The following is a 72,089-nucleotide window of genomic DNA, read 5'->3' as shown; positions in this document are numbered from 1 at the left end:
ATCAACGACTTTTTGAGCAATTCTCCTTCCTTTTATGACCCAAGCCTTTCTTCTCATTTTAAGCAAGGTCCCAGCCACTCCGTCATGACTCTCCCCGTGAGCCTCCCGAGCTAGCAGCATGGACACCCAGGCATCAACGGGTAGGATGGGAACAGCAACTTTATCCTCTTCAAAGCTCTGCACTCTGCCACCACAAACCATCAGCCCAGAATCTTGGTCTTTATAGGCTACCAGTCGATCTGTTGTGGTGCTTGGGAAAGTTGTGCCCAATTGCGCAGCACAAAAAATGTCTTTTAGAGCATTTTCTCCTTCTCTTACTGTAATGACTCCTGTCAAAGAGATGGCCTCCCACTTTGGATTGTTTAGGGCTTTCCACAAGATGATACCACTTCTCCACTTGAATTTGACTGTGTAGCTCAAATACTTCTTTAAACGTGAGGCGAACACTGCTCCACACATCTCTGCTTTAACAGCGTCTCCTCGGTGGTCCAAGGGAGTTAACTTGGCCTTGGATTCCCCAAGTCTGACAATTGGGCCATGGTCTGAATCCCATCTCAGGTACATCACTGCCCCGTAGGTGTGCTCACTTCCGTCAGAAAAGGTGATTCCCAAGGGTTCAGTTGCGGAGCAAGAGGGAGTCAGTGCCCTGACGAACTTGACTTTTCCAAGTTGTTCGTACTCTTCAAAGAGCTTAATTGCATCCTCCCTGAGTCCATCTGAGAGTGCCATGTCCCATGTGTCTCTGACCGAACAGCTTCCCTCTTTTGCTTCTTGGAAAGCTCTGCGTACTAGAATCGCTCCCTTTTGCTTAACAGGAGCCACTATGCCGATGGGGTCATATAGCCCTGCTACCTGGCTGAGAAGCTCTCTTCTTGTTAGGGGATTTGGCGTCTGAGTTTTGATTTGTTCTTGTAGAAGGCTTTGACCAAGCCGCATCTTTTTCTTTCTCTTGGAGAAATTGATTCCCACCATAACGTGGAGCATGTCCTCTTCAACAATGTAGCCTAGACCAAGTGCCTTGTTATCATCATCATGCATTTGGTTTGGTAGGATCATGCTTTTTGTTTTGCTTTTCTTTAAACCATCATTGTCCTCCTTCCTCCCACTTTGGCCAGACAGAACCCAAGGCTTGAGCTCAAACCCACCAGCTTTTAGGATTCGTTCCACATTTGCTGTGATGATTCTCAACTGGTCGAGGCTGTTGTGAGATGTGAGGATGTCGTCAACATAGCTGTCTTTCTGGAGTACTTGCTGCTCATCCTTGAGGTGGGTAAAAGAAGGAAGATTAGCAGTCTCACGCATTGCCAACTGTGCAATGCACCCCGCAGGTTTGTCTCCGATGTTCACTCTTGTGATAGCATACTCTCCCAGCTCCTCGTCCTCGGAATCTCGCCAGAGGAATCTGTGTAAGTGTACTTCACGGTCCTCCAACCAGACTGAGTTATACATCTTCTTTATGTCTCCCAGAGCAGCATAGATTCCGCCTCTGAATCTGAGGAGGACGGCGCGAATTTGGTTGAGGACGTCTGGACCTTTCATCAGCAAATCATTTAAGCTGACACCATTGCACTTTTGGCTGCTGTTCCACACTAGTCTCACTGGGGTTGTGACAGAGTGGGGGTTTGGAGCAATAAGGTGACTCACATACCACACTGGTCCCTTCCAGTTTGCAATCATGTCTTCGGACAATTTGATTGCAGCCTTTCGGTCCACCATGTCGTGCACCTGAGCTGTGTAGGCACTTTTCCATTCAGGTTCTCTGGATAGCTGCCTCTCCGTCCTGAGAAATGTGGCTTCCACTGTCCTTTTATTATTTGGTAGAGAAGCTGGGTCTTCCAACCAAGGATAGCTAGCATGCCAATGTGGGTCTTTACTGTGACGGTCTCCTGTTACGTAGGTGAGGCCTTCCCTTACCACTTCGAGCTCTCTCTCTTCAGCAAGAGTAATTTCTTTTCCGCCTGGCTGGCAGTTTCCACAGCGGCAACCCCCGCACTTTGGCTCGCATGCTGCTCCAATGCTATCCCACTTCCACCAATCCAAGAAGTCCCGATTGGCAGTTGATGTGCGTGACTTCTGGACTTTGACGGCGACCTGTCCATTTGGTGAAAGTTCCTCAGGGACTGGGGCAGTGAGCTCCTCATACTTTAAAGCAGCTGCTCTCATTGATCTTGCGAAGTGTGTTTTGGACATGTGGGCTGACATGGTAAGCTTCTCAAACAGCTCAGGATGACAACCTCCAACAGTCTTTCCCAGTGGTCCATCCCACAGAATGAGATCTCCAACAGTTCTAATCCTCTGAGGCGCTAGCTGACCTTCTCTATGGCTTATGAGCAAATGTATCTCTTTTGGTCTCACAAGTTCCTCAAGTGGGACGTCTGGAAAGAACTTTTGCAGCTGCTGTGGTGTCACATGTTTGTGAACATCTGCGATGCTGTCCAACCCATAACAAACTAACTGGTGCGACTTGAGTGTGCCCTTGGGAGTCTTCACTCGGATCTTTAGAAGGTAGCGCATTGTCTCTACGTGGACCTTCATCCCCCCAACTCCATGGACGATAAGCGTGATGTCTTCACTCCTAAGGTTCAGTCTACTCGCAGCCTTGTGAGTTATGTAGTTGGTATCTGAAGCCAAGTCAATTAATGTCCCAACCTTTTGTCCAGCATTTGCTATGACCTCCAAAAGCATCATAATCACTGGATGCTCTTGCAGTCCACCTTCCTTTAGGAGGCTTGGCTGATGCTTTGCAGTGTTGAAGGCTCTTGATGCAGTGTTGGAGAACACATCTCGGCATTGTTTTGCCAACTCTGGTGGAAGTTTGCTGAAAAACTCCTCTTGGTCCACTGTATATTTCTTCTTGCTTTTATCTTCCTCTGGACCAAATTTACTCCTTCTCTGATCCACACTGCTTTTCCTCATCTCATAATTGGGGCACAGATAAAAATGATGCTCAGGATTCTGTTCATCCTTGCCGATTTGATTTTTACACAGATATGAACCATCATCATGAACTTCAAGACACTTTTTGCATGCTCCCAACTTCTTTATTGCAGCTCTTTTCTCTGTCAGCTTTAGCCCTCGAAACTGCTTGCAGAAGTACAGCTTCCTTTTATGCTTTATGTCACCACAGACTACACAACTTGTGTGGTCATTTTCTGACTTGGTTGACTTGGTTCTGGCATGTCTTGGTTCAGTCCGAGTTTCCTTTCTACTCGGCTCCTCGTCCCTCAGTTGCTCGAGCTGTTCATATATGCTCTCCTGCTCTTTGAGAAATGACAAGAGACTGTCAAACCGTTTCTCTGGTGCCACACCATTCCTCTTGTCAGCTACATAAACCAGCCATTCCTTCTTAAGGGTTTCTGGAAGCTTGGTTTCAATTGATTTTGTCATCAGTGGATTTTTAATAGCGCCTGTGTCTCCGAGATCGCTCAAGTCATTAAGCGCCTTTTCCACAGCTTGAATTAATTCCACTATTTTACGTGGCTGATGTCCTCTGACAGGTGGGATTCTCTGAAGCTCCTCCACTATCTCAATAGCAATAGCTGTTTGATTTCCAAACCGGTTCTCTAGGACACGAAAGATATCATCTGCAGTGTTATAACTTGTGAGGCGGAGGTCTCTTGTAATTTTGTCCTCCAGACTGTCCAGCAATTGAACCTTCTTCACCTCATTTGATCCAGTGGGTTCACCTTGCTTTTGCAGTGCTTCCCAATCCTTCCTCCATCTATAAAAGTCACGCTTGTTTCCAGTAAACTTAGGAAGGGCCGTGGGCCTCAGTCTGATGGCTGGTGAAGGATAATTGAAAGCTTTCGCCGCTTGTGCTAATCCTTCAGCGTCCTTCTTTATTCTTGCCTGTATGAAGTCAGCCTTCCTGGAAACCAGCTTGGGGACGAGAAGCTCGAGTGTTCTTAGGTGTTTCTGGAAGCTCTCTTGCTCATCCAGAGGGACCCAACGTTTCCACCGACTGTACGTCTCCTTTGCAGTCTGTACCAGTTTCTGCAGGTGGTTAAGCATGAATTCGTATGCTTCTTGGTTGCTATTTGATGGTGCGGTGGCAGCAGCAAGTTCACATGCACCATCTGCTGTCTGTAGTGAGGTGGATAATTCAACATTTCCAAACTTTGCCCATAGAGTGTCCTGGATGAGCCCTTTGACCTCTTTTAGTTTCGACTCACACTCCTTTGCAGTCTTTGCCATGTCGGCATTTTGCTGTTCAGTTAACACAGTTTCTTCTTCTGCGTCCAGCTCCGCCTCCAGCTCTGCAATGAGTCCAGCCTCCACATCGTCATTGGCTTCCATGACTTTTTCGGCCTCCTGCATGAGTTTGTTGAACTTGTTCCTGAGCTCCTCTTCAGACATTTCTTCATGGTTCCTAATGATGCTGTTAACAAGACGAGAGAATGCCCGTTTTGCTGTTGTCCTCTTCAGCTTGAGCTGCTCAGCTGACTTTCCAGCAACTTCATCAGCCATGTTTTATCTTGACTTAACTGTCTTTTTTCCAGGTTTCCAGACCTCCTGGCCCCGCCCGGTTTTTCACTGTTAAGTCTTCTACTGTTTCCAGATCTCCTGGTCACAGCGGTTTTTCACTGTCAAGTCTTCTAATATTTTTTGCAGTTTCCCCGCTTGAAAGGGATTTAATTTATCTACCCCGAAATGATGAACTGGATTCACTCAGACCAAACACTTCTTTTCCACCTTTTATTTCCTCCTTCTTTTATTTTGGCAGATTAGTTTTTATCAGTTTAGGTCTTTATCAGTTTTGGTCTTTAACAGTTTTGGTCTTTAACAGGTGAAAAACCGGCTGCCAATCGGGTCTGTAGAAAAATCAGTCCTGCTTGCCTTTTCTGGCTCTCGCGGCAGTCTTTTCGGACAGTCTTTTTGATTTACTGCTGGATTCACTGCTCGCAAGTTTCTTGTCTCTGCTTCACTGGCTTCTGGTGCTCTGTGCCCTTTTGACCCCCAGGCAGAACTCGGCAGGCTGGGGTTCCGCCCACTTTAATCACTTCTCGTGATTTCAATTGTAGCATTTCTCTGCTCGCAAGTTTCTTGCATTTCAGTTTGACTTGACAGTGTGAAAACAGGCCCTTCGGCGCAACTTGCCCACATCCGCCAACATGTCCCAGCTACGCTACCTGCTTTTGGTCCATACCTCCAAACCTGTCCTATCCATGTATCAGTCTAACTTTTTCTTAAATGTTGGGATGGTCCCTGCCTCAACTACCTCCTCTGGCAGCTTGTTCCATACACCCACCACCCTTTGTGTGGATAAAGTTACCCCTTAAAAAGTTACCTCTTAATAATACTTCATACAAAAAACATTGAAATCATACTTCTACAGTGCACTAAAACATGATTTGAATATATTAAATTTCAAAAAGTTCCTATCCTTGGAAGGGGTACCCCCTTATTCCACACCCTCCCCCCCCCCCCCCTTCCGCCCCCCCCCCCCCCCCCGGTCGCTATGCTCCCTCGGGCTTGGTCTCTCGCAATTTCTCACCCCAACTCTCACCCAATGTTGGCAGCCCTGGATAAAGTTAGATTGTAGTGGGAGACATTAAGACTAGTGGGTGAACTGGGAAGGGGGAGGGGATAGAGAGGGGGCAGCAAGGGCTATCTGAAGATAGAGAAGTCAATGTTCATACTGCTGGGGTGTAAACTACCCGAGCAGAATATGAGGTGCTGTTCTTCCAATTTGCGCTGGGCCTCACTCTGACATTGGAGGAGGCACAGGACAGAAAGGTCAGATTGGGAATGGGAGGGGGAGTTGAAGTGCTGAGCCACCGGGAGATCAGGTAGGTTAAGGCGGACTAAGCGGAGGTGTTCAGTGAAATGATCGCCGAGTCTGCGCTTGGTCTTGCCGATGTAGAGAATTTGACACCTGGAACAGCGGATACAGTGGATGAGGTTGGATGACGTGCAAGTGAACCTCTGCATCACCTGGAAAGACTGTTTGGGACCTGGGATGGAGTTGAGGGGGGAGGTAAAGGGACAGGTGTTGCTTCTCCTGCAGTTGCAGGGGTAAGTACCTGGGGAGGAGGGGGTGGTTTGGGTGGGAAGGGACGAGTTGGCCAGGGAGTTTTGGAGGGAACGATCTCTGTGGAAATCAGAAAGGGGTGGAGGTGGGAAGATGCGGCTAGTAGTGGGATCCCGTTGGAGGAATACATGCTGCATGCAATGGCTGATGGGGCGGAATGTGAGGAGAAGGGGGATTCTGTCCTTGTTACGAATAGGGGGAGGGGGAGCAAGAACAGAACTGTGGGATATCAAAGAGACCATAGTGAGAGCCTAATCTATAAGAAAAGAGAGGATCCCCTGTTTCGCAATGAATGAGAACATCTCCTATGCCCTGGTATGCAACACCTCATTCTGGGCGGAGATGTGGCGTAGACGGAGGAATTGGGAGTAGGTAATAGAGTCTTTACAGGACGCATGGTGGGAAGAAGTGTAGTCAAGATAGCTATGGGAGTGAGTGGGTTTGTAGTAGATGTCGGCCAATAGTTCGTTTCCTGTGATGGAGACGGTGAGATTTAGAAACGGTAGGGAGATGTCGGAGATGGTCCAAGTGAATTTGAGTACAGGATGGAAATTAATGGTGAAGTTGATGAAGTCAGTGAGTTCTGCATGGGTGCAGGAGTTAGCACCAATGCAGTCGTCCATGTAGCGGAGGTAGAGTTCGGGGATGGGGCCAGTGTACGCCTGGACAGGGATTGTTCGATGTACCCAACAAAGATGCAGATATAGCAAGGGCCCATGTGAGTGCCCATAGCCTTGGATTTGGAAGAAGTGGGAGGAGTCTTAGAAGAAGTTGTTGAGGGTAAGGACCGGCTCTGCTAAGCAGAGGAATGTATGGGTAGATGGAAATTGGCTGGTTCTGCGTTTGAGGAAGCAACGGAGGGCTTTAAGATTCTCCTGATGGGGGATGTAGGTGTAGAGTGTAGAGTGACTGGACATTCATGGTAGAGATGAGGGATTGGGGGCCTGGAAAAAGGAAGTAATTGAGTAGACGAAGAGTGTGTGAGGTGTCTTGGACATAGGTAGGGAGGGATTGGACCTGGGTGGAGAGGATGGAGTCGAGGCATGTGGAAATTAATTTGGTGGGACATGAACAAGCAGAAACAATGGGTCTGCCAGGACAGTTCTGTTTGTGGATTTGGGGGAGAAGATAAAATCGAGTGTGCGGGGCTTGGGAATGATAAAGTGGGCAGAGAGATGGAAGTGATGAAATCAGTAATGGTGTTTGAGATTAAGGCCTGATGCTCGTCTGTGTGGTCATGGTCCAAGGATAAGTAGGGGGATGTCGCCTGGCCTCACTTCGGTGGAGGTCAGCGCACCAGACTACCACGGCACCTCCCTTGTCGGCGGGTTTGGTTATACAGTCGGGGTTGCTGCAGGCTGTACGTTCAGAAGGTGGGGGGGGGGGGGGGGGGGAGGTGAGAGGTGAGAGTGAGTAAGAGGAGTGAAACATTTGAGGCGGTTGATGTCCCACCGGCAGTTGGAAATGAAAAGGTCCAATGAAGGTAGAGGGCCATCTGGGGGAGTCCAAGAGGAGGGAATCCGTTGGAGATGGGAGAAGGGGTCGCCACTGGGTGGTGAGGACTCCTTCCCATAGAAAAAGGCCCAGAGATGGTGGCGACAGAAGAAGAGCTCTACGCAGAACCGGAACTCAATGACGTGGGGGCGGAGGGATACAAAGGTGAGGTCTCTGCTGAGGACAGCCCTTTCCGAAGCAGAAGGGATGATCTAGGAGGATGGTGAACACCCGGCAAGGGTGGGGTTGGGGACCGATGAAGGCAGGTGAGTAGATGGAGGCCGAGGCGATGTCTGGTGGGGGTAAGGTGGGTGTTCAGAGAGGAGGGGGGAATGAGGACTATTGTATGGGTGGGGAGTAGCTGGGGCCACCTGGCTGAAGGTGGAAGGGGATGACCTAGTGGACCCCCCACTGTGGTTCCCTGTGGTGGGGGGGTGGGGGGGGGGGGGGGGCGGGGGGGGCGGGGGGGGGGGGGGGGGGGGGAGCAGGAAGACCCAGCGCAGTCAGCCCCCGTTCTGTGAGTCTGCATCGTGGAGACTGTACGCCCAGTGCTGAATGTCCCAGCGGTATGAATATTGACTTTTCTAACCAGATATCCCTTGCTTTTCTTCTCTATACTCTTCCCCTTCCCAGTTCTCCCACTAGTCTTACTGTCTCCGACTACATTCTATCTTTGTCCCGCCCCCTCCCCTGACATCAATCTCAAGAAAGGTCTCGACCCGAAACGTCACCCATTCCTTCTCTCCAGAGATGTTGCCTCAACCGCTGAGTTACTCCAGCATTTTGTGTCCACCATCTAATATAAACCCACTGACCCACAGCTATCTAGACTACATGTCTTCCCACCCTTCTTCCCGTTATGGCTCTATCCCCTTCTCCAGATTTCCCCTGTCTACGCTGCTTCTGCGCCCAAGATGAGGTGTTCCATACCAGGATATCAGAGGTATCCTCATTCTTTAGGAAACGGAGGTTCTCCTCTTCTATCAAAGATGAGGCCCTCACTAGAGTCTCCTCGATAACCCGCAGATCCGCTCTTGCTCACCCTCCCGTCTGTCTGTCTGTCTGTCTGTCTGTCTGTCTGTCTGTCTGTCTGTCTGTCTGTCTGTCTGTCTGTCTGTCTGTCTGTCTGTCTGTCTGTCTGTCTGTCTGTCTGTCTGTCTGTCTGTCTGTCTGTCTGTCTGTCTGTCTGTCTGCCCCCCTGGCTTTCTATCTACGTGTTTATCTGTATATTTATTCTCTTGCCTGAGTTGTTTTGCTTCTACCTATATGATTTGAATGGAGATTGGGCCAGTTTGACGTGGCCTAATGCACCCACTAGCCACCACTTCCCATCTCCACCCCTTTCCGTTTTCCGCAGGAAGTGTTCCCTCCGCAACTCCCTGGTCAACTTGTCAATCCCACCCAAACCACTGCTTCCCAGGTACTTTCCCCTGCAACCACAGGGGATGCAACACCTGTCCCTATACCTTCCCTCTCGACTCCGTCCAGGGACCCCGACAGTCTTTTCAGGTGAGGCAGAGGTTTATTTGCACCTCATCCAACCTCATGTACTCTATCCGCTGTTCTAGGTATGGACTCTTATAGATCAGCGAGACCAAGCGCAGGCTCGGCGATCGTGTCGCTAAACACCTCCGCTCAGTTTGCCTAAACCTACCCGATCTCCCGGTTGCTAAACATTTTAAGTCGTCCCCCCCTTCCCACACAAACCTTTCTGTCCTGGGCCTTCTCCATTGTCAGAGTGAGGCCCAGCGCAAATTGGAGGAACAGCACCTCAAACTTCACTTGGGCAGCTTATACCCCAGTGGTATGAACATTGGCCTCTAACTTCAAGTAACCATTGCTTTCCCTCTATCTCCAGCCATCCCCCTTCCCAATTCTCCGCCCAGTTTTACTGTCTCCGACTACATTTTATCTCCTTTTGCTTTGTTGTTACTTATCCCAGATAACAATTATCTATTCTAAATTTTCCTTGCACTCCATTCCCTTTGTCCTATTTTCACACCTGATAAACCTTATCTGTGCATCTCGCTCTCCCCTGACATCAGTCTGAAGGCGGGTCTCAACCCTAAACGTCACCCATTCTCTCCAGAGATGCTGCCTGTCCCGTTGTTACTCCAACTTTTTGTGTCTATCTTCGATTTAAACCAGCATCTGCAGTTCCTACCAAAGCAGGTAGTTGGGTAGGTACTATAATAGCATTTAAAAGACGCATGGACAGGGTCATGGATAAGATGCGGAGTAATATACCACTTCCAGTTGCAGTTGAGATGTTGGCAGAACAGTTACTTCGCTCAGCCATTGCGCTTACCATCTGTTACGTCTGCATTGAATTTACATGCTTTTTGCGTGACCATGTGGATTGACTCCGAAATAGAAACATAGAAACATAGAAAATAGCTGCAGGAGTAGGCCATTCGGCCCTTCGAGCCTGCACCGCCATTCAATGTGATCGTGGCTGATCATCCAACTCAGTATCCTGTACCTGCCTTCTCTCCATACCCCCTGACCCGTTTAGCCACAAGGGCCACATCTAACTCCCTCTTAAATATAGCCAATGAACTGGCCTCAACTACCTTCTGTGGCAGAGAGTTCCAGACGTTCACCACTCTATGTGTGAAAAATGTATTTCTCATCTCGGTCCTAAAGGATTTCCACTTTATCCTTAAACTGTGACCCTTTGTCCTGGACTTCCCCAACATCGGGAACAATCTTCCTGCATCTAGCCTGTCCAACCCCTTAAGAATTTTGTAAGTTTCTATAAGATCCCTCCTCAATCTTCTAAATTCTAGCGAGTACAGGCCGAGTCTATCCAGTCTTTCTTCATGTGAAAGTCCTGACATCACAGGAATCAGTCTGGTGAACCTTCTCTGTACCATATGGCAAGAATGTCCTTCCCCAGATTAAGAGACCAAAACTGTACGCAATACTCCAGGTGTGGTCTCACCAAGACCCTGTACAACTGCAGTAGAACCTCCCTGCTCCTATACTCAAATCCTTTTGCTATGAATGCTAACATACCATTCGCTTTCTTCACTGCCTGCTGCACCTGTATGCCTACTTTCAATGACTGGTGTACCATGACACCCAGGTCTCGTTGCATCTCCCCCTTTCCTAATCGGCCACCATTTAGATAATAGTCTACTTTCCTGTTTTTGCCACCAAAGTGGATAACCTCACATTTATCCACATTATACTGCATCTGCCATGCATTTGCCCACTCACACAGCCTATCCAAGTCACCTTGCAGCCTCCTAGCATCCTCCTCACAGCTCACACTGCCCCCCAGCTTCGTGGCATCCGCAAACTTGGAGATGTTGCATTCAATTCCCTCATCCAAATCATTAATATATATTGTAAATAGCTGGGGTCCCAGCACTGAGCCTTGCGGTACCCCACTAGTCACTGCCTGCCATTCTGAAAAGGACCCGTTTACTCCTACTCTTTGCTCATATTCCAGGAGTGAGCGGGCCAGACGCTGTAAATTGTCCCGCTGTAAGTGGGCACCAGGGCAGGGTGGAGGAGCAACACTATTAGATACAAAAATATGGGGGGGGGGGGGGGGGGGGGGGGGTGTTAATGATGGTTGGAAACATTTGAGTTAAGGAGCACTAGCTCCAGAAATGAAATTTGCATGTAATTAATTGGATGGAAACATGAAATACAAGATTGAGGTGGAGAGATCAATGCTGTTCGTAATATGTGTTATGAAGTCGAATCAAACTGACAGCGAGCTGATTAGTAATGTATAGGTGTCATGAAAACGGTAGAATTGTGAAATGAGGGAGATTGTCAATGTGTACAACCGGATATAATTGTTTCGAAAATGTTTGTGTTGCAGTTCCGTTGAGCTGGGGCTTCCCTTTTAGGTACATTTAGTGCTGCTTATGAAGTGATTATCTTCACCATTTCAACTGTGTTTGACTGTTTAATGGACGTGCGAGGGCTTTTGTAAACCATAAGATTATTGTTTGGAATCCTTCTTCAGTCTAATTCTAAAGGAGGGTCCTGGCAGGAAAATTCATCTGTCGATTCCTTTCACACATGCTGATTGACTTGCTGAGTTCTTCCAGCCTTTTGCTCTTTGCTCTTTGCTCAGGATTCCAGCATATGCAGTTTCCAGTGTCTCCATAAGGTTATGTGATGATGTATGTGACGAAGTGGGCGGCGCGACTCTTGTCAGCAGCGGCCTCTGCAGTCCGTCTGTCTTTTTATTGTTTTCTGTCTTGTTCTATGTAGTTTTTATCGTTTTTTTTGTCGGGGTATGTGTGTGTGGGTGGGGTGGGGGAACTTTAAGGTCTTTCCTCTGCACGGGAGACCCGACCTTTTCTTTGTCGGGTCTCCGTTGTCGTTGGGGCTGCAACGTGGAGCGGCCTCCAACAGGAATGACCTGGGGCTCCAGTCGCGGAGCTGCGGATTTACTCACCATCACGGAGCTGGCCGAGTCCGGAGCGGGTGGAGCTGTGGTGGAGCGCTGCTGTGACCCGACACCCGGAGTTTCGGAGGCTGCTACCGCAGGTCTGTGGACGGTAATGCCGGGAGCCCACGGGTCCCTGGTGGGAGACCGCTTTTCGGGGCTTCCGCAGCGGCGACTTCTCCCGCCCGAGTTGCGGGGTTGAAGATTACCTGGAGCGGGGCCTACATCACCGCCCCGCGCGGCTTGGAATGGCCGCGGGATTTTGTGAGCGCCCGCCCGGGGCTCCAACACCAAGAGCCCGCCGGGGCTCCAACACCAAGACCCGGTACGTGGCCTTGCATCGCCCGGCGTGGCTTTAATGGCTGCGGGACATTTAACATCGCCCGCCGGGGGCTTTGACTCTGTCTTTGACTCTGACATGGGGGGGAGAGGGGTGTGCAGGGGAGAGATATGTTTAAGTTTTGCCTTCCATCACAGTGAGGAGGACTCACTGTGATGGATGTTTATGTGAATTGAATTGTGTTGGTGTGTGTCTTGGTTCTTTTTTTGTATGGCTGCAGAAACCAAATTTCGTTTGAACCTCATGTGAGGTTCAAATGATAATAAAAGGTATTGTATTGTATTGTATTGTATGCTTCAGGTGCTCGTGGTCTACAAGGTCACCTGCTTGCTTAGTTTCAGGCTGCGAGAGTGGCGTTGCGTCCACTTCATTTAATGTGCTTATGGTCTAGAACAGTTTATCATCATGTGTTCATGTACCGTATAGCAAGGTGTATGTTGCAGCAGCAGCAGCAGTAGTGCCACATATATAGCGCACAAAAACATACATTTTACATGACAGTAAAAAGAAGACTAAAAAACGTGAAGGTTTAGGAAGTTCGTCATGTCCACGAAAACTGTGACCAACTTTTACCGATGCTCCTCAGAAAGCATTTTATCGGGATGTGTCATCATATGGTTTGGGAAAAGCTTCATCCAAGACCACAATAAATTGTAGGGAATTGTGGACATAGCCCAGTCTATCACACAAACCAGCATCACTTCCATTGACTACATCTACACCTCGCTGCCTTGGCAATGCCACCAACACAATCAAGGATGAGTCTCACCCCGGTCACTCCTCCTCCCCTCTCCCATCAGGCTAGAGGTACGGAAGTGTGTAAACCCATACCTCCACATTCAGGGACAGCTTCTTCCCAGCTATCATCAGGTAACTGAACCATCATACCAATAACTAGAGAGCGGTCCTGAGCTAACACCTACCTCATTGGAGACCCTATCACTTTCTTTAGTCGGACTTTATCGGAATTTATCTTGCACTATATTTCATTCCCTTTATTCTGTATCTGTAGACTGTGGACGGCTCGATTATAATCATGTATAGTCCTTCCGCTGGTAGACACAAAACCCTTGGGTTTCGACCCGAAACGTCACCCATTCCTTCTCTCCAAGATCGTGGGACGAGGTGCTTTTTCGTTTCCTTTTGTGACACAAATCACGTATCTACCTGTATTTATAACATATTGTGTGAAAATATTATAGAAATCATACTTGAAACTCGTCAAATCCAAAACCTGTACATATTTTTAAAATATGAGAAAAAACTCACATTTTCCCAGTAGTAATTGTCCAATCAATGCATGTTTGACATTGATTCGGACGCTGATTGACCAATCACAAGCTTTTTTTCATGCTATCCAGGCAGCGAGCACTCTGGGATAATGGCTGCCTCCTAATTACAGCAAAACAATAGCAAGGTTTTGAAGGAATAAAGGTAATGCTAACCTTGCCGATAATTTTGTTTTACAATTGATTTATCGTTGTAAAGTTATGATGTGAACTGTTAATTAAAAATGATAAATAAAAATGTGGAAGGTAGACAAAAATGCTGAAGAAACTCAGCGGATGTGGCAGCATATATGGAGCGAGGGAATAGGTGATGTTTCGGGTCGAGACCCCTCTTCAGACTGATGTACGATTTCCTGAACACATTTGGCGTTGTACCCTGTCTAAGCCCTTGTAGGCTCATCAGTCTGAAGAAGAGTCGAGACAGTGTTTCTAAGGTTTTACGTAAATAGGTTAGGACAAGGAATGGGCGGACCCGCGATTTACATTTCATAATTGTAGCAAAACCAACTTTCATCGTATTATACGGGTACTTGAAGTTGTCGATTGGAGTTGTATGTTTGTGGGTAAAGGGAATTTCGGAAATTAGGATGCCTTTAGAAGATTGATGAGAGAGTATAATGTATGCATGTGGCTGTTAGAGTGGAGGGTAAGGCATCTGGCAATAGGAAACACTGGAGACCTCGAGGTATTGAAGCTTTGGTTAAGGAAAAAGGAGGTATGAGATGGGTATCGGCAGCTGGAATCAGGTGATTCCCCGGAGGAGTTTACAGAACTGAGGAGCATACTTACCAACGCAATCAGGACAACAGAAAAGCAGCAGGAGGAAGCTCTGGCTAAGATAACGGAGTCAGAGGATATGGGAGAAGGCAGGAGCGGGGTACTGATTGGGGATGATCAGCCATGATCACATTGAATGGCGGTGCTAGCTCGAAGGGCCGAATGGCCTACTCCTGCACCTAATGTCGATTGTCTATTGTCTATTGTGCTTGTGACAATCTACAAGATGGCCGCGCCGTTGTGTTTGGCTGCCCGTCGTCTCCCGCCTGGACAAAGCCCCAATCCAGGTAATCTCCACCGTTCGTATGGTCTGCAGTCAGAGCTGGCGTACGAACGGCAAGCACTACTGGACTGAGCCCCCGACTGAGCCCCGGGCTGGGCCCCCGACTGAACCCCCGACAGACCCCCGGACAAGGCTTACCGTTACCCTTACCGTTCATCCTCGCTCGGCTCCCGATGGGTGTATGGGCTGGACCTTGCGGCGGCCGCTGCACGCGCCGAGTCAGAAGGCGGGGTAAATGCACGGGCGCCCTGGTAAGGTTGAAGAACCTCACCCGCGCCCGTTTAACATCAGCTCACCTCGCCCAGCGCTGTGAAGACGGATCTGGTCGGCCCTACCGCTCCATCCATCGGCGTTCCTTCGTGCCCATGTATGTTTCTCTCTGGTCGATCCTCCCGGTCCCAGGTCTGTCGGTACGCGGGCTCCCAGCAAGGCCCTGTGTGAAGCGCAGTGGCGTGGTCTCCTTGAACCTCCGCCCGCTGGCGTGGGAGCCGCTACCGGCCCTCAACTCACCTGCAGTCCCTGCAAAAGTGGCCCTGATCAATGCGAGATCAGTGCTCTATAAAACCTTCGTCCTATATGACTTCTTCATCGCATGTGGATTGGACTTCCTACTGATCACTGAAACCTGGCTTAATCCTGGCGAGCTTGCTCCACTTGTGGAACTCTGTCCTGATACCTGTAACATTTTCAGCTCGCCCAGGCTCTCCGGTCGCGGTGGGGGCCTAGTCACTGTGTTTAAGAAGCATTTCAACTGCCGCCTTCTGAACGCTGATCACGTCTCCAGTTTTGAACATCAATTTATCATAGTTGGTCTAATCTGTCCGCTTTTAATTATTCTTGTGTAGCGCCCACCAAAAACAAATAAGGATTTAATCTTACAATTTGGTGATCTTATCGCTAGCTTGTTGCCCCAATTTGACCGGGTTCTGATTCTTGGTGACTTTAAAATTAATGTCTGCTGTCCCACAGTCTCTTGTGAGTGAATTTATAAACCTGGTTGAGTCCTTCAATCTGTCTCTACTCACCACTGGACCCACGCACAAGCTTGGACATACACTAGATTTAGTGCTTTCGTCCGGTCTCCCAATTGGAAACACAGATATTATTGATGCCTGTCTGTGTGATCATAGTGCTATTATATTCGATATATCTCAAAATCCCATCTCCCTGCTCGCTACTCCCGCTACGTTAACTCCACGACGGCCAGTAAGTTCTCTGAGGCTCTCATAGCCGCCCCAGACATCTGCACTATTGAGGCGTCTCCCCTCCATCTCAGTACCGACTACCTAATTTCTCTATTCAACACCAATTGCTCTTCCATTCCGGATTCTGTTGCTCCTCTTAAAATAAAAAAGCCTAAGCCTAAAGGCTGGACGTGGCTAAATGACACCACCAGAGCCCTAAGAATAGAATGCAGAAAATCAGAACGGAAATACAAATCTGATAAGCTTCAAATTTCTATGTCCTGAAAAACAATCTTCACAAATACCAGGAAGCAGTAAAATCTGCAAGAACAAAATACTTTTCCAACCTTATCTCCAAAAATGCTCATATTGGCCCTGTCCCACGGTGCGAGTTGACCCACAAGTGACCCCGAGTGAAAGACTCGTGGTTGTGTTCGAGATTCCAAGTTTATGATCAAGAGTTTAACCGAGTTCCCACGGGTATGACTAAGTTTGCAGTTTACTTGTCATTTCTGCGATGTTCCAACTTCATCTCCCGAGTTACCCGATTCCTCTCCCGAGTTACTCTTGTGCCAACAACATCTACCGACGTGTTGAAAAATCATCACATGGTAAAAATGACTTTGTTTTATATAACTTTAAGTGTGGATTTAATTTTTCATTTTAGTGTAAGTAATTTCATTGCATCTGTCTTTTCTTTAAAAAGTGGTTATCATGCATCTACTTATCTGATGGTAGATCTAAAAACTTGCCATTGAGTGCTTTGCATTGTCTCTTTTATTGCCTGAATATAGGCTTGTGCTCCATTTCTCAGCTGAATGAGTATATACTGGAAATACATATTTGTGCTTCATTTGTTAATTTGCATGTTTGAGAAGCTCCTTTTCAGACCACTGTGTTGTTTGCTGTGGTGCTCCTTTTCTCAATATGTGCAAAAAAGCGTTTTTTATATTGAACAAGATGAATAAAGACGTTGTTTCACATTCACCGTGCTGTTTGTCTTATTTTAGGGTTAGTTAGCAGTCTTGTTGTGCCTGGCCCCTTGGGCAAGTGTGACCATAATATGGTTGAGTTCTTCATTAGGAAGGAGAGTGACACTGTTAATTCAGAAACAACGGTCCTGAACTTAAAGAAAGGTGACTTTGAGGGTATGAGACGTGAATTGGCCAAGATATACTGGCAATTGATTCTTAAAGGGTTGACGGTGGATATGCAATGGAAGGCATTTAAAGACTACATGGATGAACTAGTTCATCCCAGTTTGGCAAAAGAATAAATCAGGGAAGGTAGTGCATCCGTGGATAACAAGGGAAATCAGGGATAGTGTCAAAACAAAAGATGAAGCATACAAATTAGCCAGAAAAAGCAGCCTACCAGAGGACTGGGAGAAATTCAGAGTCCAGCAGAGGAGGACAAAGGGCTTAATTCGGAAAGGGAAAGTAGATTATGAAAGAAAACTGGCAGGGGACATAAAACTGACTGCAAAAGTTTTTTATAGATATGTGAAGAGAAAAAGATTAGTTAAACAAATGTAGGTCCCTTGCAGTCAGAAACAGGTGAATTGATCATGGGGAACAAGGACATGGCAGACCAATTGAATAACTACTTTGGTTCTGTCTTCATAGGCCGATAAATCCCCAGGGCCAGATAAGTTGCATCCCAGAGTATTTAAGGAAGTAGCCCCAGAAATAGTGGATGCATTAGTGATAATTTTTCAAAACTCTTTAGATTCTGGAGTAGTTCCTGAGGAATGGAGGGTAGCTAATGTAACCCCACTTTAAAAAAAAAGGGAGGGAGAGAGAAAACGGGGAATTACAGTACAGTTAGTCTAACATCGGTAGTGGGGAAAATACCAGAGTCAGTTATTAAAGATGGGACAGCAGCACATTTGGAAAGTGGTGAATTCATTGGACATAGTCAGCATGGATTTATGAAAGGTAAATCATGTCTGACGAATCGTATAGAATTTTTCGAGGATGTAACTAGTAGAGTGGATGAGGGAGAACCAGTGGATGTGTTATATCTGAACTTTCAGAAGGCTTTCAACAAGGTCCCACATAAGAGATTAGTATGCAAACTTAAAGCATACGGTATTGGAGGTTCAGAATTGATGTGGATAGAGAACTGGCTGGCAGACAGGAAGCAAAGGGTAGGAGTAAACGGGTCCTTTTCAAAATGGCAGGTAGTGACTAGTGGGGTACCGCAAGGCTCAGTGCTGGGACCCCAGCTATTTACAACATATATTAATGATCTGGATGAGGGAATTTAATGCAACACCTCCAAGTTTGCGGATGACACGAAGCTGGGGGGCAGTGTTAGCTATGAGGAGGATGCTAGGAGGCTGCAAGGTGACTTGGATAGGTTGGGTGAGTGGGCAAATGCATGGCAGATGCAGTATAATGTGGATATAACCATATAACAATTACAGCACGGAAACAGGCCATCTCGGCCCTACAAGTCCGTGCCGAACAACTTTTTTCCCTTAGTCCCACCTGCCTGCACTCATACCATAACCCTCCATTCCCTTCTCATCCATATGCCTATCCAATTTATTCTTAAATGATACCAACGAACGTGCCGCCACCACTTCCACTGGAAGCTCATTCCACACCGCTACCACTCTCTGAGTAAAGAAGTTCCCCCTCATGTTACCCCTAAACTTCTGTCCCTTAATTCTGAAGTCATGTCCTCTTGTTTGAATCTTCCCTATTCTCAAAGGGAAAAGCTTGATCACGTCAACTCTGTCTATCCCTCTCATCATTTTAAAGACCTCTATCAAGTCCCCCCTTAACCTTCTGCGCTCCAGATAATAAAGACCTAACTTATTTAACCTATCTCTGTAATTTAGTTGTTGAAACCCAGGCAACATTCTAGTAAATCTCCTCTGTACTCTCTCGATTTTGTTGACATCCTTCCTATAATTGGGCGACCAAAATTGTACACCATACTCCAGATTTGGTCTCACCAATGCCTTGTACAATTTTAACATTACATCCCAGCTTCTATACTCAATGCTCTGATTTATAAAGGCTAGCATACCAAAAGCTTTCTTTACCACCCTATCTATATGAGATTCCACCTTCAAGGAACTATGCACGGTTATTCCCAGATCCCTCTGTTCAACTGTATTCTTCAATTCCCTACCATTTATCATGTACGTCCAATTTTGATTTGTCCTGCCAAGGTGTAACACCTCACATTTATCAGCATTAAACTCCATCTGCCATCTTTCAGCCCATTTTTCCAAATGGCCTAAATCACTCTGTAGACTTTGGAAGTCCTCTTCATTATCCACAACACCCCCTATCTTGGTATCATCTGCATACTTACTAATCCAATTTACCACCCCTTCATCCAGATCAATTGATGTACATGACAAACAACAAAGGACCCAACACAGATCCCTGAGGCACCCCACTAGTCACCTGCCTCCAACCCGACAAACAGCCATCCACCATTACCCTCTGGCTTCTCCCATTCAGCCACTGCTGAATCCATCTTGCTATTCCTGCATTTATACCCAACAGTTTAACCTTCTTAACCAACCTTCCATGAGGAACCTTGTCAAAGGCCTTACTAAAATCCATATAGACAACATCCACTGCTTTACCCTCGTCAATTTCCCTAGTAACCTCTTCAAAAATGGATAAATGTGAGGTTATCCACTTTGGTGACAAAAACAGGAAAGTAGACTATTATCTGAATGGTGGCCGATTAAGAAAAGGGGAGATGAAACGAGACCTGGGCGTCATGGTACACCAGTCATTGAAAGTAGGCATGCAGGTGCAGCAGGCAGTGAAGAAAGCAAATGGTATGTTAGCATTAATAGCAAAAGGATTTGAGTGTAAGAGCAGGGAGGTTCTACTGCAGTTGTACAGGGTCTTGGTGAGACCACACCTGGAGTATTGCGTACAGTTTTGGTCTCCTAATCTGATGAAAGACATTCTTGCCATAGAGGGAGTACAGAGAAGGTTCACTAGACTGATTCCTGGGATGGCAGGACTTTCATATTTAAAAGACTGGACAGGCTCGGCTTGTACTCGCTAGAATTTAGAAGGTCGAGGGGGGATCTGATAGAAACTTACAAAATTCTGAAGCGGTTGAACAGTCTAGATGCAGGAAGATTATTCCCGATGCTGGGGAAGTCCGGAACAAGGGGTCACAGTTGAAGGATAAGGGGGGTCTTTTAGGGCCGAGAAAATTCTGGATGCGAAATGGGACAAAAATTCAGGACACGGAAAGGGACAAATATTCAGGACGCTAAAAATGACGGAAATTCAGGAGCCGAAAAGGGACATAAATTCAGGACGTGAAAAGCGATGAAATTTCAGGACGGGAAAAGCGACGAATATTCAGTACGTGTAAAGCGACAAAAATACAGGAAGCAATAAGCGTCAAAAATTCAGGACGCGAAAAGCACCAACATTTCAGTACACGAAAAGCAACGAGATATCAGGACACGAAAAGCGATGAAATTTCAGGACTCTGAAAGTGATGAAAATTCAGGACGCGAAAAGCGACGAAAGTTCAAGACGCAAAGAGCAACGAATATTCAAGACCCGAAAAGCAACGAAAATTCATGATGCATAAAGTGATGTAAATTCAGGACGCAAAAAGCGACGAAAATCAGGACGTGAAATGCGACTAAAATTGAAGAGGCGAAAAGCGACAAAAATTCAGGACGCGAAAAGTGACGAAAATTCAGGACATGAATAGACAATAGAGAATAGACAATAGACAATAGGTGCAGGCGTAGGCATTCGGCCCTTCAACCAGCACTGCCATTCAATGTGTTCATGGCTGATCATCCCCAATCAGTACCCCGTTCCTGCCTTCTCTCCATGTCCCCTGACTACACTATCTTTAAGAGCCCTTTCTAGCTCTTTCCTGAAAGCATCCAGAGAACCCACCTCCACCCCCCTCTGAGGCAGAGAATTCCACAGACTCACAACTCTCTGTGAGAAAAAGGGGTTCCTCGTCTCCGTTCTAAATGGCTTACCCCTTTTTCTTAAACTGTGGCCCCTGGTTCTGGACTCCCCCAACATCGGGAACATGTTTCCTTCCTCTAGCGTGTCCAAACCCTTAACAATCTTATATGTTTCAATAAGATCTCCTCTCTTCCTTCTAAACTCGAGTGTACAAGCTCAGCCGCTCCATTCTCTCAGCATATGACAGACCCGCCATCCCGGGAATTAACTTTGTAAACTATGCTGCACTCCCTCAATAGCAAGAATGTCCCTCCTCAAATTAGGGGACCAAAACTGCACACAATACTCCAGTTGCGGTCTCACTAGGGCTCTGTACAAATTCAGAAGGACCTCTTTGCTCCTACACTCGACTCGTCTTGTTATAAAGGCCAACATGCCACTCGCTTTCTTCACTGCCTGCTGTACGTGCATGCTTACTTTCATAGTCTGATGAACAAAAACCCCCAGAGGAAGTTGTACTTCCTCTTTTCCCAACTTGATGCCATTTAGACAGTATAATGCCTTCCTGTTTTTGTTACCAAAATGGATAACCTCACATTTATTCACATTAAACTTCACCTGCCATGCATCTGCCCACTACCCCATCCTGTCCAAGTCACCCTGCAATCTCATAGCATCCTCCTCACAGTTCACACTGCCACCCAGCTTTGTATCATCTGCATATTTGCTGATGTTACTTTGAATCCCTTCATCCAAATCAAATTAGGGGAAATGTGATGAAAATTCAAGACGTGAAAAGCGACGAAAATTCAGCATGAGAGATGCAATGAAAATTCAGGATGCGAAACGGGACGAAAGTTCAGGTCACGAAAAGGGACAAAAATTCAGGACGCTAAAAATGATGAAAATTCAGGACGTGAAAAGGGACGAAAATTCAGGATGCAAAAAGGAACGAACATTCAGGATGTGAAAAGCGATGAAAATTCAGGACGCGAAAAGCGACGAAATTTCAGGAAGCGAAAGGCGAAAAAAATTCAGGACGCGAAAAGCAATTAAATATCAGGACACGAAATGCGACAAAATTTCAGGACACGAAAAGCGACAAGAATTCAGGACGCGAAAAGCGCTGAAAATTCAGGATGTGAAAAGCGATGAAAATTCAGGCCGCGAAAAGCGACGAAATTTCAGGAAGCGAAAAGCGAAAAAAATTCAGGACGCGAAAAGCGATGAAATATCAGGACACGAAACACGACAAAATTTCAGGACATGAAAAGCGACAAGAATTCAGGACGCGAAAAGCGCCGAAATTTCAAGACGCGAAGAGCGACGAAAATTTAAGACGCAAAAAGCGATGAAAATTCAAGATGCGAAAAGCGACGTAAATTCAGGATGTGAAAAGTGACGAAAATTCAGGAGATGAAATGCGACAAAAATTCAAGATGCGAAAAGCAATGTGATTTCAAAACGCGAAAAGCAACAACAATTCAAGACGCGAAAAGTGACAAAAATTCAAGACGAAAAGCCACGAAAATTTAGGACATGAAAAACCACAAATATCCAAGATGTGACAAGCCACGAAAATACAAGACATTTATAGCCACGAAAATTCAAGACAGGAAAAGCCACTGAGCTACCTACTGGATAGCTCGATGGATAGATAAACTGAACTACATATAGCTAGCTAGATTGCGACCTACTGGATAGGTAGGAAGCTAGCTGGATGTCTTCATACTGGATAGCAAGGTAACCAGCTGGACTGAGCTACATATTGGATGGCTAAATAGCTAGCTAGACTGAGCAACACACTGGATAGCAAAGTAGCTAGCTAGATGGCTATATACTGCTCGATAGCTAGCTGCTGTCTGAGCTACATACTGGATAGCTAGGTAGCTAGCTTGATGGCTACATACTGGAGAGCTGGATAGCGAGCTAGACTAAGCAACATACTGCATAGCGAGATGGTTAGCTAGTTGGCTATACTGGATAGCTGGATCACTAGATAGACTTTGCCACATACTGGATACCTAGATAGCTCGCTAGATGGCTACATAGATGGCAAGATTGCTAGCTAGATAGCTAGATAGCTAGATAGCTAGCTGGATGTCTATATACTGGATAGCCAGGCAGCTAGCTGGACAGCTACGTATTGGATGGCTAGATAACTAGCCAGACTGAGCTACATACTGGATGTCTATCTCCTGGATAAAGCTGAGTCTCACGTTGCGAGTTGACACAAGAGGTACCCCGAGTGAAAGACTCGTGGTTGTGTACGAGATTGCAAGTGTATGATCAATCGTTGTGTCCTTGGGCAAGACACTTCACCCACCTTTGCCTGTGTGTGAATGTGTGTGAATGTGTGTGAGCGATTGGTGGTGGTCGGAGGGGCCGTAGGGCAGGGCAGCTGTGGTTACAGAAGTAGCTTACCACCACCGAGTATGACTGAGGAGTGAATGAATAATGCGATGTAAAGCGCCTTGAGTATTAGAAAGGCGCTATATAAATCCCATCCATTATTATTATTAAGAGTTTAACCGAGTTCCTACGGGTATGACAAGTTTGCCGTTTACTTGTCATTTCTGCGATGTTCCAAGTTCGTCTCCCGAGTTACTCTTGAGCCAATCCTGATTGAAGGTTTGTTTTAATAAGCAACAGTGTTATGTTTTAATAAGCAACAGTGTTATGTTTTAATAAGCAACAGTGTTAAAGAAGACCTTTCCATCCTGTGGCTTTGTTTTAAAGATAGAATTCAGCGCGGCCGCATCTATTGATGTGACCTACAAAGGGAAAATGCGCATCATCCAGTGCCAGAGCAGTTATACTTATGATTTGTTTGAAACACACAGGTTTGATATGTTTTAATTGAATTTACTGCCATGTCTACAAGAGTTGACAAGTTTCACGAGTACCTGCCGTTAGCGCCACGAGTCTCTAAGTTGCGTCCACGAGTTCCATACGTTAATCGTACATTATAACCATATAACCATATAACCATATAACAATTACAGCACGGAAACAGGCCATCTCGACCCTTCTAGTCCGTGCCGAACACGTATTCTCCCCTAGTCCCATATACTTGCGCTCAGACCATAACCCTCCATTCCTTTCCCGTCCATTATTACCACGAGTTTTAACTCGGGGTACCTCTTGTGTCAACTCGCAACGTGAGACTCAGTCAATATAGCAAGGTAGCGAGCTAGATGGCTATACACTGGATAGCTAGCTAGACTGAGCTACGTACTGGATAGCTAGATAGATAGCTACTGGATAGCTGGGTTGCTAGCTATGGCCTACATGCTGGATAGCTATATTGCTAGCTAGATGGCTACATACTTGATAGCTAGGTAGCTAGCTAGATGATTACATACTGGATAGCAAGGTAGCTAACTAGATTAAACTGCATACTTGGATAGCTAGATAGATAGATAGACTGAGCAACATACTGGATAGCTAAGTAGCTAGCTAGACTGAGGCTACATACTGGAAAATTAGATAGCTATCTAGAATGAGCTAAATACTGGATAGCTAGCTGGATGGCTAGATAAAGAGAGGGTGCCTAGAAATAGGGGGGATTTAGGGAAGTGCACCTGGAAATGGGGATTTGGGGTAGGGCATGTAAATAGGAGGGGGATTTAGGGAAGGGCACCATTAAATGGTGAATTAGGGGTGGGCATCTATAAATGGTGAATTAGGGAAGGCATCTGTAAATTTAGGGTAGATTTAGGGGAGAGCAATAGAATATGAGCAACAACAACAATAACTGGTGTGCTGTTACACCAATCCACGTAACAATCTCATATTGTCTTTGGTCAAAATTACTCTTGTTCCCCCCTCATTAATTTATTCTCACGTGTACCGAGGTACAGTGAAAAGCTTTAGTCACGTGCTAACCAGTTAGCAGAAAGACAAAACATGATCACAATTGAGCCAGCTAGATGGCTACATCCTGTATATCTAGGTAGCTAGCTAGATGGCTACATACTGGATAGCTAGGTAGATAGCAAGACTGAGCTACAGGACATACTGGATAGCTAGGTAGCTAGCTAGATTAAGTTACATACTTGAATAGCTAGATAGATAGATAGATAGACTGAGCGACATACTGGATAGCCATGTGGCTAGCTAGATTGAGGCTACATACTGGAAAACTAGGTAGCTAGCTAGAATGAGCTACATACTGGATAGCTAGCTAGATGGCTACATATAGGGGAGAGGATATAGGATATACATGCCTAGATATACATGCCTAGATATAGGAGGGATTTAGGGAAGGGCACCTGTAAATGTAGATTTAAGGTAGGGCGTAAATGGGAGGGGGATTTAGGGGAGGGCACCTTTAAATGGTGAATTAGGAGGGCATCTGTAAATGGTGAATTAGGGGAGGGCACCTTTAAATGGTGAAGTAGGGAAGGCTGTAAATTTAGGGTAGATTTAGGGGCGAGCACCTGTAAAGGAGTAATACAAAATAGTAAGATTAAACGAGAACTTACCAGTTTGAAGTTTGATCTTTATTTTATGAGTAGTTACATCGAGGGATTACGTGAAGAACCCTGCCAGTCCACATGCGGTCAAACTTCAAAGCAGCGGTGTGAAATCACAGAAAGCAGTAACTGAAGTAACATAGTAAGATTATAAACCAGACCTTCCAGATGACCTTTATGATATTGAGGGCCGGGAGTGGTGGGCACGTAATCGCTCATCGTAACTCCTCATAAAATGAAGATCAAACATCAAACTGGTAAATTCTCATTTAATCTTACTATTTTACTTCGGTGTCACGTGAGTGATTCCGTGACGCTTTCAAAGCTCTGTGATTTCATGCCGTAGATCCGACTCCAGGCGTCTCACACTGCATCAATTGACTCAGGATGAATGAATAATGAGCAATGCATTGAAACAAGGTACCGATTAACATGTTGATGCTTATTCACAAAAAGAAAGAAAGCAAACACAATAGCGGCCCCTCTCTCCCAGGGGGAAGCTATAAACAGAACTTAAATGGAATGGGTGAACACCCCGGGTTTGATACGTGGTTTGTTATAAACCTCTGAAAGTCAGTTCATTTGACCATCCTGCGGCCGCGAGAATATGGTCTAGAGGGATGTCCATTGCCATCGCTGCTGACTTTGATGCTGCCCTGGTGGAATGAGATTTAAAATTGTCATTGTTAGCTCCTACACAAACCAGCACTTGTTTCAACCATCTTGAAATGGCCTGAACCGACACTTTCATATGTGGCTTTTTGTGGCTAATAAACAATGCTACTTCCGAACCTCTGAGGGTCTTGGTGACCTTGATATAATATCGCAAGTGCGCCACTACCCACAGTCGTAAATCTGTGGGATATGCTGACAGTACAAGCTTGAATCCTGACACCCCTGGTCTGCTCTGTTTAATTAGATCATAGATGTAAACATAACATCATTCCCGATGACACCATCCTGTCCAGTCGCAGCTTCTGCAAATTCTGAACCCGTTGCGCTGAAACCAGCGACATGAGCATGACCAACTTAAGAGTAATGTTGACCAAAGACAAAGATGTGGCTGGACCCCACTGATGAAGCAGTGTCAGTACCACACTCACAACCCAGATTTCAGAATATCTGGGCCTGGGGAAATTGGAATTAAATACCCTGCATAAACCGGGATATTAATGGATGACATCCTACAGCCTGTAGTTCCAACCCCAGCCACAAGTAAGATGACAGGGCATTTCTGGCAGTATTGATGGCACTATAGGTCAACCCTTCATCAAAATATAGCTTGGGCAGAAATTCTAGCACATCTGAGATGCACGCTGTGTGGTATGTAATGTTCCCATGTAAACAAAACTCCTCCCATTTCCTGACATGAGAGATGTACTGCTTTTTGGTACTATCCCTCCAGGACAATGTGACGACGTCCACGGTACGATTGGATAGTCCCAGACCCAGGTATGGCCTCCTCAGAATCTGCAACTAACAGATTAATACGATCATACAACGTGTTGATCCCCGCCCACAGGGTGCACCAATAGGTCATTACGTTGTGGGACCGCCATAATAGGCTGTGTTATTATGTCCGAAATGAGAGGGAACCTTGGCTGTGTAGGCCACCAGGTACCATCAAACTCCTGAGGCGGAGTCCTGCTTGACCTTGAGCAAGCACCGACTGATGTGGCAGAATGGGGGAAATGCATATGAAACACTCCATCCCAGTGTAGCGAGAACGCGTCTACCACTACTACCCCTGGGTCTGGTTCCCATAAATCATACCTGGTGATTGAGTCTGGATGCAAACAAATCGATATCTGGCATCCGATAATGAACAACAATATCGTTAAATACATCATAATTCAACATCCATTCTGTGTTGTCATTGAATTTGCGTGATCTGGTGTCTGCCACCATGTTGAATCTGCCTGGCAAGTAGACAGCTGAACCCCAAATGTTTCTTTTAATGCACGAGTGCCAAATATGGTTAGCCAATCTATCCAATTCCGACTTGATTCCACCCATGTGATTAACATACGCCACTGCCGTGGTGTTGTCAATCTGAAGCTGAACATGTAAGTGATGCTTGGTGGTACAATAAGCCTTAAGTCCATAAAATGCTCCCAATAGCTCTAAATAATTAATTCCATGTGATTGGAGAATAAATGCCTCATGCATATTCCATCTGCCTCCACAGCTAGAATGGTATCAGTAGCACCCCAACCTAGGGCTCTAACATCAGTCAGTAAAACAACTGAAGGTTCTTCAATCAGAATTTTGCTCGAGCAATTTGAAATGTTCCTTGTCCAAGTCAAGTCAAGTCAAGTTTATTCGTCACATACGCATACGAGATGTGCAATGAAATGAAAGTGGCAATGCTCGCGGACTTTGTGCAAAAAGACAAACAAACAAACAATCAAACAAATTATAAACACAATCGTAAACACACACATATTCTTTTACATATTAAATATTGGAAGGAAAAACGTTCAGTAAAGTAAAGTAAGGAAGAACCACTGTACTTCAGCAATAGCTTCAGCTGGTAATTGCATGGACTTGTCGAAATGACCTGCATGTATCCTGAGTGCCTGTACCTTTGCCCTTTGTAATTTTTGTAATGCAAAGATCCATATTGGGCAGCTGGAAAGGCAGCCACTAAGTTGCCAATCAAGCTGGCCACATGTCTAACTGAAGGCCGTTGCTCCCCATAAGCTTGTTACAGACTCCAATTAAATCTAATCTCTTGTCCCTGGGCAGAGTCACAGACATGTAAGTTGAATTAACAGTGTCCCATATTCAATAACTTTAACTGGTATCAATTTTGATTTAGCTGGATGAATGAGACCAATCTCTTAACCAATGAGTTTAACAGCTGAAACAGATAATTCAGCTGCCTCCCAGGTCTTCCCAATTATTAAGATATCATCCAAATAAGCCATTACAATATGACCCTGATCCCGGATTAGCCCCAGTACTGGTTTTAGCACCTTAGTAAATAATCTAGGGCTGAGATTAACCCATTAGGCAGTGCTTTAAATTGACATATTTGCCTCTATCCAGCTAAATTTCAAATATCTGCAATGATCCTTATAAACAGGCACTGAGTAATATGCATCCTTTAGATCTATTCTGAACCTGCCTCTAAAGGCAACTCTGGCCACGATTCTGAGCCTGCCTCGAAAACAACTCTGGCCACAATTCTGAGCCTGCCTCGAAGACAATTCTGGCCCCACATATTTCCCCAGCCTGTCTCGAAGGCAATTCTGGCCAAAATACTGAGCCTGCCCCCAATTCCAAACCTGCTTGGAATGCTAGCTTTGCGCTAAGTAAATGACAATGTCTTAACCATTTGTGCATTGTACAGCCAAGTGTAGATATTATCACCTTGTAAGTGGTCCACTTACACCATGTATCTGCCTGGTTACCTTAGTTGTAGAGTAGAACTGGTAAGGTGCGTGGAACCTCTGCCCAGTTTTCATGCTTCAGTGAACCGCTTATTGCCGATGAAGACGTGGGGTGCCTTGTCGCCGAAACGACGAAGCTTTGCTCATTGTGGGTACCTTAATTCGTCCGATAGCTTTTGCTTCATCCTCCAGGTTTTGAATAGGTCTTACCTGAATAGAAGTTTCGGCGGCTGGCTCTAATGTCCCCCTGATAGCGCTGTTCACTGCCGGCCCACATGTGCTCCAGTATGTTCCACAGACATGCTTTAGAATTTGAAGTCACTTACATACTGACCACTCGCACTCTCCTCTGAAAGAGGGCGAATCGTAGGCAGCCCTGAAAAGGTGCTACCGCAGTCTCCTGACACCTGCGCTGATAGGGCTCTTCCAACGGACCTATACCAGGGTGGAACATTTTTTCCCTGATTCTGTTGGGATGGCAAACCTTGCTGTCAGGAATGGTACCTCTGACCCATGCCCTTCATCCCTTGGGGTATGCACCACGGATATACCCTCAGACTCGGCGTCAGAATTACACTGTCCCGGCATGCTCTCCTCCTCCAAGAGGGAGACATTAAGCAGCCCTATCCCAGGCGCTGCTGGCGCGGGCTCTTCATAGGCCGGCGCTGACACAACTCCTGAAACCATTTGTGTGTTGTAAGGCCACTAGGGCCCCTTCCATCCTTATCATGGGGGTGCTAACGTTCTCTCCTTTCATACAACACAACCGTCTAAATATATACATTACTGGAGGGGAACCCTCCCAATCCGACTCGTCCAAGTCCATAGGGCTGACCGCTTTATTGTTGGTTTTACCCCATGTCCTGGGGACCACTGCGGTCTGGGAGCCGCTGACCGCACTGTCAGCGACTCTGGTGTGATGCCGCCTTCGTCCTGGATTTACCCCTCCCCGAGAACGACAGACCGCATTGTCAGTGATTGGGAACGCGAACCCGACATCCACTGACTATCCGCTTCCGCGGCCGTAACCGGGTCTCCCCACAGCTCATAGCCGGTTTCCCTCGCCGGGTTTCGCGACAATATCCAGCAGGAAATCTCTGTAAAAGCCGTTCCTGCAAACAATCAGAACCTGGTAAGAAAAATACAAACTTACCTGTAGGTTTAAACTTACCGCTGGCAGGAGCGACGCGCCTGCCAGTCCGGTGCTTCGCCATGCGAACGACGTTTTGATGTGCATGCGGACTGGCGGGGTTCTTCATGGAATCACTCACGTGACTCCGAAGTAAAATGAGCAACAACAACTGAAGCCAACATGTAGAGGAACCAACGAGAGAGCAGGCTATTCTAGACTGGGTATTGAGTAATGAGGAAGGGTTAGTTAGCAGTCTTGTTGTGCGTGGCCCCTTGGGCAAGAGTGACCATAATATGGTTGAGTTCTTAATTAGGATGGAGAGTGACATTGTTAATTCAGAAACAAGGGTCCTGAATTTAAAGAAAGATAACTTTGAGCGTATGAGACGTGAATTGGCCAAGATAGACTGGCAATTGATTCTTAAAGGGTTGACGGTGGATATGCAATGGAAAGCATTTAATGACTGCATGGATGAACAACAACAATTGTTCATCCCTGTTTGGCAAAAGAAAAAATCAGGGAAGGTAGTGCATCCGTGGATAACAAGGGAAATCAGGGATAGTATCAAAGCAAAAGATGAAGCATACAAATTAGCCAGAAAAAGCAGCCTACCAGAGGATTGGGAGAAATTCAGAGTCCAGCAGAAGTGGACAAAGGGTTTAATTAGGAAAGGGAAAATAGATTATGAAAGAAAACTGGCAGGGAACATAAAAACTGACTGCAAAAGTTTTTTATAGATATGTGAAGAGAAAAAGATTAGTTAAACAAATGTAGGTCCCTTGCAGTCAGAAACAGGTGAATTGATCATGGGGAACAAGGACATGGCAGACCAATTGAATAACTACTTTGGTTCTGTCTTCACTAAGGAAGACATAAATAATCTGCCGGAAATAGCAAGGGACCGGGGGTCAAATGAGATGGAGGAACTGAGTGAAATCCAGGTTAGCCGGGAAGTGGTGTTAGGTCAACTGAATGGATTAAAGGCCGATAAATCCCCTGGGCCAGTTAGTCTGAATCCCAGAGTACTTAATGAAGTAGCCCCAGAAATAGTGGATGCATTAGTGATCATTTTTCAAAACTCCTTAGATTCTGGAGTAGTTCCTGAGGATTGGAGGGTAGCTAATGTAACCCCACTTTTTAAAAAGGGAGGGAGAGAGAAAACGGGGACTTACAGACCAGTTAGTTTAACATCGGTAGTGGGGAAAATGCTAGAATCAGTTATTAAAGATGGGATAGCAGCACATTTGGAAAGTGGTGAATTCATTGGACAAAGTCAGCATGGATTTATGAAAGGTAAATCATGTCTGACGAATCTTATAGAATTTTTCGAGGATGTAACTAGTAGAGTGGATAAGGGAGAACCGGTGGATGTGTTATATCTGGACTTTCAGAAGGCTTTCGACAAGGTCCCACATAAGAGATTAGTATACAAACTTAAAGCACACGGTATTGGGGGTTCAGTATTGATGTGGATAGAGAACTGGCTGGCAGACAGGAAGCAAAGAGTAGGAGTAAACAGGTCCTTTTCACAATCCAAGTTTGCAGATGACACGAAGCTGGGGGGCCGTGTTAGCTGTGAAGTGGATGCTAGGAGGCTGCAAGGTGACTTGGATAGGCTGGGTGAGTGGGCAAATGCATGGCAGATGCAGTATAACGTGGATAAATGTGAGGTTATCCACTTTGGTGGCAAAAACAGGAAAGTAGACTATTATTTGAATGGTGGCCGTTTAGGAAAAGGGGAGATGCAACGAGACCTGGGTGTCATGGTACACCAGTCATTAAAAGTAGGCATGCAGGTGCAGCAGGCAGAAAGCGAATGGTATGTTAGCATTCATAGCAAAATGATTTGAGTATAGGAGCAGTGAGGTTCTACTGCAGTTGTACAGGGTCATGGGGAGACCACACCTGGAGTATTTTTGCATGCCGTTTTGGTCTCCTAATCTGAGGAAAGACATTCTTGCCATAGAGGGTGTACAGAGAAGGTTCACCAGAGTATTTCCTGGGATGTCAGGACTTTCATATGAAGTAAGACTGGATAGACTCGGCTTGTACTCGCTAGAATTTAGAAGATTGAGGGGGGATCTTATAGAAACTTGCAAAATTCTTAAGGGGTTGGACAGGCTAGATGCAGGAAAATTGTTCCCGATGTTGGGGAAGTCCAGAACAAGGGGTCACAGTTTAAGGATAAGGGGGAAATCTTTTAGGACCGAGATGAGGAAAACATTTTTCTCTGGAATTCTCTGCCACAGAAGGTAGTTGAGGCCAGTTCATTGGCTGTATTTAAGAGGGAGTTAGATGTGGTCCTTGTGGCTAAAGGGATCAGGGGGTATGGAGAGAAGTCAGGTACAGGTTACTGAGTTGGATGATCAGCCATGATCATATTGAATGGCGGTGCAGGCTCGAAGGACTGAATGGCCTACTCCTGCACCTATTTTCTATGTTTCTATGTTTCTATGTACAGTGAAAAGTTTTAGTCGTTTGCTAACCAGTTAGCAGAAAGACAAAACATGATCACAATTGAGCCAGCTAGATGGCTACATACTGGATAGCTAGGTAAATAGCAAGACTGAGCTACATACTGGATAGCTCGGTAGCTGGCTGGTGATCTACATACTGGACAGCTTTGTAGCTACTGAGACTGAGTTACAAACTGGATAACTATGTAGCTCGCTACATGGCTACAGACTGGATAGCTAGCTACATACTGGTGTTTCATAATTACAAACAACTGAATTAGAAGAACAGCACCTCATATTTCGCTTGGGCAGCTTACACCCCAGCGGTATGAACATTGACTTTTCTAACCTCAAGTAACCCTTGCTTTCCCTCTCTCTGTTCCTCCCCCACTTTATTGTTCTGTTTCCCTGTTTGTATCTCTTCCATGACCAGCAATTGACCATTGTGGGCTCCACCTTTCCTGGGCCATCGTTTCGGGCTCTGATTTGTTCTGTACCTTCCCATAATTTCCCCTGCCTCTCAGTCTGAAGAAGGGTCTCGACCAAAAACGTCACCTTTTCTCCAGATATGCTGCCTGCCCCGCTGAGTTACTCCAGCTTTTGTGTCTATCTTCGGTGTAAACCAGCATCTGCAGTTCCTTCCTTGGTGAGGATTCGGTGTGTGGAAGGGCCTGTCTCCGCGCTGTATCTCAAAATTAAACTTAACCAACTAACATTGATGTCCACCTCATTTATTTACATTATATACATAAATTGGCTTGGCATAACAGTTTAAATTGTGTGATCATCGGCGGTCACTCGAAACGAGTATGACTGTCCTCTGGACATGTGGGCCTGCAGATGTCTGTGAAAGCCGATCCGCGATCCAAACACCTTGGTGCCACGTGGGCAGTGGAGACTGGTGGTGGTTGGTAGTTGTTGAGCGCCCTTCTCTCTCTCCTTACGGTGCTGTTGCCTTGTCTCTGCGACACGGCGTGTTTCCATTTCGTGAAGTGCAGCTCATTCATGCACGGACTTCCTCCAGGAGTGCATGTCCAGTGCAATGCACTCCCAGTTACTTGATGTGATGTGGAATTTTTTCAGACTGTTCTTGGTGTTGTCCTTGAAGCTTTTCTTTGGCCCGCCGGGGGCTTGCCGACCTTCCTTCAGTTGAGAGTACAGGATTTGTTTCGGGAGACGTGTTTTGAACATGCGGATGATATGGCCAGTTCATCAAAGTAGGTGCTGCATTATTATGGTGGTGATGCTGGTCATGTTGGCTTCCTCCAAAACGCTGATCTTGGTGCGTTTGTCCTCCCAGCTGATCCTCAGAATTTTTCGTAAGGATCTTCGATTATATTGTTCCAGGGATCTCAGGACCAAAAAAATAACAATCTCAGGATTACTGCCTGTGCCACGCTACAGTGAGAGTAGGAATGGAGCGAGGTGGATGATAAATGCGTGGCTGAATGACTGGTGCAGTGGGCAGGGATTCAAGTTTCTGGATCATTGGGACTTCTTTTGGGGAAGGTGTGACAGAAAGGACGGGTTGCACTTGAACCCGAGGGGGCCCAATATCCTGGCGGGGAGATTTGTAAAGGCTACTGGGGAGACGTTAAACTAGAATGGTTGGGGGGAGGGACTCAAATAGAGAAAGCTAGTAGACAGAGTGTGAGGCAGGAGGCAGAGAATGGAAGCACTCGGACCCAAAATCTAGGGGAGAAAGAAGAAAAAGAAGATAAACAGAGAATAAGAGGCGGCGAGTTTCTTAAATGTGCACATTTTAATGCTAGGAGCATTGTAAGAAAGGTGGATGAGCTTAGAGCCTGGATTGACACCTGGAAGTATGATGCTGTGGCGATCAGTGAAACATGGTTGCAGGAGGGCTGTGATTGGAAACTAAATGTTCCAGGATTTCGTTGCTTCAGGTGTGATAGAATTGGATGGGCAAGAGATGGAGGTGTTGCATTGCTTGTCAGGGAAGATATTACAGCAGTGCTTTGACAGGATAGATTGGAAGGCTCGTCTAGGGAGGCTATTTGTGTGGAACTGAGAAGTGGGAAAGGTGTAGCAACACTTATAGGGGTGTATTACAGACCGCCAAATGGGGAGCGAGAATTGGAAGAGCAAATATGTAAGGAGATAGCAGATATTAGTAGTAAGCACAAGATAGTGATTGTGGGAGATTTCAGTTTTCCACACATAGACTGGGAAACACATTCTGTAAATGGGCTGGATGGTTTGGAGTTTGTAAAATGTGTGCAGGATAGTTTTTTGCAGCAATACATAGCGGTACCTACTAGAGGAGGGGCAGTGCTGGACCTCCTGTTAGGAAATGAGACGGGTCAGGTGGTGGAGGTATGCGTTGGGGAACACTTCAGGTCTAGTGATCACAATACCATTAGTTTCAATATAATTATGGAGAGGGTCAGAACTGGACCTAGGGTTGAGATTTTTGATCGGAGAAAGGATAACTTTGATGAGATGCGAAAGGTTTTAAAAGGAGTGAATTGGGACATTTTGTTTTATGGAAAGGATGTAGAAGAGAAATGGAGGACATTTAAAAGGGACATTTTAAGAGTACAGAATCTTTATGTCCCTGTAACGAGGGATAAAATTGGTCCATTAGAGAGACAGAGTGGACAGGTATCTGTAGAGCCAAAAGAGACGGGGGAGATATTGAACAAATTCTTTTCTTCAGTATTCATCAAGGAGAAGGATATTGAATTATGTGAGGTAAGTGAAAAGAGTAGAGTAGCAATGGATACTATGAGATTCAAAGAAAAAGAAGTACTGACACTTTTGAAAAATATAAAAGTGGATAAGTCTTCAGGTCCTGACAGGTTATTCCCTAGGACAGTGGTTCTCAAATGGGGGTACGCGTACCCCTGGGGGTACGTGAAGGCACTCCAGGGGGTACGTGAGATTTTAAAATATAGGCCTACATATATGTAGGCCTATATTTTTGCGCTGGTTAGGGGGTACTTGGCTGAAAAATTATTTCACAGGGGGTACATCACTGAAAAAAGGTTGAGAACCACTGCCCTAGGACATTGAGGGAAGTTAGTGTAGAATAGCAGTGGCTATGACAGAAATATTTCTAATGTCATTAGAAATGGAAATAGTGGCCGAGGATTGGCGTACTGTGTTCCATTGTTTAAAAAGGGTTCTGAGAGTAAACCTAGCAATTATACACCTGTTAGTTTAACTTCAGTCGTGGGCAAATTAATGGAAAAGATACTCAGAGATAATATATATAAGCATCTGGATAAACAGGTTCTGATTAGGAACAGTCAACGTGGATTTGTGCCTGGAAGGTCATGTTTCACTAATGTTTGACTAATCTTCTTGAATTTTATGAAGAGATTACTAGGGAAATTGATGGGGGTAAAGCAGTGGATGTTGTCTATATGGACTTTAATAAGGCCTTTGACAAGGTTCCTCATGGAAGGTTGGTTAAGAAGGTTCAATTGTTGGGTATAAATGCAGGAGTAGCAAGATGGATTCAACAGTGGCTGAATGGGAGACGCCAGAGAGTAATGGTGGATGCCTGTTTGTCAGGTTGGAGGCAGGTGACTAATGGGGTGCCTCAGGGATCTGTGTTGGGTCCACTCTTGTTTGTCATGTACATCAATGATCTGGATGAAGGTGTGGTAAATTGGATTAGTAAGTATGCAGATGATACTAAGATAGGTGGTGTTGTGGATAATGAAGTAGATTTCCAAAGTCTACAGAGAGATTTAGGCCATTTGGAAGAATGGGCTGAAAGATGGCGGATGGAGTTTAATGCTGATAAGTGTGAGGTGCTACATCTTGGCAGGACAAATCAAAATAGGATGTACATGGTAAATGGTAGCGAATTGAGGAATGCAGTTGAACAGAGGGATCTAGGAATAACTGGGCATAGTTCCCTGAAGGTGGAATCTCATGTAGATAGGGTGGTAAAGAAAGCTTTTGGTATGCTAGCCTTTATAAATCAGAGCATTCAGTATAGAGGTTGGGATGTAATGTTAAAATTGTACAAGGCATTGGTGAGACCAATTCTGGAGTATGGTGTACAATTTTGGTCGCCCAATTATAGGAAGGATGTCAACAAAATCGAGAGAGTATAGAGGAGATTTACTAGAATGGTGCATGGGTTTTAGCAACTAAGTTACAGAGAAAGGTTGAATAAGTTAGGTCTATTCTCTGGGGCGCGGAAGGTTAAGGGGGGACTTGATTGAGTTCTATAAAATGATGAGAGGGATAGACAGAGTTGTCGTGGACAAGCTTTTCCCATTGAGAGTAGGGAAGATTCAAACAAGAGGACATGACTTCAGAATTAAGGGACAAATGTTTAGGGGTAACATGAGGGGGAACTTCTGTACTCAGCGAGTGGTAGCTGTGTGGGATGAGCTTCCAGTGGAAGTGGTGGAGGCAGGTTCGATTTTATCATTTAAAAATAAATTGGATAGGTATATGGATGGGAAAGGAATGGAGGGTTATGGTCTGAGTGCAGGTAGATGGGACTAGGGGAAATAATTGTTCGGCACGGACATGTAGGGCCGAGATGGCCTGTTTCGGTGCTGTAATTGTTATATGGTTATATGGTTATATGGTTCCAATTTGCTATACCAATATATGGTTCTATCGTTTCTAATAATAATAATAAATGTTATTTGTGGGCGCATTTCAAAAGTCTCAAGGACACCTTACAGAAATTAACAAGAGTAATAAAACATATAATCGGAATAAAATAAATAATAAAGACATCATCAATACACAAATTAAAGACAGAATTCGACCCAAAGACAAAAAAATCAAAAACACAATGTGAAGAGAGAGCAGCGGCAGCCAAACCGCGCCAGCGCACACTCTCCTTTCCGACAGCCATCTTGGACACAAACTAAAATATTCACTCACACACAAAAATCATCCACCCACAATGGTTACCACTGTGGGGGAAGGCACGATGTCCAGTCCCCATCCCCAGTTCTCCCAAAGTCAGGCCTATTGAGGCCTCCGCTATTGCCTCTACGGAGGCCCGATGTTCCTGGCCGTTCTCGCCGGGTGCTGTTGCCCCGGCGTCGGAAAAATCCTCTCAGCGGCTGGGCCACCTGGAACGGCCGCTTCCTAACCGCGGCTTCCGAAGCCGACAAGGCCGTATACGTTGTCTATATGTAGTTCAACAAGGCCTCTATTAAGATTCCGCCCAGTAGACCGCTGAGGAATGTCCCAGGATTATTGGGATCCAGGAAGATCGAGCCAATTGAACTTAAATCCGGTTTAATGGAAGAAAGCAAAGGTTGATGGGGGAAGTTTCATTTTCGGATTGGGGGCATGTGACGACAGCTATACCTTGGGGATTGGTGCTTGACCGGTTGCTGTTTGTGGTTCACATCAATAAGTCGGATAGGAATGTACATGTGCTGATTGGTAAATTTGCAGATGGCTCTAATCTGGGTGGATTCATAGATTCATGGTTATCAAAAGTTACAACAGGCTCTTGATCAGCTGGGCAAGTGGGCTGAAGATTGGCTAGCAGAGATGAGTGCAGATCAGTTCATCATCAATCAGAACATTATTTATAAGAACAGGGAGATCGCCGTACTAATTTATATTGTTTCTGGAATATTATGTATAGTCTGGTTCAAATGCAATAGGAAGAAGCTGACTGCACCGAATCAAGTACAGGAGATGTAAATGGGATGTTACCCAGGACGAACTGTTCAGTTATAATAAAATAAATGATAAGATGTATTTTATCTTCTTTGGAACTTCCCGCTCTGCAGAAACCTGCTGAACATGTACACAATGATAAGAGGCCTAGCAAGTATAGATATTGAGTAAGGTGTCCCCATATCAGAGGCGTTCCGGACCGCAGAACCTAAAAGACGGAGATTTAGTTTGGACCTCGAGAAACTTGTCACATGGTTTTGTTCTGCAAGGAACCACTTCAGCAAATGGTGGGAATATGTACTCTCCGAAGAGGTAAGAAGCATCTGGAGATGCACGTGGTGATACGACGGAGTCGGCTGCTGATCAAGTGTTGTTCAATATATTTGGCTCCAAAAGGTGAAAAGGACGTTCTCTTCTGAAAATATGAAGGTAGCATCTGTGATCAGATGGAAGCTTCATTCAGACAGGAGCGAAACTGTCAGCAATCGCAGTGGAGTAAGAAGACCGTGAATACTATATGTATAATGCAGACAAAGATCAAAATTAAAGCAGACAAGAGATTGCAACGATGAAAGTTCAGCGGACATTTATTTCATGAGCCTGCGACCTCCAGTGGGGGGGTTTATTTGTATTCGGGAAATGTACAGGTCGTTAATATGTCTACAAATTCCAACCGGCTTCTCGAAAATAAGCTCTCTATCCGTGAATTTACAAGTCCTTCGAATGCCGTTCAATGTGGATTCGTGATATTACAGTGAAATATCTACAGTAGAAAAGTGCTGGAGACACGTGCCACACCCACTGTAGAAACACGCTGAAATTCTAAATAACATCAATACGGCGGAAAGCATTGAATAAATACATAACTCGTGTTAAAAAGATACACTAACCATAATTTGTGCGGGCATGTTGCTCAACCCAGGAGTATAATGCATTGCAGAATTACCCAAAGGGTAAAAATAGATTACCGTGTTTGTTCAGTGGTCTGTGGCTAATGCGAGTTCAAGAGTCTATCCCACTATTTAACAGTGTCGTCTATAAGAGCAGTTTAAACCAATCGTCAATACATCGTTCATGTGGAATCTTGTGTACAGATAATCGCAGTTTCACAAACAAAATGACATATCCAGCAATATACAACATAGCGAGCATTTACTATCCTCTACTTGCAGTGGTTGGTATTCCCGGTAAGGCTCTCAATCTGGTTGCTCTGTGTGTGCTTCGTCTTTCTATTGTTGTACTTCGATCTGTCCACTAACTCGATCAATAATCAAGAAGTGTCATTGCAGTTGATATTAATGCCGACTTTGTTGACAACGTTTCACCTTCGTGAAATCTCTGTGAAATCGCACACGAGGCATTCTGTGAGCTCTGTGTGTGTGCTCTGAGCTCTGCGCTCTTTTTTTCTCATTTATTATATTGTGTACAGTGCACAATGTACAAATTATGTTGTGCTGCTGTAAGTAAGAATGTAATTGTTCAATCTGAGACATATGGCAAAAAACATTCTTAACTCTTGATTCTCTTGAAAACTTTGTGCTGGCAAACAAAACATTTTACGTGGAAACAAATCAATTCCCTCCCACAATTGTAACTCCTTCAACCTGCTGTCTCGGTTATTTTGGAGACCAGGATATCTCGACAGTAACAGACAATGGATTCCTCCTGACCCACACGTACAAATGCCTCCGTAGGACTGGAGGCATGGGGTGTCAGCTGACTTGATATTGTGTTTCCTATCCAACGCAATGTACACGGTACACCCAGCTATGAACCACGTCCCGGTATTACCGGATATATTGGACCAATTTTGTTCCTGTGGGGTTGCGAGTTCTTCAGCGGGGATTCGGTTTGTTTACGTGAAGCGATGCACCAGATGTTCGACTAAACAGGAACCCCATTGCTGACTCGCAGGGACACAGAAATGGGCAAAGTGGCCAATCTTTATTGTGCTTAGATCCACACATTCCAATGATCAAAGATATCTTGTCAGATTATCAATGAAATGCGAAGTTGTTCGACGGCAACTTTGTAAAGAGGAACAGAGTTAAGGTTCAAAGTCAAAAGCTCTGAATCCGCACGAGACAGGAGAGAGAGAATGGCAATTGCCGTTCGGGTCGGGAGGTGTAGATAGAACAACGGGTTTCCATCCATGAGGGGAATACCAACATGGCCGAAAGCATAGTGAATTGATGACTACCTCAACATGATAATTTGAACAGGGGGAGATGGGACATTAATTGATAAAATTTGCGGAAGAAGATAATTCTAGTGTGAGTCACGGGCACATAACGGTAATAATTCGGAACTGCGGCGCTGCATCGTTTCAGTCCGTTCTACTAAATATGGAGAAAGGACATTCTTCAATGTAGAGACGCAGTTAGACTGGTAATTAAGATAAGTTGGATCAATGCTTCATTAAAAACGCGCTCAGACCGTGAAGGGGAACCTGAACTTTGTCTTCATGTCGGTTTAAATCTCCATCCTATTGCGTCTCTGGCATTTTCGATCCGTGGCCTCTGCCTGCATGCAGACGCTGAGCACAACATTGAGGAACAACATAGAAACATAGAAAATAGGTGCAGGAGTAGGCCATTCGGCCATTCGAGCCTGCACCGCCATTCAATATGATCATGGCTGATCATCCAACTCCAACAACACTTCATCTTCCCCTGCGAATGCTACAGTCTTCTGCATTAAATACCGAACTTTGTAACCGGATAACTCGCCTTAACGGGATAGCCCTGTTGTGCAACAGCTGATCACCATATAACTGGTTCTGATATGCATGCTCAATTAGCACAATCTCACACCTCCGGGAAGTCTGGCAATTTGACATGAGATGGGGCGAGACAAGTTTGCCAATATGGTGAGCACAGACAATGTGTTCTATATATGCATAGCTCTTTGGATCTATGCTCTACCTTTTGTATCTGTTAGGTGGCGCTGTGGTAAAGTTGCCGCCTGACAGCGCCAGGGACCCGGGTTGGATCCTGACTACGGGTGCAGTCTGTACAGAGTTTGTACTTCTCCCCTTGACAAGCATGGTGTTTCCCGGGTGTTCCGATTTCCTCCAACATTCCAAAGACGTACAGGTTTGTCGGTTAATCTGCTTGGTATACATTTAAATGATCCCTAGTGTGTAGGATGGGGTTCGTGTGCGGAGATCGTTAGGCGGTTAGGCGGTACGGACTCAGTAGGCCGACGAGAATCTAACCGCGCCTTATGTGTATCTCTAAAACATTCATTGTTTTATCTGCTCTCACTGTCGGTTAATATTATTCCAGCCACACTTGGCGTTGCTTATTCGCGCCATCAGAGTTGGCCATTTTGTTCCATCCACCTCAAAGCACCTACCCGCCACGGACGTGAACTTAATTCTTAGTGTTTCACTTTTCCACAGGTGTCGTCTGTCGCTTTAAGTTTTTCCAATCGCTTATCTTTTATTATTGCGGGTAACCTCGGTACATTTGCAAAAAAACCTACTAACAGCTAAAGGATTGTTCACTCCCTTGCCTCCCAGCTTTGCAATACGAAGTATGACTCACACTTGCCGTTTGCCTCCACAAATGATATGCAGGCGAGCTGATAACGTAGGCAGTGTTTTCAGATAGTGGCGCCTGGAAGGATGCCCAGGAACGTCCCTGCCATGCAAAACATTTGATGCTGATTCGTTTGAATGTTTATGACATTTTCTCTCTGTCTTCCGTTTTATTTACAGTTAATTTAACGGCGATTGGGATTCTATCGCGCGGAAAGTGTGGACTCTCCAAATGTATCACTCGCTACCTGGTGGGAATGGCAGCGGCTGATTTCACGGTGGTTGTCATTGCTATCGTAGTGGAGCAGCTTAATAACCTTTACCAGTACGCTGATTTCCTGCACATTACACCGGTATGCGCCCTTACGCTTTTGTTTAAAGTCGCAAGTATGGACTGCTCCGTTTGGTTAACAGTTGCTTTCACTTTCGATCGTTACCTCGCGATTTGCTGTCAAAATCTACGGAAGAAATATTGTACTGAGAAAACAGCGACAAACGTTTCACTAATAGTCGTGGCATTGAGCTGCTTGAGATGTATTCCATTTTATTTTCAAGTCGAGCCTTACCTCATAATTAATAACGTCCCTTGGCGTTGCGTTCCTACGCGTGAATACTTCACTTCACACTGGTGGAAAATTCACGAGTTGTTCGACAGCATCGTAACACCATTATTACCAATCTGTTTTATACTTCTGTTCAATGCTTTAACAGTTAGACACGTGATAGCGGCAAATAAAATACGCAAGAGACTCCAGAGAAACAGTGGGAATGAAAGAGATTCAGAGGTGGAAAACCGGAAAAAATCAATGATACTGTTGTTCGCTGTTTCAGGGAATTTCATATTACTGTGGATGCCCTATGTAATACATTCAATGAATTGGCAAACGGAGAATTTTGGCTACAAAGATAAACATTTCAGTTCTCCGGCATATATTTTACAACAATGTGCAGATATGTTGCAGTTTTTAAGTATCTGCACCAATACGTGTATTTATGTACTGACACAAAGAAAATTCAGGGAAGATCTGAAAAATGGAATAAAGTGTCTGTTAACATTGAACGGGCAGCTGTGTAAATAACAAAATGGCTAAATGCAATAGGTTGTTATTTTCAGAAATATATTTGACGGGCTTTTGTATTTTCGTGATTATACCTTAACCAAGGCATGCCGATAGCTGACAGGATTGAGTCTGTTGTAGGGGCTTAAACAATCGGAGTACAGGTAAATAAACACCGGAGGCATGGTTGTTGCATTGATAAACCTGAGATGATGGCAGTACTGGTCCAGGCTTTGGCATGTGGAAGGCATTTGTAACGAGAAATGTAATTACCTTAAATACGCTGTGATTAAATATGCAACATCGAAATACTAAGCGCTGGACGTATTTCGGGGGTCCTGTTCTACGGGATCCGAACCGAGTTCTTGTTGAGATTATTATGACAATAGTCAAAATGTCGGTTCTTCTATGAGGTTCAAGACACCGGAAGATTGATGTCAACCTACTCGTTCGTGCATTAACTCTGTTTCAGACAGACCGTATATTTAGATTTCCTATGAAACCGTTTACAGCTCAGTTCCTTCTCTGGGTAAGGCGTTTTGCTCTTCGGATTATTCGATTATTTTCCTTATTGAGGAAAACAACGGTAGAAATGACAACACCCCCTCAGCAAGTGGGGCATCGATTTATTTACATGTTCACACGTTCACAAGTTCATGACTTCTAAGAGCAGAATTAGGCTATTCGGCCCATCAAGTCTACTGCGTCATTCAATCATGGTTGATCTATCTTTCCGTCTCAGCTCCATTCTCCCGCCTTCTCCCCATAACCCCGGACACCCTTACTAATCATAGACGTCTGCTAATCTAGTATTCTGCATTCTCAGTGCTGCCTCACTTACGTTGGAAAGACCAAACGCAGGTTGGGTGATTTCTTTGCCTGGTGCCTGTTGAATGTCTGTGATCATTCCACATGCGTGAGTCTGAATGTCCTCATGCTAGCCTTTCTTGTTGAAATCATATTCCAGCGCGGCGCCCAATCTGTGTACCCCTTAAAGTGTTGTGTTGAAGTCTATTGCACTTTCACACAAAAGAGGTTGATGACTCGAAGACGTTGTCGGGCTAGGCAGCGCCCCTGCCAAAGAGCACGAAAACACGCCCTTCGCCCCAACTCGTCCACGCCGAACCGCCTATGGCGCATCCAAGCTAGTTCAATTTGCCCGCGAGTTAAGGAAATCAAATACAATGTATACGTTTAAGAGGAATATACGCATACATCTTGTCTGGTCTTGTACGCGTGTATGTGTGTGTATATGTATGTGTGTGTGTATATGTGGTTGTCTTTACATCTTCACAAAAACACTACGCGGTACCGATTAAATTTTTACATATTCCGATTGACATTTCCCCCCTCGAGGCCGAGATCACCTGCACTGAACATTTTATGCGTTATTTCTCGACTTGTTAGTGATTAAAAGTAAGCAAGAAGTTTAAAAACGTCAAAAGACTTTGAATTAAAAACGACCAGCTTTCACAGATGACGTCACAATGACGTCACAAAAACGACCAGCTTTCCATATAACCATATAACAATTACAGCACGGAAACAGGCCATCTCGACCCTTCTAGTCCGTGCCGAACACATAATCTCCCCTAGTCCCATATACCTGCGCTCAGACCATAACCCTCCATTCCTTTCCCATCCATATAACTATCCAATTTATTTTTAAATGATAAAAAGGAACCTGCCTCCACCACCTTCACTGGAAGCTCATTCCACACAGCTACCACTCTCTGAGTAAAGAAGTTCCCCCTCATGTTACCCCTAAACTTCAGTCCCTTAATTCTCAAGTCATGTCCCCTTGTTTGAATCTTCCCTACTCTCAGTGGGAAAAGCTTTTCCACGTCAACTCTGTCTATCCCTCTCATCGTTTTAAAAACCTCTATCAAGTCCCCCCTTAACCTTCTGCGCTCCAAAGAATAAAGCCCTAACTTGTTCAACCTTTCTCTGTAACTTAGTTGCTGAAACCCAGGCAACATTCTAGTAAATCTCCTCTGTACTCTCTCTATTTTGTTGACATCCTTCCTATAATTATGCGACCAAAATTGTACACCATACTCCAGAATTGGCCTCACCAATGCCTTGTACAATTTTAACATTACATCCCAACTTCTATACTCATCCTATATTTCACGTTATTCGCAATTAAAGCTTTAAAATGGGAACTTTCACTAGGTTTTTACATATTCTGATTCGCGTTTCCCCCCTCTTGGCAGTGACCACCTTCACGGAACATTTTATGCTTTATTTCTCGACTGATTACTGATTAAAGTTACCAAAAATCAAAATACTTTGAATGTAATCCGACCAACGTCAACTGATGACATCACAATGGCTCGACTAGCGGGGGTGGGGCAAATTGCTATTGTACACGCAGGGCAGGTGCAATTGGATGTTTTTAAAGAGCGCTGCTGAGGTAGACCGGGGAGTGCTGGAATTAGACGTTCGGGAACTGCTTGAGTATAGGACCATACCTTTCACGGGAGCTACGGGTTGGGAACGTGTGCGTTGGGGGAGCAGACACGATGGGTCTGCACTTGGTCTAATATAGTATTCAAAGAACCATCTAGTTTGTCTGTCTGTCTGTCTCTGTCTATGAGATGAAGAAACTACGCTTAAACGGTACACAATTGCGTGAATTTTTGCAGCATCTTACTCAGCTTTTTCCCGTGGTCATTAGTGTCAAGTTTCTTCACATTTGATGGTATATTTCAAAGGTTATTGATATTTGAAGTTTAAAAAAACCCCAACGGAAAATAGTAACTGCAGGTGAGTGAGATACGTTTCTAGCAGCTTCCAGTGGCATCTCACAGTCGTCCAATCACAATGGGATCTCATTTACACAAGCTGTCGTGAAGATTCCGAAAACCGAAAATAACATCACACCGTGATCTCTGCTGCCAATACAGAAGCTATGAGAGTTGATGGATTGTGTGATGGAAGGAGAAGAAATGTGATTTAAACATTGTCTTTAGTGAGGTAGCGGGGGCGCCGTCCAGTTGGCTGCCCAGCCTGCAGCTGTCTGTCTTTGCACTTCTTTCTTTTATTTCTAGTGTGTTAAAAAATGTTTCCATTCTTTTTTATGTGTGGGGGGGTGGGGGGGGGGGGGGGGGGGGGGGGGGGGGGGGGGGGGGGTTGGGGGTGCTCCTCTTCCTTGCTTCGGAAGCCGCGGTCTCCAGCAGTTCCAGGTGTCCCAGGCCGCTGAGAGGGTTCTCGCGACGCCGGTGCACCATCACTCGGCGAGAGGGCCTGTAACATCGGGCCGCCGTAGCGGCGACAGAGGTGGCCTCAATAGGCCCGACTATGGGTGAACAAGGCGATGGGGACTGGACTTTGTGCCTTTCTTCACAGTGGGAGCCATTGTGGGGGGATGTTTATATGTTTATTGTTAAATTATTTAATGTTGTGTCTTATCTTAATTTGTGTGCTGTAATGGCAAGTCAAATTTCGTTACATTAATTGGTGTATGTGATAATAAATATCCTTTGTATCCTTGAAAGGGGAGCGATGAGGGGGGAAGTGACTGAGGGAGGGGAAAAGGATAGGGAGTGAGCGGTGACAGAGAGTCAATAGGATCACAGCTTCAAGGCAGGCACGTGCCGTGAGTAATTACTCAAGGTAGGCAGAAGGTACACAAAAATGCTGGAGAAATTCAGCGGGTGCAGCAGCATCTATGGAGCGAAGGAAATAGGCGACGTTTCGGGCCGAAACCCTTCTTCAGACTGATAGGGGTGGGGGGGGGGGGGGGGGGGGGGGGGTGGGGGGGGGGGGGGTGAGATGGAAGGAAAAGGGGAGGAGGAGGAGCCCGAGGGCGGGGGGGGGGGGTGGGAGGAGACAGCTCGAGGGTATGTCTGCCTTCCGCAACTCCTTGTCAATTCCTCCCTTCCCTCACGTACCGCCCCCTCCCCGGGCACTTTCCGTTGCAACCGCAAGAAATGCAACACCTGTCCCTTCACCTCCCCCCTCGACTCCATTCAAGGACCCAAGCAGTCGTTCCAGGTGCGACAAAGGTTCACCTGCATCTCCTCCAACCTCATCTACTGCATCCTCTGCTCTAGATGTCAGCTGATTTACATGGGGAGACTAAGCGGAGGTTGGGCGATCGTTTCGCCCAACACCTCCGCTCAGTCCGCAATAACCTACCTGAACTCCCGGTGGCTCAGCACTTAACCATATAACCATATAACAATTGCAGCACGGAAACAGGCCATCTCGACCCTTCTAGTCCGTGCCGAACACGTATTCTCCACTAGTCCCATATACCTGCGCTCAGACCATAACCCTCCATTCCTTTCCCGTCCATATAACTATCCAATTTATTTTTAAATGATAAAAACGAACCTGCCTCCACCACCTTCACTGGAAGCTCATTCCACACAGCCACCACTCTCTGAGTAAAGAAGTTCCCCCTCATGTCACCCCTAAACTTCAGTCCCTTAATTCTCAAGTCATGTCCCCTTGTTTGAATCTTCCCTACTCTCAGTGGGAAAAGCTTATCCACGTCAACTCTGTCTATCCCTCTCATCATTTTAAAGACCTCTATCAAGTCCCCCCTTAACCTTCTGCGCTCCAAAGAATAAAGCCCTAACTTGTTCAACCTTTCTCTGTAACTTAGTTGCTGAAACCCAGGCAACATTCTAGTAAATCTCCTTTGTACTCTCTCTATTTTGTTGACAGCCTTCCTATAATTAGGCGACCAAAATTGTACACCATACTCCAGAATTGGCCTCACCAATGCCTTGTACAATTTTAACATTACATCCCAACTTCTATACTCAATGCTCTGATTTATAAAGGCCAGCACACCAAAAGCTTTCTTTACCACCCTATCTACATGAGATTCCACTTTCAGGGAACTGTGCACAGTTATTCCCAGATCCCTCTGTTCACCTGCATTCTTCAATTCCCTACCATTTACCATGTACGTCCTATTTTGATTTGTCCTGCCAAGATGTAGCACCTCACACTTATCAGCATTAAACTCCATCTGCCATCTTTCAGCCCACTCTTTCAACTGGCATAAATCTCTCTGTAGACTTTAAAAAGCTACTTCATTATCCACAACCCCACCTATCTTAGTATCATCTGCATACTTACTAATCCAATTTACCACACCATCATCCAGATCATTGATGTACATGACAAACAAAAGTGGACCCAACACAGATCCCTGTGGCACCCCACTAGTCACTGGCCTCCAACCTGACAAACAACCATCCACCATTACTCTCTGGCATCTCCCATTCAGCCACTGTTGAATCCATCTTGCTACTCCACCATTAATACCCAACCATTGAACCTTCTTAACCAACCTTCCATGAGGAACCTTGTCAATGGCCTTACTGAAGTCCATATATACAACATCCACTGCTTTACCCTCATCAATATCCGGAGTAACCTCTTCAAAAAATTCAAGAAGATTAGTCAAACATGACCTTCCAGGCACAAATCCATGTTGACTGTTCCTAATCAGACCCTGTTTATCCAGATGCTTATATATATTATCTCTAAGTATCCTTTCCATTAATTTGCCCACCACTGACGTCAAACTAATAGGTCTACAATTGCTAGGTTTACTCTTAGACCCATTTTTAAACAATGGAACAACATGCGCAGTACGCCAATCCTCCGGCACTATTCCCGTTTCTAATGACATTTGAAATATTTCTGTCATAGCCCCTGCTATTTCTACACTAACTTCCCTCAATGTCCTAGGGAATATCCTGTCCGGACCTGGAGACTTATCCACTTTTATATTTCTCAAAAGTGTCTGTACTTTGGCCCTTGTGGCCAAGGGGATCAGAGGGTATGGAGAGAAGGCAGGTACGGGATACTGAGTTGGATGATCAGCCATGATCATATTGAATGGCGGTGCAGGCTCGAAGGGCCGAATGGCCTACTCCTGCACCTAATTTCTATGATTCTATGATACTTCCTCTTCTTTGAGACTCATAGTTTCCATAGCTACTCTACTTGTTTCCCTTACCTCACATAATTCAATATCCTTCTCCTTGGTGAATACCGAAGAAAAGAAATTGTTCAATATCTCCCCCCATCTCTTTTGGCTCTGCAGATAGCTGTCCACTCTGACTCTCTAATGGACCAATTTTATCCCTCGTTATCCTTTTGCTATTAATATAGCTGTAGAAACCCTTTGGATTTACGTTCACCTTACCCAAAGCAACCTCATATCTTCTTTTAGCTTTTCTAATTTCTTTATTAAGATTCTTTTTACATTCTTTATACTCCTCAAGCACCTCATTTACTCCATGCTGCCTATAATTATTGTATATCTCCCTCTTTTTCCGAACCAAGTGTCCAATTTCCCTTGAAAACCATGGCTCTTTCCAATTTTTACTATTTCCTTTCAACCGAACAGGGACATAAAGATTCTGTACCCTTAAAATTTCACCTTTAAATGTACTCAATTTCTCTTCCACATCTTTCCCATAAAACAAAATGTCCCAATTTACTCCTTTTAAATCCTTTCGCATCTCCTCAAAGTTAGCCTTTCTCCAATCAAAAATCTCAACCCTAGGTCCAGTTCTGACCCTCTCCATGATTATATTGGTACTAATGGTATTGTGATCACTGGTCCCGAACTGTTCCCCAACGCATACCTCTGCCACCTGACCCGTCTCATTTCCTAACAGGAGGTCCAGCACCGCCCCTTCCCTAGAAGGTACTTCTATGTATTGCTGCAAAAAACTATCCTGCACACATTTTACAAACTCCAACCCATCCAGCCCATTTACAAAATGTGTTTCCCAGTCTATGTGTGGAAAATTGAAATCTCCCACAATCACTACCTTGTGCTTACTACTAATATCTGCGATCTCCTTACATATTTGCTCTTCCATTTGGCGGTCTATAATACACCCCTATAAGTGTTGCTACCCCTTTGCTATTTCTCAGTTCCACCCAAATAGCCTCCCTAGACGAGCCCTCTAATCTATCCTGCCAAAGCACTGCTGTAATATCTTCCCTGATAAGCAATGCAACACCTCCACCTCTTGCCCCTCCAATTCTATCACACATGAAGCAACGAAATCCTGGAATATTTAGTTTCCAATCACAGCCCTCCTGCAACCATGTTTCACTGATCGCCACAACATCATACTTCCAGGTGTCAATCCAGGCTCTAAGTTCATCCACCGTTCTTACAATGCTCCTAGCATTAAAATATACACATTTAAGAAACTCTCTCTTATTCTCTGTTTATTGTCTTTTTCTTCTCTCTCCCCTACATTTTGTGTCAGAGTGCTACCATTCTCTGCCTCCTGCCTCACACACTTACTGCTAGCTTTCCCAATTTGAGTCCCTCCCCCCAACCATACTAGTTTAAAGTTTCCCCAGTAGCCTTTGCAAATCTCCCCGCCAGGATATTGGTCCCCCTCGAGTTCAAGTGCAACCCGTCCTTTCTGTACAGGTCGCACCTTCCCCAAAAGAGGTCCCAATGATCCAGAAACTTGAACCCAAACCCACTGCACCAGTCCCTCATCCACTCATTTATCCTCCACCTCGCTCCATTCCTACTCTCACTGTCGCGTGGCACAGGCAGTAATCCTGAGATTGTTACCTTTGCAGTCCTTCTCCTTAACTCTCTACCTAACTCCCTAAATTCTTCTTTCAGGACCTCTTCTCTTTTTTTACCTATGTCGTTGGTACCTATATGTACCACAACCTCAGGCTCCTCTCCCTCCCATTTCAACTCCCCCTCCCATTCCCAATCCGACCTCTATGTCCTGGGTCTCCTCCATTGCGAGAGTGAGCAACACCGGAAATTGGAGGAACAGCACCTCATATTCCGCCTAGGTTGCTTGCGTCCCAATGGCATGAACGTTGAATTCTCCCAGTTTTGCTAGCCCTTGCTGTCTCCTCCCCTCCTTAACCCTCGAACTGTCTCCTCCCATCCCCCCGCCCTCGGGCTCCTCCTCCTCCCCTTTTCCTTCCTTCTCCCCCCCCCCCCTATCAGTCTGAAGAAGGGTTTCGGCCCGAAACGTCGCCTATTTCCTTCGCTCCATAGATGCTGCTGCACCCGCTGAGTTTCTCCAGCATTTTTGTGTACCTTCGATCTTCCAGCATCTGCAGTTCCTTCTTGAACACTCAAGGTCGGCAGCCTGTCGACTTAAAATAAAAAGGTAAACCGCGCGTGCGCAGATTGTTCTCTACGTAAAAATTAAAAATAAAAATAAAGACAGTAACAATTCAATTTGCCCAAGGATTCCAAGTCTCCTTCATTCTGAATTACTGAATGGTGGGTGGTGAAATGGTGATGGCAGGTGGAGAGATGTTGGGGAAAACGGGAGCACAGGGAAAAGTTGAATCAGTTGTCATCTTATTGAATGACAACACTTGTTCAAGGGACCAATTGGGGGGAGAGTTCCTTTCACATCGCGTGGAGAGCCTGTGCCAGGGATAAAGTTGCGGGTAGGGCAGGTGTGATGAGAAGGAGGGTGTCGGGGTTAATGCCAGTAACTCACTCATCGTTGCTGCGGCGCTCCGGACGCAGAGCCGCCGCATTGTAGCCGGGGATAGAGGCAGCTCGGGTAGCTGCAAGCGGCCGCAGGGACCCGACAACAGAACTGGCCACCACTTCAGCGCCTTCTGCTGGTCCGCTCACCTCTGGCAGTGCTCTCCGTCTGAAAATTTCTCACCCGACTTCGCTCATGTCAGCCGCTTCCTGCAAATCCTTAAATTCCCATAGCCGAGTAACCTCAATCGCGCTGTCAGAATTTAAGGATTTGCGGGAAGCGGCTGACATGAGTGAGCGGCAGGAGAGAGCTGCCAGAGGTGAGCGGGGGCCGGTAGAAGGCGCTGAGGTGGCGGGCGGTTTCGCTGTCCGGCGCCGTGGTCGCTCACAGCCACCCGATCGACTTCTCCCCCCCCCCCCCCCCCCCCCCCACCTCGTGCCTCAATGCGCTGGCTCCGTGCAAGGAGCGTCGCAAGTGGCATGATCCCGATCCCCTCCTTCACAACGTTCCTGGCCTCCCCACAACTTTACCCCGGGCCAGACTCCCCAAACGCTATGAAAGGAACTCCCCCCCCCCCCCCAGCACCCCGGGAAATACGGTATTTAGAAACATATAGCACCAAGAAATGTACTTATTGGTACACGCACCCCATTCTTCTCTCTTTGTTTCCTAAGATACACTTCAGAAAATGGCAATCCATATATGAAAAACCCGCCAAGAAACTAGCGCTGCGCATGCGCAGCAGCTCCTGGTTCAGGGTTGCAATATTCCTCCCACTCGTGTGAACGTAGTGATGGAAATGGTGCCAAAGCATATGCACACATGCCTGAGGCAGCTCCTGGTTCAGGGTTGCATAAGTCATCCCACTCGGATGAATGGAGTCATGGAGATGGTGCCAAAGTTATGCACACATGCCTGAGGCAACTCCTGGTTCAGGGTTGCATAAGTCCTCCCGCTCGGATGTATGAAGTGATGGAGATGGAGCCATATATTTTATGCTCCGTGTTACGGAAGCATGCACAGACAGTCCAAGGCATACGGATATATCAACGACTGGTTCAGGGTGCAATTTTTCTCCCACCATTAAGAGTGTCAGAGATCAGTACAAACTGACTCCAAACATGACCCCGAACATGACTATGTACCCTGATCCCATGCTGTAATGCATGATGTACGTCAATCGCATGAGGAAAAGCTGCGAGCTCTTGCCTCTAAAATTGCTGCTCCCTCGGGGACGGACAAGCCACTACAAGAGAAGTTGGCCACCGGCATCAGCTATCTAACAGAAATGACAAGCATGATAGACAGAGTCTGCAAATGGAACTTCGCTGAAGCTCCAAGAAAGATAATCGACATAGGGTTCTAGACGCTGATAAGTAAGGTCTCGTTATTAACCTCCGTAAACTCCGAAATGAAACAGTCTGTCGGCCCAGTATAGAAACATAGAAACATAGAAAACAGGTGCAGGAGTAGGCCATTCGGCCCTTCGAGCCTGCACCGCCATTCAACATGATCATGGCTGATCATCCAACTCAGTATCCTGTACCTGCCTTCTCCACATGCCCCCTGCTACATTTTGCCACAAGGGCCACATCTAACTCCCTCTTAAATATAGCCAACGAACTGGCCTCAACTATCTTCTGTGGCAGAGAATTCTAGAGATTCGCCACTCTCTGTGTGAAAAATGTTTTTCTCATCTCGGTCCTAAAAGAATTCCCCCTTATCCTTAAACTGTGACCCCTTGTTCTGGACTTCCCCAACATCGGGAACAATCTTCCTGCATCTAGCCTGTCCAACCCCTTAAGAATTTTGTAAGTTTCTATAAGATCCCCCCTCAATCTTCTAAATTCTAGCGAGTACAAGTCGAGTCTATCCAGTCTTTCTTCATATGAAAGTCATGACATCCCAGGAATAAGTCTGGTGAACCTTCTCTGTACCCCCTCTATGGCAAGAATGTATTTCCTCAGATTAGGAGACCAGAACTATACGCAATACTCCAGGTGTGGTCTCACCAAGACCCTGTACAACTGCAGTAGAACCCCCCTGCTCCTATACTCACATCCTTTTGCTATGAATGCTAACATACCATTCGCTTTCTTCACTGCCTGCTGCACCTGCATGCCTACTTTCAATGACTGGTGTACCATGGGATCCTGGTCTCGTTGCATCTCCCCTTTTCCTAATCGGCCACCATTCAGATAATAATCTACTTTCCTGTTTTTGCCACCAAGGTGGATAACTTCACATTTATCCACATTATACTGCAACTGCCATGCATTTTCCAACTCGCCCAGCCTATCCAAGTCACTTGCAGCCTCCTAGCATCCTCCTCACAGCTAACACTGCCCCCCCAGCTTCGTGTAATCCGCAAACTTGGAGATGTTGCATTCAATTCCCTCGTCCAAATCATTAATATATATTGTAAATAGCTGGGGTCCCAGCACTGGGTCTTGCGGTAATCCACTAGTCACTGCCTGCCATTCTGAAAAGGACCCGTTTACTCCTACTCTTTGCTTCCTGTCTGCCAGCCAGCTCTCTATCCACATCAATACTGAACCCCCAATACCGTGTGGGTTTACTGCCAGCATGGGCTATCTAGTCGTTTTCATTGTCTCTGGGATAAGATCAGGTTAATGTAGAACATTGGCAAGGTGCCTTACACAGTAACCTCAGCAAGTTCCAAGTAGGAACAGTTTGGTTACCATGGATCAGGGTAGACCATCACGAAATTAGCTGGCCATACCAGTCATGTGAGTGTATGTGTATATATGTGCGAGTGTGTATGTGTATATGTGTGTGAGTGTATATGAGTGTGTGTGTTTGAGTGTGTATGGGAGTGTATGTGAGTGTTTGTGTGTGTGGGTGTGTGTATGTGTGCGTGAATGTGTGTCCGTGTGTGCGTGTGGGGGGGGCGGATTGTGCGTGAGTGTGTGAGTGAGTGTGTGTGTGTGTGTGTGTGTGTGTAACTGTACTGCCAGCACACCAGCCATATGTTAACTGACAGACCACCAGCCGTAAGTCACTGAACTGCCATCCCACCAGCCATGACTAAATGAACTGCCAGCCCACCAGCCGTGACTCACTGAACTGCGAGCCCAAGAATCTATTCAGTCCACCCTCTCCACCTTCTCTCTCACAGAGTCTGTCACCTGTTTTCGGCAGAATTTCTGGCAGTTTCTCAGCTGTCAGCCTGCCAGGCCTGAGTGACTAAGCTGCCTGGCCTCAGTGACGGAGCTGCCAGACCAACAATCTATTGGGCACACAATGTCCATACTAGCCCTCTGGACTCCAGTCCCTTCGGCCCACAATACCTATGTTAGCGCCCCAGAACCCCCCCCCCCCCCCCAACTGCCCAGTAACATTTTAATTGTTAGAGAGTTAGAATATTGCGTCGGGGACCAGCTCTCCCATGTGAAGCTGGGACCCAACGGCCCACTAGTCTTAATAGAGGCCTTGCTGAATTCCATATAGACAACGTATACGCAGAAACGATAGAACCATAGATTAGTATAGCATATATCTATTATATATTAAAACTATGTGTGTGTGTGTGTGTGTGTGTGTGTGTGTGTGTGTGTGTGTGAAATGAAATCCCGTCATTTTTTCCATGTCGCTAGCTCATTCACTTTTACATTCAATTTTGCACTCCTCAAAACATTTTTTCTTTTTATGTACCCATTTTATAATAAAATATGTATTTTGAGGAGTGCAACATTGAGGATGTGGGGAGGCTCCTGCCGCGGGCCAAGCCCGGTACGACGCCCGCCCGCCCGCCGCCTCGCTCTGGGTCCTCAGGTAGATCCCCGCCCGTGGCCTCCCTCCAGTCCATGTCCATGTCCATGTCCGTCGCCCAGCGCCTGATGGGGAGGCTGCTGCCTGGGCTGGAGCAGAGCCTGAGCTGGAGCGGAGTGTGGGCTGGAGTAGAGCCTGGAGCTGGAGTGAGGGCCACACCTCTCTCCGCCTCTCATCTTTCTTCCCCCCTCTCCATCTCCCTCTCCTCACCCCTCTCCTCCCCCTCCTCCTCCCACCCCCATCCCTCTCTCCCCCCACCTCTCCCCCCTATACCTCTCCCACTCTTACCCTCCCCCCTCTCACACCACTCTTCCCCTCCCACTCTCCCCCTCCCTCCACACACTCTCCCTTCTCTCCCCTTCCTCCTCTCCTCCTCCTTCCCCTCCCTCATCCCCCCTCCTCCCTCTCTCCCCTTCCCCACCCCTCTCTCCCCCCTCCCGCACCCCTCTCGCACCCCCTCCCCACCCCCTCTCCTCCTCATCTCCCCCTCTCCCCCCTCTCCATCTCCCTCTTTCCTCACCCCTCTCCCTCCTCCCCTCCCACCCCTTCTCCCCCATCCCCCACCCCTCTTCCCCCCCATCTCCCCGCCCACCCCCCCTCTCTCTTGCACCAGTCCCCGCTCCCCCTCACTACCCACTCTTCCCCTCTCCCTCCCCTCCCTTCCTCCCTCTCCCTCTCTCTCCACCTACCTTCCCCTTCCCCTCTCTCTCCTTCCCCTCACCCCCTCTCTCCATCTCTAACATCCCCTCCTCCCTCTCCCACCTCCTACCCCTCTCCCTGCATCCTGCCCTCCCCGCTCAGCTCCCACTCCCCACTGTCCTCCTCCTCCCTCTCCCCCACCCCGCTCTCCTCTCCCTCACCAATCTCTCCCCTGTCCCCCTCCCACCCTCTCCCATCCCCTTCCCCTCTCTCTCCTTCCCCTCACCCCCTCTCTCCATCTCTAACATCCCCTCCACCCTCTCCCACCCCCTACCCCTCTCCCCGCATCCTGCCCTCCCCGCTCAGCTCCCACTCCCCACTCTCCTCCTCCTCCCCTCTCCCCTCCCTCCCCACTTCTCTCCCCACCCCTTCTCCCTCTTCCTCCCTCCCCCCGCCTGTGTGTTTGGCGGGTGGTTAGTGTGAGTGAGATGCCGCAGCCCCCCCCCCCCTCCCCGCAAACGCGCGTTGGGGAAACAGACCCAACGGGTCTGCACTTGGTCAAGTATATATATATATATATATACATATATTGTTGGTCTGGCAGCTCCGTCGCTGAGGCCAGGCAGCTTAGTCACTCAGTCCACCCCCTATTATGGCGTCACAATGCCCTACCAGCTGCAATGTTTCTCTCCCAGAACACCGAGTCCTTCACAGCAAATATTCTTCAGGAAAAGAATCTGCCAGCCTAAACCAGCACAGCAAAATTTAATGATTAGATTTGGATAACAATGATGACCGTGTCAGTAGCACCTATATCAAATTAAATCTTAGTGAAATTGTATATTTTTTAAGTTTAAAATTACCTGTACCATTGGGGGCTATGGTTACATTGTGCAATATTGCATTTGGGGGAATGGGTGGGTGGTGGAATCTTATATTGGGGAACGGGTTGCATTGGGGCCAGGCCTCCCGCATGACAGGGACCCAACGGGTGAATGGTGGAATCCTACGCCAGGGATCGGGTTGAATTGACCTCTCTTGTGGGCTATGGGTGAGTGGTGGATTATTGGGTTTGGGGAACGGTTTATGTTGGGGGAACGGGTGAGTGGTGGAAACGGGTTGCGTTCGGGGAACGGGTGAGTGGTGGTTTATTGCGTTGGGCACGGGGCCCAACGGGTGCCACTTGGTCTAGTATATTACTAATACTCTCATCCTGTCTGTGATATGTTTACGTGTTTATTTGTGCACGTGCTTTTGTTGCCCTGAATAACCCCAAAACCGCACACGATAGCACTACAATTTTTAGACCACCTTTGACTTGTGGTGTGTTTGTTTTATCAAGTTTCGTTCAGATTGACGTTTTATTTTATATCACATTTTTATGTTTATAAAACCTTACTTTGAGGAAGATTTTTCCAATCTGCACTGACAGTTAAGAGCTAGGATGTCACAATGGGATTGTAGCCTTGCCTGCTGCAATGTTGCTTTCCTCGTACACTTTAGTCCTTTAGCAAGTGCAATTGCATTTTTTTTTAAGTTTACAATGATGGAGGGTAAATGAGCTGGGAAAAGTTCAATGATTAGATTTGGATAACAAAGGGGAAGATTCTGCCAGCCTAACCCAGCACAGCATAGTTTAATCACTAGATTTGTACAACAAATGATGGCCTTGTCGGTGGCACCGAAATCACAATAATTCTGAGCGCAATCGCATTTTTAAAAAAGTTAAAAATTATCTGCGCAGTTGGAGGCTATGGCTGAGTTGTGGAATATTGCGTTGGGGGAATGAGTTGCATTGGGGGAACGGGTGAGTGGTGGAATATTGCGTTGGGGAACAGGTTGCGTTGGGTGACCAATCCTCCTGTGGGGGCTATGATTGAGTGGTCGAATATTGCATTGGGGGAACAGGTTGCATTGGGGGAGCAGGACTCCCGTGTGGCAGGGACTCAACGGGGCCAACTCGGTGTAGTGAATCACATCTTGTTTGTTTGTATCTATATTTGTTCCTGAAACTCCGCATAAACAGTACACGCGACAATTTTAGGCCAACCCTGTCACACGGGAGGCCTGCTCCCTCACTGTCCTGCGATGTCAACTGGCAAGTTTCGTTTAGATTGATGTTATATTTTACAAATTATTGACTTTTTAAACTTTAAAAACATTTGTCAGTGCCGCTCCCGCTTGCCACGCGTGCGCAGTTGGGGGAGGGCTGCCGGGCCGCGGCCATTTTGAGATCGCCATTTTGACTCCTGTCACAACCGGTATCTCTGTCGTCGTCAAACGGGGGCCCAACGGGATCACCGGCTGTCTAGTTAAATATTAAAGTTAGAAACATCTACGTTACTAATAAGGTTCTACGTTCCAGATAACATTGATGGGCAAAAGCGTTGTGGTGGAGGTACTGGAGTGAGAGGACCGTGTCTGCACCGAGCAACTCAACGACTTTGTGATTCTAATATGAATCGCCCTACACTCACGGTTCACCTTCGAAACCTCTTCAAAAACTGAACTGTCCATGCTGACTGTCCATAATTAACCCATTCTCTAATCATTTGGCTAAAATCAAATCCTGAGAAATCTTCTCCAATAGCTTCTCTACCACTGGCGTGAGACTCACTGCCTCATAATCCATTGGTAAGTTCCAGTCAATATTGAGCAAGTTACAATCACCCCAAAGACATCCCTGTTATTTTGCAATCCTGCAGTAATCTGTCGACATATCTGAATCGCTATTTCTCGCTTGCCATAGCGGGGCCTAGAGTACAAACTGAATGGAGTACTTGCACGTTTCTTATTTTTAAGCTCCACCTATATCGCCTCAGCGGACGATCCCCAAATATGTCCACTCTGAGTGCTGCCCCGATAGATTCCCTGATAAGCAGGGTAACGCCACCACCTCTTTTCCCGTTCTCTCCATCACATGTGAAACATCGAAACCATGGACATTGAGCTGCCAGTCATGACCACGTTTCCACAATGGCCACAACATCATAGTCTCAGGCACGATTCCGGCTCTAAATTCACCCACTGTCCCACATATTCCTGGCATTGAAATAAACACACTTCAACCCAACTGCTTCCAATCACCCCTACTATTTTCTGTTCTACTTCTCTAGGTCCCACTATGTCTTACTAATTTAAACGTTGCAGATAAGCACCAGCAAAACTCGCTGGAAACATATTAGCGCCCTACTGGTTCAGATGCAGCTTACTGTGCCTGCATGCGAAAGCAAATGGCAAGTTGGCCTTTATAACAAGAGGAATCGAATATAGGAGCAAAGAGGTCCTTCTGCAGTTGTACAGAGCCCTAGTGAGACCACACCTGGAGTATTGCGTGCAGTTTTGGTCCCCTAATTTGAGGAAGGACATTCTTGTATTGAGGAGTGCAGCGTAGGTTTACAAAGTTAATTCCCGGGATGGCGGGACTGTCATACACTGCGAGAATGGAGCAGCTGGGCTTGTACACTCTGGAGTTTAGAAGGATGAGAGGGTATCTCATTGAAACATATAAGATTGTTAAGGGCTTGGGCACGCTAGAGGCAGGAAATATGTTCCCGATGTTGGGAGAGCCCAGAACCAGGGCCCACAGTTTAAGAATAAGGAGTGAGCCATTTAGAACGGAGACTAGGAAACACTTTTTCTCACAGAGAGTGGCGAATCTGTGGAATTCTCTGCCTCAGGCAGGTTCTCTGGATGCTTTCAAGAGTGAGCTAGATAGGGCTGTTAATAATAGCGGAGTCAGGGCGGTATGGGGAGAAGGCAGGAACGGGGTACAGATTGGGGAGGGGGGGGGGTGATCAGCCATGTGCATGGAACGCTTTTGAATGGCGGTGCTGGCTCGAAGGGCCAAATGGCCTACTCATGCACCTATTGTCTATTGCCTATTATCATAGAACGTGGAAGAATGAAACACAGGAACGGGCCCTTCAGCACTCCTTGTCGGTGGCTAACATGATGCCAAGCTAAACTCTGTTTTACATGGTACATGTCCATTTTTACGTGCTACCTAAAACCCTCTTTAAAAACATTATGTAATCTGTCACCATTAACACCCCCCCCCCCCCCCCCCCCCCAACCCGGCAAAGCGTCCCATGCATAATCAATGTGTAAAAAGACATACTCCGTTGAATTTTGCCCCTCTCACAATTATTTCTCTCAATCACTACTTCCAATCTCTGAAATATCTGACCGTCTACTCTATCTATGCCCCACAATTATACACATTTCACTCAGGTCTTCTTCAGTTTCGACGTTCCAATTTTGTCCAATCTCTCTTTATAGTTAACAGGTTGAAAACCTCCTCTCGACCGTCTCTTAAACCGCCGCATTCTTCCTGTAATTGGGCGGTAGGGACTGCACGCGCCAAATCAAATGAGATCTGACCAAATGTCTATAAAGATGTACCATGACTTCCTGACTTTATACTGAGTGCAACATCGATAAATATAAGCACATCATACTTATTCGTTACTATTCTATCTACTTGTGTTGCCACTTTCACTGGAGTCACGGACACGAGATTCCGCTGCACATCAATGATGTTAAGGTTCCTACCATTAACTCCCTTACGTTCTCACATAGTACACAGAGAATTATGCGCAGAGGCGGGTTCTACACCACAATGTCTGTGCCAAACACAATGCTAATAGAGACTAAATGTGTAGAAAGGAACAGGTGTATACCGAAGATACACACAAAATGCTGGAGTAACTCAGCGGGTCAGGCAGCAGCTCTGGAGAAAAAGGATGGGTATCCCTCTTCAGTATTGATGTGGATAGGGAACTGGCTGGCAGACAGGAAGCAAAGAGTAGGAGTAAACGGGTCCTTTTCAGAATGGCAGGCAGTGACTAATGGGGTACCGTAAGGCTCAGTGCTGGGACCCCAACTATTTACAATATATATTAATGATTTGGACGAGGGAATTGAATGCAACATCTCCAAGTTTGCGGATGACACGAAGTTGGGGGGAAGCGATTAGCTGTGAGGAGGATGCTAGGAGGCTGCAAGGTGACTTGGATAGGCTGGGTGAGTGGGCAAATGCATGGCAGATGCTGTATAATGTGGATAAATGTGAGGTTATCGACTTTGGTGGCATAAACAGGAAAGTGGACTATTATCTGAATGGTGGCCAATTAGGAAAAGGGGAGATGCAACGAGACCTGGGTGTCATGGTACACCAGTCATTGAAAGTAGGCATGCAGGTGCAGCAGGCAGTGAAGGAAGCGTGTACTCGCTAGAATTTAGAAGATAGAGGGGGGATCTTATAGAAACTTACAAAATTCTTAAGGGGTTGGACAGGCTAGATGCAGGAAGATTGTTCCCGATGTTGGGGAAGTCCAGAAAAGCGGTCACAGTTTAAGGATAAGGGGGAAATCTTTTAGGACCGAGATGAGAAAAATATTTTCCACACAGAGAGTGGCGAATCTCTGGAATTCTCTGTCACAGAAGGTAGTTGAGGCCAGTTCATTGGCTACATTTAAGAGGGAGTTAGTTGTGGCCCTTGTGGCTAAAGGGATCAGGGGGTACAGGATACTGGATACTGAATTGGATGATCAGCCATGATCATATTGAATGGCGGTGCAGGCTCGAAGGGCCGAATGGCCTACTCCTGCACCTATTTTATATGTTGCTATGTTTCTATGTTTCTTCAGTCTGCTGAAGGGTTCCGAACCAAAACGTCACCCATTCTTTTCGTCCAGACATGCTGTCTGAACCGCTGAATTACTCGAACATGACCCATTCTAAAAGTGTCTTAAATATAACTGCCTCCACTACCATCCCTGGCAGCGCGATTCACGCACGCATTATTCCCTGTGTGGAAATATCCGCCCGCACATTCCCTTGAAACTTGCCCCGCCTTATCTCCAACTTGTAGCGGAGTTTAGGGATATGGGGAGAAAGCAGGGACCGGGTACTGATTGGGGATGATCAGCCATGATCACATTGAAGGGCCGTATGGCCTACTCCAGCACTTATTATCTATTGTCTATTGTCTATTGTCCGATATGGAAGGGATGGGATTTTCCCATTTGAGTCTACATTCCGAATGGTCTACAGCGGAGACCTATTGCACAAACAAATGAGTCTAGAGTTTTATTGACGTATCTCGCGCGGAATACAGAGGCTACATCTCCGACTGACTAGTTCCGGGGTGGTGGTGAGAGTGGGGCAGGGTGGGGGTGGAGGAAGGTGGGACGGAGTCCGTCTGAACGGCCCTCAGTTCCAAATTTTCAGAAAGCTGTCCCAGGAACCCGTGGCCACTGCCATCCCGTTCTCGGGAACGCCCAGGCAGCTGACGCGGTTGTCGTGTCCCGACAGAACTCCTGCGGGGAAGAGAGCGATAAGCGTCTGAGTTAGCGATGGCGGGAGTAAGGTGCTCTTGCAGAGAATGGACTGAGGTACAAAGAGAGGGAGAGGGCGTGAGGGAGGGAGAGAGGGAGGGGACGGTAAAAGAAGGAGGGCGAGGCAGAGTGGAGGAGTGTGCGTGGAGAGCGGAAGAGGGATGGGGGTGGGGAGGGATTGCGTGTGGATTGGGAGATGAGAGGAGAAAGATGAGCAGAGTCCAGTGGGGGAGGGACAGGGACGTAGTGGCAGAGAAGGGCGAGAGTAGGGAAGAGGGTGTGGAGAGAGGCCGTGTGCGGGAGGTGGAGAGTGGGAGGAATATGTGGGTGGGGAGTGGAAAAGAGCGGGTGGCAGTGTGGGAGAAAATGGAGCAGGACGTTTGTGCGTGGGCACGGGAACAGGGAACCGAGGGTCCGGGGACTCACCACAGCGCTCCGCCTTGAGCGTGTCCCAAACATTGCAGTTGAAGTCGTCGTAGCCGGCCAGCAGCAGGCGACCGCTGCGGGAGAAGGCGACCGACGTGATCCCGCACAGCACGCCCTCGCTGGCGTAAACCGCCACCTCTTGGTCGGCGCGCAGGTCGAAAATGCGGCAGCTGGCGTCGTCCGACCCCGTGCAGACCGCCTGCCCGCTGGGGAAGAACTGGGGGAGAGAGAGCAAAGGAGTCGCGGGGATCCCGTTCACTGCGACCACTCACCCTTTACTCCTTACAACTCATCCTCATCCTTTCTACTTTTCCTTCAGTACCTCACACTCCCCACCCTTCCCCTCTCGCCCTGCAGTTCACACCCATCATCCCTTACTATTCACACTTCACCAGTCACCCGTAACCCTCCACCCTTCACCCCTCAGCTTCACCCCTGATTTGTCATCCTCACTACTCGTCCTCATCCTCACCATCCCTTCCCCTTCTCACCCCTCGCACTCACTATTCATCCATGCTCTACCCTACACCCCTCACCCTTCGCCCTTCGCCCTTCACCCCTTCAACTCTCAATCCTCACCGCTCACCTTTCACCCCTCAATCGCGATCCCAACCCGCAATATTCGACCCTCTTCACGACTTTGACCCGGAAACAGGGCGGTTTCGTGCCAGGACGAAAGGAGACGTTTTGACCCGGGACCGGACGGTTTGATTCGAGACGGGCAATTCACCCGGGGAAGGAGGGGTGGATTTCGCACTGGCACGGGATACTTTATTTTGACCCAGGATGCGACATTTCGACATTGAGACGGGCAGATTGATTTGTGGTGAAAGAACGGGGATGGGTGGTTTGGACCCTGGGACGAAACGGGACAGTTTGAACTCGGGGAGTCGGGTTGATTCCAGGACTGATCGGTTTGATCCTGCGGTGAGTGGTGAATGTGCGTGTGTGTGTGTGTGTGGGGGGGGGGGGGTATAATTTGATCCAGAAGCCGGATCCCTGGCGATGGGGCGGGACAGGTTGATCGGTTAACCCCTAAAACGGACCTGTTTTACCCCGGGTGGGGATGGTTTCATCCCGGGACGGAATAGTTTGACCCCCCCCCCCCCCCAGCAGGACAAGGGAGGATAACGTGAACCACGGGGCCCCTCGCACTTACGCAAATGGCATTGATGTCGGACTCATGGCCCAGGAAGGTCTGACGACACCGGCCGTCCCGGATGTCCCACAGCTTGGCCGAAGCGTCGCACGCCCCAGACACGAAAAGCGAGAAGTCGGGCGACACCGCCAGACTCATCACGTCACCGCTATGGCCAAGGAAGGCGGTCTTTTCCTTGCCCGTCTCGATGTCCCAGAGAATGCTTCGCGGGAGAGGCGTAGTCAGTATATAGAAAGAGGACAAATAGGGGTGATGGGGAGGAAACAGGGGAGGGAAATGGGGAGGAGATGGGGGATGTGATGAGAGGGGCGGTGTCCGGAATAAATGTTCTGGGGTGAAGAGAGAGGGAAGTATAATAGGCGGGGAGAGGAAACTACTGGGAAAGAACTGACCGTCGCTGGACTCGGACGTGATCTCGGAGAGGGGTCATTGGTTCTGTAGGACAGGCAGTCAGAGTTATAGAGCACTGGAAGAGGTCAGCCCAACCTCCATTCCGCCCAAGGTGCCCCATCCAAGCTAATCCATCTTTGCCCGAGATCGGCCCACAACCCTCTAAATCGTTCCTTCTAATCGTTGTTATTTTACCTGCCTCAATTATCTATCGCAGTCGCTGCCTCAAAAAGGCTGGCAGCATCAACAAGGACCCACACCATCCTGGCCACACACTCATCTCCCCGCTACTTTCGGGTAGAAGGTACAAGTGCCTGAAGTCTGCAACGTCCAGGTTCAGGAATAGCTACTTCCCCACAGCCATCAGGCTATTAAACTCAACTCGAACAAAACTCTGAAAATTAATAGACCATTATCTGTTATTGCACTTCATCTGTTTATTTATTCATGTGTGCATATATCTATATAATGGTATATGGACACACTGATTTGTTCTGTATTCATGCCTACTATATTCTGTTGTGCTGAAGCAAAGCAAGAATTTCATTGTCCAATCTGGGACACATGACAATAAACTCTCTTGAATCTTGAATCTTATTTCCTCTGACTGCTCGATCCATATACCCACTAACCACATTACCCCCGAGGTTCCTATTAAATCTTTCCCTCTCATCTTACACCTCCACCATCTACTTATGGTTTGCTCGACCGTGGGGAAACGGACTTTCCTCTAGTAAAGTGCTGAAAACTGAATACATTACTCAAAGTACAGCTTCACTAACGTTTTGTACAACTGTAACAAAACGTCGTAATTTTTTATAGCCCATTCTCAAACTGGTGAAGCTAGCGTGCCAAAAGTCTTCAATGTCCTATTAAACCGTGGAGCGACATCAGGGAACTATGTACCTGTACTTCTAGATCTGTCTGCTCCACCCCACTCCCCAGCGGCCTGCCATTCACTTGCAACTCTTCACACTTATCTCAATTAAACCAATTTGCCATCCACATGCCCAGCTGATCAAAATCCCGCTATAGTTCTTGATAATCATCTTCACTATCTACTTTACTACCAATTTTACTTCATTATCAAATTAACTGCAAATGGACATCCATACAGACCCCCGGTAAGCCGCACGAAGAATCCCGGTAAGCCGCGGCCAAAGCCACTAGGATCGCCCACCGAGGACCGGGAAGGCACGACTCGAGGAAAGAGTCGGATGGAGGGCCTGTAAGGTGACCGGCTGCGGGAGGGAGTGCAATGGTGGAGTCGGCCCTGGAGGCCTGGGGCTCAGCTAGACGGGCGCCGGTCCAAGAGGCCGAGCACGTGGACTGGACGATGCATGCCCCATCACCTGTTGCTCATATATATGATCACTATGTTCTCTGAGTGGCCCTGGTCTTTCTATCGTTATCCTTTACCCTTAAGATACATAAAATGTCGTTAATCATTCTCCAGAGCTATCTCATTAACTATGCCACTCAGTAGCATAGTTAAGAAAATTAAGAATTTAGGATGAGAGGGCATCTTATTGAAACATAAGATTTCTAAGGGTTTTGGACACGCTTGAGGCAAGGAAACATGTTCCCGATGTTGGGGGAGTCCAGAACCAGGGGCCATAGTTTAAGAATAAAGGGTAGACCATTTAAGAACGGACATAAGGAAACCCGTTTTCACCCAGAGAGTTGTGAATCTGGAATTCTCTGCCTCAGAAGGTAGTGGAGGCCAATAATCTGGATGCTTTCAAAAGAAAGTTAAATAGAGCTCTTAAACATAGAGGAGTCAAGGAATATGGGGAGAAGGCAGGAACGGGGTATTGAATGTGGATGATCAGCCATGATCGCAGTGAATGACGGTGCTGGCTCAAAGGGCTGAATGGCCTACTCCTGCACCTATTGTCAGTAATTTAAACTCCACCAATGATACATTTAACTCTTCCTCCCTATGTCTGGCCAATGCCTTCTTATTTTCCTAAATAGGGCCTCAATTTCTCTTACTCCTACATGTCTTGCCTTTACTCCAAACAGAAAGTGTGCACCTTGAACTCTCACTATCATATTTTTTACGAGCTTGTGGCCATCGCTTTGTGCACCCTACTCCAATCACCTTCTGCAAGTTTCTGCCCACTATCACCAAAGTTGACCCTACTCCAATTTGAAACTTAAGCCCGCCGACCAGCCCTGTCCTTATACGTAATTATATTCAAGCTAGTGGAACTGCGGTTGTGGGTCACAGAGTGCCAGCCCACAGAAACATGATTCGATTGGCCTGCCCAGCTCCCGAAGAGTAGGTCAACGTTTGCCCTCTCATTTGTAGGGCCCTCTACGTATTGCCTCAATAAAGTTTCCTGATCACACTTGATAAATTCCACTGCATCTAAGCCCTTTCCATTGTGATAATCCCGATTAGGAAGAGGACGATGCAGGAAGGTGAAGGAAGACCATTGGGAGGGATGGGTGCACTTACCAGGTGGTGTCCCCGGAGCTGGTGATGATCTCGTTGTCGTTCAGAAAGCGGCAACAGGAAAGGTAACCTGGCAATGAGATGCGGCCCTTAGCAACTGGCGTGCGGGAGCCAACGACCCAACATCCTACCACACAGAGGACCATCCTCTGACCCCTGCATCACAGGGTCGCGATTGCCGCGACTTCTGACTCAAGGGACCAGGATCCCCGCGATTCTTCGATCAGAGGCCCTTAACCTCATTGGATCAGAGTACCATCATCCCAATGACTCATGGGTCGGCGGACCATGAACCCCGCGACCTTTCTCTCCATTGAACTCATTCTCTTTCTCCTCCCCTTCCCATTTCTCACCTCTCTCTCTCTCTCTCTCTCTCTCTCTCTCTCTCTCTCTCTCTCTCTCCCTCTCTCTCTCTCTCTCTCTCTCTCTCTCTCTCTCTCTCTCTCTCTCTCTCTCTCTCTCTCTCTCTCTCTCTCTCACTGTCTACTAATCACGCCGACCCCCCCCCCCCTCTCTCTCTCTCACTGTCTAAGCACGCCGCTAAGTCGCTCTGCCTGCCCCCCCCCCCCCCCCCCCCCCCCCTCTCTAGGCCTTTCTCTGTCCCACGTTCTCCCCACTAACGCCGACCCCTTCTCCCACCACTTTACCCCCTCCCCTCCTGGGTTACTCACCGTTGTGTCCCGCCAGTTCCCGATTCACTTTCACATTGCCCTCGCGGGACTTCAGGTTGTAGATGGAACACATGTTGTCCAAACCGCCGCAGGCCACACAGTTACCAGACGGAGCGTAGCAACAGGTCATCACCCAGGAGGACCGCAGTGGGATGGCGTGCATCTGATGGGGAGGATTGGTGGGGCCTCAGGGATATACGTGTAGGGCGGCTTCCAAATATACATCCAACATATGTTGAGGGATGGGTCCTTTACACACACACTGGCCCTCACTAGGAAACGGGTCCCACACACATGCACACACTGATCCGCTCTAGCGGACGGGTCCCACACACATGCACACACTGATCCGCTCTAGCGGACGGGTCCCACACACAGTGACCCTCATTGAAGGGAGGAGACCCACATACACTGATCCTTACTGTCGGAGGGGTCCCACACGAACTGATCTCCACTGGGGAACAGTTCTCACGCACACTGGCCCTTGATGGGGGACGGATTCCACACACACTTACTCTCACTCGGGATGGGCTCCACACACACTGATCTTCACTGGTCTTTGGTGCCAAACGCACGCGCACATGCTCACCTGAGAAAATGTACTGACGCACACGGAGACATGTTCCCGCACGCTGATCCACACAATGATCCTCGCTGGGATATCACACACACACACACACACACACACACACACACACACACACACACACACACACACACACACACACACACACACACACACACACACACACACACACACACACACAAGCACGCACACACGCATGCACGCACACACACACACACACACACACACACACACACACACACACACACACACACACACAAGCACGCACGCACGCATGCATGCACACACACGCACATACACACAGGCACACAAACACAGACACACACACACACACGCACACGCACGCACGTACGCACACGCAGACACACGTACACACACACGCAAACGCACACACACGTACACACACGTACATACACAAACACGTATACACACAGCCACGCACACTCACGCACATACACACAGACATACAAACACACACACACAAACACACACACACACACACACACACACGCGCACACACACACACACACACACACACACACACACACACACACACACACACACACACACACACACACACACACACACACACACACACAGCATCATTGGCATGGTATTTTACCTTGTTGGTGGAGTAACTGTCCCAGACAATCAGCTTCCCATCTTGCGAGGCGCTGACCAGAAGTCTGTTGTAAAAAAGTTAGTTAGAGATGTGCACGTGTGTTCTGGGGCAGGTCGTAGTCGGGGTTGTGTGTGGAAATCACACTCACACTGACACACTCACAGACAGAGACAAACATATAGACAGCATCAAAGATGCACACACATGGATAGTCACATATTCGGACATAAACAGACATCACCGTCAACTCCCCCATCCCTCTGGCCGTACCGCGAATCCGTCCCCCAGTGCATGGCGTAGATTTTGGCCAAGTGCCCGCGCAGGGTGCGCCGAGTCCGCATCTGAATCCGACTCACGGCGTCCACACCGGCGCTCACCTGAGGGAGAGAGAGAGGACTGGGAACCGGTGCACAACTAACCACGACCGCACCGTCGCCCGAACGATCCCACCCTCACCCTCTCCGCGCATCTGGCCTGACACGGCCAGCCCCGAGCCCAGGCTGAGCCTGACTCCGGAATCCTCACTGACCCTCACCACAGCTCCTTCCTGACCCTCCACCGATCTCCCTCTCACCCTCCGCTGGACATCGCCCTAAACCGCCCACCCCATGTAGACCCTCCCTAACCCCAGCCAGTCCCTCACCCGAGCCTTCATTGACTCTATCCCCGGCTCGGTCCTCCTCCGAGCCATCGTACAATCTATCCCCGACCCGTTCCTGACCCACCCGAAACTTCCCTGGCCCTCCCACCCCCGAACTCTCCCTGACTCTCCCTCCCTCGTCCGCAACTTTCGTTTCCTTCTCTTTGAACAATCAGCATCCCCGACCTCTCCCTATACGCGACTCCTCTCAGCACACTCACTACTAACTACTACTACTAACACTTACTACTAACTACTAACTACTCACTACTACTACTACTTTCTTCAGCAGTTGTATGGGGCTCTGGTAAGACCACATCTGTAGTATTGTGCACAGTTTTGATCTAATTTGAGGAAGGACCTTGTGATTGAGGCAGTGCAGCGTAGGTTCACGAGATTGATCCCTGGGATGGCGGGACTGTCATATGAGGAAAGATTGAAAAGACTAGGCTTGTATCAACTGGAGTTTAGATGGATTAGGGGGGGATCTTATAGAAACATATAAAATTATAAAAGGACTGGACAAGCTAGATGCAGGAAAAATGTTCCCAATGTTGGGCGAGTCCAGAACCAGGGGCCACAGTCTTAGAATAAAGGGGAGGTGATTTAAGACTGAGGTGAGAATTTTTTTTTTGACACAGAGAGTTGTGAATTTATGGAATTCCCTGCCACATAGGGCAGTGGAGGCCAAGTCACTGGATTGATTTAAGAGAGAGTTAGATAGAGCTCCAGGGGCTAGTGGAATCAAGGGATATGGGGAGAAGACAGGCACGGGTTATTGATAGGGGACGATCAGCCATGATCACAAAGAATGGCTGTGCTGGCTCGAAGGGCCGAATGGCCTCCTCCTGCACCTATTTTCTATGTTTCTATGTTTACTACCCTAACCCCGAGCCATCTTTTGACTCCCACCCATCTCCTCCCTCTGCGTACCTGCGACAGGCTGCTGTCACACACCGCTTTCCTCGCCTCCTGCCAAGAAACCAGAAGAGAAGGGGTGGTCAAGATTGGGACGTCTGCCCGTCCCTCGGCTGATCCGGTCTCTTGTCACAGCGGGAACACTGACGTCGGGCTCGGCCTTCAATCTGCACCAGGCCAAAATGGGTCATGGCTGGGGCCGAGGTGGGACTGGTACTGCGGCCTCGGTGCGGGTGGGGCGCCCGGGGTGGTGAGGGTATGAGACGGGTATACAAAGGATGGGGGCTCCGGAGTGTGTGGGAGCCCGGGGTGAGGAGCAAGTGGGGTGGCAGCGGTGCGGATGCGGTGCTGTAGCCCGCCCCAGGGGTGAGGCGCAATTCAGGGAGACCCCGAGGTGGGGCACAAATTTGGTTGGACGGGGTGGCGAAATCCTTGGGGCTGGGTTTCAGGTGGGAGAATCCTCGGGTGCGGCAGCGCGCGGCGTGCGGAGTGGATGGAAGCCTCAGGTGAAGGGTGGGGTAGGGACTGGGGTAACCCCGAGAGTGGGGAAGTTGCACTCACCGCGATCTCTTGCTTGAGTGACTCCATCTCCTGCTTCAGCTGCTCCATCTCGGCCATGTTTCAGTAGTTCAAGTCGTTACAGCGGTGGCTGGCAGACGAGATTACGTCCGAGGGACGACTTGGAGTCTGATCAAGATGGATGAGAGGGGGATTGAGGGATAAAAAACACAGTTAGGCTATACGAAAATAGGATCTTCGGCCCAACTTGTTCAAGCCGGCCTATTGCCCATCTGAGCTAGTCCCATTTCCCAGCGTTTGGTCCATATCCGTCTAAACCTGTCCACGTGTGTTTATCTAATGTTGTCACTGTTCCTGCATCAACTACTTCATCTGGTAGCTCCTTCCATATAGTAGGTATGTTGCAAAGCCTACCTGAAGCGTCGCTGAAAATCTGTCGCTGCGAGTGTGCGCGATTTTGGCGCCGTTTAGAGGGGGGCGGGTTTAAAACGCGATTTTCTCTAGGCTGTTCAAATCGAAGATGTTCAGCCTAGTTAATTATTAACGAAAAATCGCTGGAAGACCCCGTCGCAAAAGCTATTATTAGTTTTAAAGGCCTCGTATAATAGTTATAGTAGTTTAAAAATCAATCTCTAAACCCGCGACCACCAGCAACCGCAGGGTCTCATAAAGCAGACAATTGAAGGTAGGCTGTATATTTTTACATTAAAAAGGGCTTCTTAAGATCCCTTTATACAAAGTTTAATATTGCGAGTAGCTCATTTTGGGCCCATTATATCCCGCAGTATTTTTCTGGGCATTTGGGGGCACAAATCTACCGCAATATGAACGTTCTAAACCTGCGCGTTCCACAGGGACCCACTGGAAAGCTGATTTAAAATGGACATTTATTTACAGCAATTGAACACTGAATTCCTTCCATTTGGCCTATAAATTGATGTAAATGAGATTTAAAAATCATGTTTTATTGTGAATTATTTGTGAATATTATTTGGACATTTAGGCTATTTAAAAATGTTAATCATTTATTAAGAAATGGATAGATATTTAGATCTAGTAATTGAAGTCTGAAATTAGCTACAATTAGGTAACTAACTAATTATATGCTTTAATTTCAGATCATCCAAGTAAGATTATTTTATATTTGTTTCAGAATGCTTCAATCTATGATAACTGAAAATTTCATTCAGTTCTCTTAATTTTTAAGAAAGTTATGGGCTTTTGACTCTTCACGATCACAGCTTTTTTGTTATATCCATAGAAAATCAATAGGGAACAAGATGCTCATTTCCGAGTATGAAATTGGCCATAACTTTTTAAATACTTGAGATATGAAAGTGAATTAGGTGTCAAATTAAACTTATTTTTATGCTTTATTTGATGGGATAAATTGCAGACTTGATTTTTAAAATCTCAAAATTTTGTAACATTGCTACATATAGCCGAGTGAAAAAGCTGGTCCTCTAGTTCCTATCAAATCCTCCCCCCTATCACACTGAAATCGCGCCATCTGGTTCTTGATTTCACAACCCTATAAAACAGATCATGACCATCCTTCTTTTGCACCCCTCATGATTTTGTAAACATCGATAAGGTCACCCCTCAGCCTCCAACGCTCCAGGGACACAGAACTGATCTATCCAGCTTCTCGCTATAAATCAAGCCCTCTCGCCCGTTAACATCCTGGTGAATCCCTCTTCAGCCTCTCTGGGGTGTTGGATATATAGAACGAGCTGCCAGAGGACGTAGTTCAGACAGGCGGTGGCTATAACTACGTGTAAAAGACATTTGGACCGGTACATGCAGAACCGCATAACACAGAAGAGCACAGCACATGAACAGACCATTCATGCCGATCATGATGTCAAATTAATTTAATACCTTCCGTCTGCAAGTGATCCATATTCCTTAATACCCTGCATATTCATGTGCCGATCAATAACCCATGGAACACCACTCTCATATATGCTACCATTACCATCCCTGGCAGCGCGCTCCGGACATCTACAGCCCT

At 46.9% G+C, this 72,089-nt stretch overlaps 1 protein-coding gene, 1 long non-coding RNA gene and 1 pseudogene across 2 annotated transcripts; 1 reads left to right on the top strand and 2 right to left on the bottom strand.

Moving 5' to 3' along the window:
• Positions 1-29,281: 29,281 nt before the first annotated feature.
• On the bottom strand, positions 29,282-29,377 carry LOC116989231 (annotated as a pseudogene).
• Positions 29,378-44,654: 15,277 nt separating this feature from the next.
• Positions 44,655-68,035, top strand: LOC116988712. The gene is made up of 3 exons (XR_004416047.1): positions 44,655-44,735; positions 49,838-49,842; positions 68,024-68,035. It is a non-coding gene; the product is annotated as an uncharacterized LOC116988712 (long non-coding RNA).
• On the bottom strand, positions 61,519-70,202 carry LOC116988711 (guanine nucleotide-binding protein G(I)/G(S)/G(T) subunit beta-3-like). Its single transcript, XM_033045551.1, has 9 exons — positions 70,118-70,202; positions 69,572-69,610; positions 68,269-68,375; positions 67,999-68,062; positions 66,791-66,953; positions 66,123-66,189; positions 63,269-63,470; positions 62,110-62,326; positions 61,519-61,665 (listed from the first exon to the last, which is right to left on the bottom strand). Exons 1-9 carry the CDS (start codon positions 70,172-70,174, stop codon positions 61,559-61,561), a joined length of 1,023 nt encoding a protein of 340 aa, XP_032901442.1. The 5' UTR covers positions 70,175-70,202; the 3' UTR covers positions 61,519-61,558.
• Between the last annotated feature and the right edge of the window lie 1,887 nt (positions 70,203-72,089).

Source organism: Amblyraja radiata, chromosome 28, assembly GCF_010909765.2.
Source record: "Amblyraja radiata isolate CabotCenter1 chromosome 28, sAmbRad1.1.pri, whole genome shotgun sequence".
In the NCBI taxonomy this organism is placed as follows: Eukaryota; Metazoa; Chordata; class Chondrichthyes; order Rajiformes; family Rajidae; genus Amblyraja; species Amblyraja radiata.
Note: the sequence above shows the minus strand (reverse complement) of the source record. Positions and strands in the feature narration are given on the sequence as shown.

Coding starts and splice junctions, on each gene's coding strand:
- LOC116988711 (XM_033045551.1), bottom strand. CDS start 70,174: ATGGCCGAGATGGAGCAGCTGAAGCAGGAGATGGAGTCACTCAAGCAA. Junction 66,954..67,998: donor ACAGTTACTCCACCAACAAG/GTAAAATACCAT, acceptor CCTCCCCATCAG/ATGCACGCCATCCCACTGCG. Junction 66,190..66,790: donor GGAACTGGCGGGACACAACG/GTGAGTAACCCA, acceptor TCTCATTGCCAG/GTTACCTTTCCTGTTGCCGC.